Source organism: Eucalyptus grandis, chromosome 2 (assembly GCF_016545825.1).
Source record: "Eucalyptus grandis isolate ANBG69807.140 chromosome 2, ASM1654582v1, whole genome shotgun sequence".
NCBI classification, from domain to species: Eukaryota; Viridiplantae; Streptophyta; class Magnoliopsida; order Myrtales; family Myrtaceae; genus Eucalyptus; species Eucalyptus grandis.
Genome location: NC_052613.1, coordinates 44274027 through 44337407, shown reverse-complemented (window position 1 = coordinate 44337407; position 63381 = coordinate 44274027). Strand labels below are relative to the sequence as shown.

The window sequence follows — 63381 nt, the reverse complement described above, 5'->3', positions numbered from 1 at the left end:
ATTTCATTCGGGGAACAATTTTTGAACAAAAATACGCGTTTGGTAAACTTGTTAGGGAATAAAAAAATAAACAGAAACATGTTTGGTAAATTTGGATAATTTTTTTATTTCTTTTATTTTTTCTATTTTTTTCTTATTTTTCCTTTTTTTCTTTTTTTCTTTTCATTTTTTTCTTCTTTTTGGCCGGTCGCCGGCCCGGGCGAGCTCGAGGCCGGATCCGGGCGAGATCGAGCTCGCCTAGGCCGGCGCGAGGTCGGCCTCGCCTTGATCCGGCGAGGCGTGGCCTCGCCGGCCACCGCGTGCGAGGCCGAGGCTCGCGGCCGGGCGAGGTCGGCCTCGCCGGATCTGGGCGAGATCGAGCTCGCCGTGCCGGCGCGAGGTCGGCTCGCCGGGGACGGCGAGCGTCGGCCTCGGGGGGGCCGGCGAGCCTCGCCGTGGCCGGGCGAGGCCGCCGACCCTCGTCGGCCGGTCGCCGGCCATGGCCGAGGCCGGCGACCGGCCAAAAGAAAGAAGAACAAAAAATAAGAGAAAAAAAGAAAAAGAAAAAAGTGTTTCGATTTGTGTAAGAAGCAAAACACAAAATTTGTGTTTTTTTGCTTTTCTTTTTGTGAACAAAAGAACAAAAAAAACAAAAAAGAAACGCACACAAACGTTTCTGTTCCTTTTTGTTCCCAGGAACAAAACAGAAATTTCTGTTCCTGGGAACAGAAATAGGGTGCAACCATGCAGGCCCTAAGTGAACAAGGACGTGCAGAAGAGGGAAAGGTGCATTCGGAATTATGTTCTTCAAGCACCTTGTCAAGGGGACTAACTGGGTCCCGTTCGGATCACGTCCCAGAAAAGCAAACCAATCATTTGTCTTGCCCACGAAGGGGTGGTTCATGATGTGACCAATCTAGCCTATTGGACTAGGTTAACTAAATATTAAATTATTAAAGGATTTAAATCATGCGTACATCACATGTTTCTATATAAGTCATTTTAGTGTAAATCTCAATATCCTCCATTTTGCAATATATTTTATCCGATTGGGATCTATAGACATAAATTACCTCTTTTATACTTGAGTGGTACAGACCATCTCTTTACATTGTCCAATTTGCATCCTGAGCTTGATAATTAGCATGTCGGGGAGGATCCTAACTTCAAATTTAGTCATATGACATTGACGGGTTGTTGTTTGTTGAGCTTAACTCCATCATGTTAAACGTTAGGATCTCGATTGATCATATCAATCTCTGTCAAGTGACGAAAATTCCTAGATCTTATGTCGGGGGTGGCAGTTAAGTTATGTAAATGCCTCTATTATGGAGTAATATGAATTATTATACCGAAGGACATAAGCTTTCTTTTCACCGGATGAGGTAGCTGACTTCTTCAGTTGCTCCTACTTGCCATGGTGGTGATGGTTCGATTTCTCCTATAAGGGAATTAATAAACAAAGCATACCCGGATTAAAAAAAGAGAGAAGATAAGAGTATACCCAAGTCATGTGGGTCACACTAATTATTCCCTCCTTTTGTTTTAGCTTCCCCACCGTGAACTAAAAGGGCATGTTTTCGAGCCATGTTCTAGATTGTTCTGTGATCAGATCCACTATGAAAATCCTGCATCTTTCAGAGGTTTGACCAGATGAGAAAGCCCGCCAATGGCAATCCTCGGATGGGCTTAGAGGGGGTGAATTGGTTGACCTGACCTTTTGAGCTTTCTTGTGGTTGTCAGTGTGTAGATGGTGGAAATTGTGGTATAGGAGCTGTGATAAATGAAAAACTTTGTATGTACATAAAATAAGCAAGACAGTATGAATGTAAAAGATACGGAAAATAGACTTATACAATCATCTGTAATCCCTCCATTCGTATTGTCTTCCTTTGCTAATAGCCCAATAAAAATTGAGATCTAAAATAAGAAATCTTGTGATGTTAACCAAGTCACTAGAAAATGTTTCAAGTTTGCCCACACCGATTAACTTATAAGCGATCGTCCTCTGTATATGTTCAAGTGCATTCAGAATCTGTTGTAGGTTCGAATGTATGTGCGGACATTTCAATTATCTCTCCGCCTTCAAAATCATCTCATTCTCCTACATGTTTTTCCACAGCACATAATGTACACTAAAGTGGACATAGCAGGAGTGGAAGCTTGTGCGATGGACTGAATCACAGCCCGTGGGAAGAGAGAGGGAAAGACTTCTGAAGATGGCATCTCATCAGGGAGGGAGAGAGAAGAACTTCTCAAGGTGGGGGATTTTTAATCAGGGGAAAGAGAGGAACTTCTGAGGGATGGTTGACTAGTACTGTTGACACACTTGACAGACAAGGCTTTCTTATGTTTTCATCGGTCTTTTCCAGAGCTGTAAATAATAGGTCTCGCTTCTTGCACTTCCACGCAACGCTCTCTACCTTCAGCAATTCAGCATTTTGGCGCACCTCTGTCAATTCTCCGTCCGGGTGAGTCCCCGATCTCTCTCTGTCCATTCATGCACTCACTCCCACATCATCGGATCATCTCGCTCTCTCGGTCCGTCTTCTCATTTGGATCACGTTTCTTTTTCGAACATGCGCGAGTTCTATAGTGATTAGTGATGCAATATTTGGGAGGTGTATGATCTTGTTATGTTCGATCCACCACCACCATCATTATTCTCGAAAGAGTCTTTGCCTGTTGCATGAGTTTGTACTAATTGAATTCTCTCGTAAGCTATTGTTTTTGTGTTCTTTTTTGTTTTTTGTTTTCAATTACCTTGATTTGAAATCTTATCACAGCGATGTTATTTGTTTAGGATGTTATTATACTGCCAAAGCATTACATTCTATAGGTCCCTTATACTTTAGTCATGTCAAAGCTAGTTTAATTAATAGTGTATAGGAAAACAACTATGATAAGATGGAGAAGGATAGGTTTGAAATTGATCTTTGCATAAGGCTCTGTTTATTTAATGTTGAATCTAGAGTGAACCCATTGTGAGTTCAATGATCAACAAGAATTGAAGAGAAGCATTTTTTATCTACTCTCTATCTTTTCCTCAGAGTTTTTCCTTTTTCAAATATGTTTGATCTTCGCTTCTCATTTTTTAGATTGAATTTTAGCCTATTTAAAAATAAGTTGGACCGGTTTCATTGACACGTGTGACTTTATTTTGCTAGATTGATGAATTCAGTCATTTTTGTGGAGTTCTAACTTTTGAATGTTTGCTTGTTCATTTAAGCTTTTTTTCTTCATGTTATTATTATTATTATTATTTTTGGGTTGAATCCAATAGTTAGCTTGTGATTTTTTTTTTTGGAGCGAATAGCTTGTGATTATTTGGTGATTTTTGAATTTGGAGTTGAGAAATAAATTCTTTATTCCTCCAAAAGGTTTTTTTCTTGGTCGGATCCTCCAAAAGGTTTGAATTCGTGAATAAAGTTGTTCCCGTGATTCTATTTTTTTTTTTTTCTAAAATTCATTTTTACGATTTTCATTTTTTTCCCCTTTTATTTGCTGACTCAACGTCCGCCGGGGGGCACGTCATGGCCAAGTCGACATTAGGAAGTAACGATTTAAAAATTTACTAGCATCAATACTTTGTAAATTGTAAAAACATAGAAAGTAAAATAAAATTCACGGAGGCGCGTGAGCCGACGCGCCGGCGACTGCTCAGCGCGACTGTCCTTCTTTTATATGCTGACTCCGGCGTTGACAGTAGTCGAATCTCTCTCTCTGTCTCTCTCTCTCCCTCCTCCTCCTCCTCCTCCTCTCATGGCTTTTGCCACGACGGAGCCTCCGGAGATGGACCGCCACGTCCGGTGCAAACCGCGGGCCCGCTGCTTCAGGCCGCGGCGGCGGCGGCGGCGGCCGGCGCATCGGCTGCGAATGCCGATTCCACGTAAGAATGCGACTTCTATGATCGCGACACTCGCTCTGTCGGCTTGGATTTCGAACTCTCGGATTGTTCATCTCCGCGATCATCATTTCCCGCCTTCTCGAGCGGAGTCTTCTTACTCCAATCCGTCGTAGTTGTTTCAAAAGCCTCTTCCGGCTGTCCTGCTTGCTAGGATGTTCTTACGTTTCGTAATTCGGTGGAAGATGCGTGGCCGCCTGGGGGGCGTGATGGGGTCGTTCCGGTGAGGAAGAGGCGGAGCTAGGTGCTAGTGATGAGTCAGAGAACACATGTGCTTTGACTGCGCACTTCATTTGAAATAGACAGTGTTGGATTAAGAACCAATTTTGCGTTTGTTTTGGACATGGATCGTTGAACTCGTTAGGAGGAAGCGGATCAACGTGCTTGTGTTGTTGTACTTGTCTCGGTGATCTTGAGGATATGAATCACATCCTGCCGAGCGTGTAATTTGGTCATGCAATAGTATATGAGACTTAGCCGCTGTCGAGTTCCCGCGTAGTTATGAGGTGTTTGCTAGTTGATGAGTTGCGAATAGGCGCTTTTGATCATGTCTAGTCTTTGTTCTTGAAAATGTGCCTAGATGTACTTGCAGATAGTTAAAGAGTAAGAATTGAGATTGCGTAGTTTGACTCTTTAGTTTTGGTTATGTGGAACCCAATCTGTCATTCTTTATGAGCATTGCGCGGAGGCAATATCCATGTTATGTCTTCAACTTCATTCTTTTTTTATGTGTTTATTTATTTTTATTTTTTTCAATTGCAGTTAGAGTCTTTGAGATAGCATGGGTAGGACTATTCAGTTGTACGGATTCTACTCACCAATTAGTGCAGAAGAAGTCAAGGATTTTCTGGAGCAATATCTTGGCAAAAAGACTGTTTATGCAGTGGAAATTCAGAAACCAAGAGTTGGAAAGCGAAGAACATGTGCACATGTTCAATTTACTGATAAATTTTATGGCGAATATATTATTTCTCTTGCTAATGATGAGAATCTCTGGTATGGCAATTCATATATAAAGGCAATGGAACGAGATTCTGATGTTGTTCCAAATCCCAAGGTCTTTCAGCACTCCCTGGATAATGTAACTTTGCATTTTGGATGTCAGACTTCTGAGGTTACGTTCACTGCCTTGTGGGAGAGCCCAAATGCCTCTGTAAAATTTGGATTTGGCATGAGAAAATTGTTCTTCTTTTTAACCTGTCATTTTGTGGACTACAAGCTTGAGCTCTCCTATGAGAATATTTGGCAGATTCAGCTGCACCAACCATGTGGTTCAACTCTGAAGTATCTAGTCATTCAGGTTTGATGCTTGAACTTAATGCTTGAAGTTTTTAAGCCATAACATCGAATTGCTATGTTCTTATTGGTATTGGATATGTTGATGAATTGTATGCGGTAGGAGGGCCTAAACAGTGCAGGTTGTAGTGATTCACAATATTTAAAAGAGCTGCTGTTTTACTTCTCTAAGAGTGATACTCTTTCTAAGATGTTTGATTTATGAACTTCCCCCATCCGCATATTATTGGTAGTGCAGCAATTTTCCTCTGTAATAGCACAACGGTTTTATGTGCCCGTCAAGCTGGACACTACTAAATCTTTTTTTTTTCCTTTCTGTGGTCTTATTTCACCAGTTACTAGGTGCCCCTCGGATCCACGAAAAAGATTCCTCCTCTCTCAAATATTTTATGGCAGCTGCTGATGACCAATGGGTTAGGGAAGTTGATTTTACCCCATCTTTCTGTATTGGCCAATCTTCCTCTTTGTGTTTGGAACTTCAGCATCGTCATCAGCTTCCTGATTTTGATAAGTATCTCGATTGCTACAAAGAACAGAGTAGGTGGTTCACCCTGAAAAGTGCCCCTCCTCGTACTTATCGTTCAGATCTTGTACCTGTTGTGCTTCCACCTGCTGGAGTTGCATTGCCATATGGAATCTTGTTCAAGGTCTGTTCCTTGGTCCAGCATGGGTATCTACCATGGCCAGTTCTGGATCGAAAATTTTTCCGGCTGGTTGATCCGAGAAGAATGGACATGAATGTCAATTGCATAGAACATGCTTTGGAAAAACTGGGTCGTCTAAAAGATTGCTGTTACCATCCTGTAACTTGGCTTGAGGAGCAATATCGGCGGTATCTGGGTTCTGACCATAAACCTACAGCCGGCACTCTTTCTCTAGATGATGGGTTGGTGTATGTGCGTAGGGCTCAAGTAACTCCTTCTAAGATGTATTTCTGTGGTCCAGAAGTGAATGTTTCGAATCGGGTGCTGCGTAACTATCCTGGAGATATTGATAATTTTCTCCGGGTTTCTTTTGTTGATGAGGAGCTTGGCCAAATTTATTCAACAAATTTGTCTCCACGTAACTCTGCAAATGAAGAAAGGCGAAGCGGAATTTATAGGAGGATAGTCTCAACATTGAGAGATGGAATTGTTATTGGTGATAAGAGGTTTGAGTTTCTTGCCTTTTCTTCAAGTCAATTACGGGATGGTTCTCTTTGGATGTTTGCTTCCAGGGAAGGGCTCACTGCAGCAGATATAAGAAAGTGGATGGGGGATTTTCGTAAGATACGAAATGTGGCAAAATATGCTGCCAGACTTGGTCAGTCCTTTAGTTCGTCAATGGAAACTCTTAACGTCAGGAAAGATGAAGTTGAAAGGATACCGGATGTGGAAATTATAAGGGATGGAGTTAAAAATGTTTTCTCTGATGGTATCGGGAAAATATCTTGCCAATTTGCCCTGGAAGTGGCTAGAAAATGCGGTCTTACAATTTCAACCCCATCTGCATTTCAGATTCGATATGGTGGGTTCAAAGGTGTTGTGGCGGTGGATCCAACTTCATCAAAGAAATTATCATTAAGAGGCAGCATGCTCAAATACGAATCATCAAATACGAAACTAGATGTTTTAGCGTGGAGCAGGTATCAGCCTTGCTTTCTTAATCGACAGATTATTACTCTTTTGTCTACTCTTGGAGTCGAGGATCATATTTTTGAAAGGAAGCAAAGAGAGGCGCTATGTCAATTGGATGCTATTTTAACGGATCCTCTGGTGGCGCAGCATGCGCTGGAGCTTATGTCTCCTGGAGAGAATACGAAGGTTCTTCTAGAAATGCTTATCTGTGGTTATGAGCCAGATGTGGAACCCTTTCTATCAATGATGCTTCGAACATTCTGTGCATCGAAGTTGCTTGACTTGCGTACCAAAGCAAGGATCTTTGTGCCAAATGGAAGATCAATGATGGGATGTTTGGATGAAACAAGGACTTTGGAATATGGTCAGGTGTTTGTACAACTCTCTAGGGTCAGAAACTTGCAGATTGGAAGCAAAACCATGCTAAAGTCGAGCAGAAGCGAGTCACCGCTCGACACCTTTATCTTTCAGGGAGAGTTGGTGGTTGCAAAAAACCCTTGCTTGCATCCTGGAGATGTCCGTGTCTTAAAGGCTGTTGATGTTCCATCTCTGCACCATATGGTTGATTGCATTGTTTTTCCTCAGAAAGGAGAGAGGTAAATTTTTTCCTTTTACTGCTGTCTGCTGGTACTCATTTTCTTACTATGTCAGTTCTTCTCATTCCCACTGAGTAACAATCTAGGCAGTTGAGTCCGGACGCATTTCTCTCTGTTTTTTTCTTTTTCAATATTTATCGTCTGAAACCTACGGTCTCAGCCAACCGTTGCGCCCCCACCCCCCAACAAAAAAAAAAAAAAGGAGAAAAAACCTAGTGGGTTTGTTTTGGTAATTGTGATTATTTTATAAAAAGGTGGAGGGTGCATTAGTTTATTCATAAATACCAAGGTGGTGTTGACAATGTGCAAAATTTTTTATGAGAAATATCAAGGACAGAGTATTAAGCATGTGAATGAACTGAATGACGTATCAACATTTTCTTTGTTTGGTCATGTATTTATATATATAGATAGAAACATTCATGTAACTGGGGTGCACAAAAGATATTGTACGAACAAACCCATGTCGTCCATCCTAGACAACCATATGTAAGCAGATAAAATCATGATCACATTACTTCTCAACTCCATTTTTTCCCTAGTTGGTCAACTGGCATCTCTGGCTATAAGTAGAACTTGACATATTTCTTCAGCTGTGATTATCATTGTAGCTCTCATGTTATTTACTTAATAGATACCAAAAAGATTGATTTATGCGGACTTTCTTTAGATGGTAAGTTTCATAATTACAAGCAATCATGGAACGGATCTAGATTATATTTCCCTGTTTGTTCATGCAAGTTCCTGCCCTGTACCAGATAGCATTTACACATAATCTACATGATTTTCTGATATTTTGCTACTAACCTCCAGGCCTCATCCAAATGAATGTTCGGGAAGCGATCTAGATGGAGACATCTACTTTGTTTGTTGGGATCCTGATCTGGTTCCTCCTTGTGTTTGTCCACCCATGGATTATACCCCGGCACCTACCGTAACTCTTGATCATGATGTCACCATTGAGGTACTCATTGGCCACTAACAGACAGCTACACCTATTATCTGTGAAAGCACACACATGGTTGCCCATTAACATTACCTTTGAGAGGACCACACTGATGTAGTTTGCATTCATATTGTTCGAGTGATATGCTTATGTGCAAAATATCTTGTATGAGGCTGTTGAATGAGATCATTGACTTACCAAAAAAATAAGATCAATGATTTTTAAAGAATAGTTGCAGTGGTAATTTAGTGTGGTTTTCTTTTACCCAGATATATCATATTCTTTTGACAAGCAATATGAACAGAAATTTTTGCTAAAACCTGAGTTGAATGTCCTATAGTTGTCATCTTTGGCATTGACATTCCATGCTTTTTGGCTCTTCAAATATATTTGTAGTCCTAAAATACAATATGAGCACGGCATAGGCTATGTTCTGGTACTTCTGAATGGAGAGTTTCTATGTGCAACCATTAGTCATCTATCAGGGAAACCAGTAGATGCACAAGTGCCGGACATCACTAGATCCCCTTGTAGTTTACAAAGGAATGAGATACATGAAAGCTAGATCATATGGATGGCACTGCTTAATTCAATTTATTGGGGAACTTAGTTGGCAACGTTTGTTACAAAGCAGACATCTGGGCATCTACTCTGTTTTATTAGCATAGTGTAATTCTTGTTGCTCAGCATGTGAACCTTCTAGTTCTTTGACTTGTTAAAGAATGCGTCCTTCTGTTTCGTAGGGTGTCTCTTCAAACTTTAATTGCAAAGTCTTTCTCATTTGACATTTCTATATTAGTTTCATGAGGAACTTCATTTGTTAGCATCTGCTGCTAATACATACCTTCTTAGTGGATAACTGATAAACTCATGCTAACCCAATTTAATGTTTTACCATCCAGGAAGTCGTGGAGTACTTTGCAGATTACATGGTCAATGATAGTTTAGGGGTTATTGCAAACTCTCACACAGTGTTTGCAGATAAGGAGCCAAGGAAGGCATGCAGCAAACCATGTACTGAGCTTGCAGAGTTATTTTCCATAGCAGTTGACTTCCCAAAGACTGGTGTTCCTGCTAAAATTCCATGTCATCTGCGAGTTAGAGGATACCCAGACTTTATGGAAAAGTCTGATAAGTCCACCTATGAGTCTCAGCATGTCATTGGGAAGCTTTACAGAGAGGTCAAGGGGATTGCACCACATACTAATTCCATAAATTCCTTCACGAGGGAAGTTGCTCTGAGCTCCTATGATTGTAGAATGGAAATAGAAGGCTTTGAGGACTACGTCATGGAAGCCTTTCAGTACAAACTTGAGTATGATTGCAAATTGAGGAGGTTGATGCATTATTATGACATCAAAACCGAGGCCGAAATGCTGAGTGGGAATATCCTGACGAAGTCGAAATATTTTGATAAAAGAAGAGACCTGGAAGGTATAAATTCTGCTGCGAGGTCCTTGAGAAAGGAAGCCAGGTCATGGTTCAATGATACAGAGTCAGGATCAGCTTCTGGAGGTTTTAATATTTATGCAAAGGCATCAGCTTGGTATCATGTGACCTACCACCCTGATTTCTGGGGCCGCTATAAGGAGGAAGCTCATGAAGATCATTTCTTAAGTTTTCCGTGGTGTGTTTATGACAAGCTACTTCACATAAAAAGAGAGGGCTGCTGTAGAGAAGTTGGCAGACATCAGCATTTGACTGCAGATTCTGAGTTAAATTTTCTGAAGCATTCAAGTACATCTTAGATGTATGTCTTCCTTGTGAAGGCAAATGATTTGCATTAGTTGTCCTGTAAGTTCCACGGACATGCTCTTATGACATATGTCAATCTGTAATAAGTTTGGTACCGTTGTGGATTACTTTTATGTGTGAATATATATATATATATATATATATATATATAAGGAGCTACTTTTTATCTCAATGTCGTAGTTATGGAAGCAAACGATCCGATGTCAGTGCTAGTCTATTCAATGAAAACAGCATGCACGTCGCAATATTTTTTCAAGTGAAAGTTCTTTGTCCCCCTTTCGGATTTCTTTACCAGAATTCTTGAGATATTCATTGTTCATTTCTTTAGTTTCTCTCTAGGACTGCGGAATGGGGTTTGAATCTCTAGTTAAGCATTCCCTAAGGCACTCGTCAACTCTAACAAGCGATTGATATTGAAATGGAAATGCTGAAACTGAAATCACCACGAAAGGACATTTAATCTAGAAATAACAGAGTAGTTTAAGTACTAGCGATTTTATTCTAGTTAATCGAATTTTAGGGCAGCTGAGTCATCTTCAAAAGATGCATCAATGGCGTTTGAGAACAATGAACATTAGAGTCCCTTCCTTGTAGCTCGATTCCAGTAGGTGGCTGAAATCCTGAGTCTTTTCCACAAGACGTCGAAAGAGTTCGTCGATGATCTTGCTTCCGAAGTGTTTGCTGATGATCCCCTCCAAGCCTGCTCTTAGGTGTATCACAATATCCTGTGCATGGACTCCGTCTTCATGCCTTGTTTGGGTGTTGAGCAGCTCCATCTTCTCCATGTGAAAACTACCGTCCATTTTGACTAGCCGCACAATCTCCGCCGGAGATGCAGGATACAGTGGCATGTTGAAGCAATCCACTTGCTCTTCACTTATTATTTCCTGCAGTGAAAAGCTCGCCCATTTGTGGCTCTCCGTCAGTTGAATGAAGTTAAAAAGTTCATGCAGTCTAATGTTGATCTCTCTGATAGATGACTATCATGGGAGAAAATTTTAGTGGCCTAACAGATAAGCTGTCGAATCTCTGGATTAGAAGAATTGTGAAAACATTATTGAAAAAAAGGGAGGGAGAGGGAGTGCTCGTGATAGATATTCAAGATGATTGTATCTGTCGTGCAAAAAAGGGAAAGTGATCTTGGGTTGAGTAGCAGCGACAATCGGATTTGTGGTTGTCATTAGACAAGTACATATGGCCTTGTGCTTCTCAGATATTCGTAGGCACACTAGAGTAAACACACACAGAGATGATAGTCATGAAAGAACTGAATCACCCGAACTGGTATTCACCTTCTTAACTTTTCCATCTCTCATTCATATTGGACACTTAGAAGGATTTCTTCACTGTCATGTATCTTTCCGACATCCTTTAAAGATTGCGACAATTTTGTGGATCACCATTTAATAACTAGATCAGTAAATAGACATAATTTCCGATTTTGGATCCTCGTATAGTTTTTGCCAGTACCACTACATCAGCGTCTCTATTTTTGATGATTTCTGTTTCTGTCTTTCCTTTCTGAACCCTCTCCTTGTCAACATTGGAGAAATTCTGGACATCTGCAAACCTGTTTTCCTCCAATAAAATTAGAATCTACCTAATGCTGATGATAATCTCCTGCTTACAAAGAGAGTTATGCTTTTTGGCTGAATTAGTGAATCGTGTTTCCTGACAAGTACGTGTGATTATTGAGGTCCTGAATTTTTAGTTGATCAACTAAATCAAGGTGTATGCATTCCGTTTCAGTTCTTTCAAAGGACAGGAAATAGGGAATGAAAAGGTGATTGCCATTCTTGATCTGCAAAAGCTAAGTTACAAGAATGTTGATGTACGTGGATTCATCACTGGATTTCAGTTTTTACAGGTACTTATCTCACTTAGAGTTTTGTTTCTTATTTATCTCATGTATCTGTCTGCTAGTCCTTCACACTAGATCTATCTGCTCATAGATGAGAACACGGATAGCAACTAGGAGAAAATTGGTTTGTTCTTATAAGGTGATCTAGTCTTAAAAAAGATCCAAATGAATTATATTGTGTAAATATCTGGTCTCCACTTGTAGTAATCTACAAACTAAAAGCAAAACAAATGAAAGAAGAAAAGAACAACTGAAACAAAAACTCTGCTTAGTGATTCTCCTTTCTGCAATTCTTTGGAAAACTTTTATAATTGCTTGATGGTACATTGTCTGAGAGGTCCTCTTGGTTTTGCATTCACAAATGTTGAAAAATGTCAGAAGACTGAGACCAATTATTCAGGAAGAACACCTTTTACCTGCTTATTTTTGCAAAGATTTTCCACTAGCAGCTTTTCTTAGAGCTGTTTACTTGGGTATATTGCAATGTTTGATTATTATGTTCTTTTTCCAAATTTTGAATTGAAAGGGCTCTCTTTTATTGAGAGACTTTTGAATTTACATGAAAAGGAATATGACTGTTTCCTGCACCCGAAGTGCCATTCTCGAAATGAATTTGTAAGCTATTTATAGGTGACATGATTGATGTGGGACAATACAAATTCATTGGCAATGAAAATTATCCGTGTCATTGTAGTGCAAGCTACTGCACTTAGTTCTATCGACTTTGGGTAATTCAAAACACGTTATAGTAGAGCAAACTAAGCTATTCAAGTCTACTCTAGCCCTTTGGGTTCTATCACCTATTTAAGAAACTAATGCAGTCTAGAACTTTATTCTTTCAGCAAACGCATTTGTATCTAGTCAGAACTTCTTATACTGTGAGTCTTATACATTCAAATAGTTGATTTCCATGGACACATCTAATTTGCAAGATGAAATCAGAACTCTCACAGGAGCCTTAATGTATGAACTTGCAGGGGACGTCATAAAATTTAAAATGCCCAACCAAAGTTGTGTAGATCAGAAAGGAAAGAAACCCTAACTCCGAGCACACAATTTGAAACCTCATGTATAGAGTACATGCTAAGTCTGTTGACTTGAATTTTGTCAATTGTCTTTCTTCTTTTTCCCTTAATCTAAATCTGTTTAAGCTGTCTTTCTTTTTTCCATTTTTGTATTGAGTTTTTGGCGCTCTGGTTTGAAGCTTTAGAACAGAGTTCTTCCATTTAATTCTTTTAGAATTATATCCCCCTTTAGCCTCTGTTCTAATTGGGTTAATTTTCCCTTCCCACTTCAAGTTGTATCGATCTCTAAGGGTATGTGAGATTCAATTGCTGCAAGTGAGAAATCGTCAACTGTCTTGATATTGCAGCCAGAAGGTTGATCACGTAACTAATCTTAACCATGGAATGAAGACTAACCTCAGTAATGTCATGTCTAAGGTTCTGTAGTTATTAGATTCAAAGAGAAAAGCTCGTTGGGTAAAGTGAAATCTATCTATCAAAGTATCGACAATGATTATCCAATAACTCCATTGGTATTAAGCATCAGTTGGACAAGAAGTAGACATTATTCTTTAGCTAAAGGTTCTACCACTGAAAGTTCGATGCCTTGATAGTTACGTTCCTCTGAATCACGGGATTCTTATTACGCAGGCTTACTATCCTGAGCGCCTGGCCAAGCTCTTCATTCTGAATATGCCAGGGTTCTTTGTCAGTGTTTGGAGAATGATTTCTCGATTCCTCGAGAAGGCAACACTGGAAAAGGTGCACTTCTTTTGCCTCTGCACATAATTATTCCGAATCAATGCATAGTTTCTCTCGTTTTGCACATTATTCAAATTTTGGCCTAATATGATTTATGCATCCTCTGCACCTCTTTTTCCCTTGATAGGAAGATAGTATCACCATAGGGCACCAAGGGGGTGCAAGCACTTGTACAAAAAGAACTCAAGAACTTAAAAAGGAGCTCAGTCACAATACAAAACATCTACACTGTCAATCAAAGCATTTGCATCGATGAGTAATTTTCCACTAAGCAAAAATATAGGATTTTGAAACCGAGCTTTCAATAATTACAAAAATTGAGAATGCCTCTCCTTCATAGGCTCTCTAGACGCACCTGATGATAATACATCTTAAACAATATCTACTTCACTAATCTTGCTTGTCAAGCATTGCCTCCTAATCTCGACCTTAATCCTGAAATAAATTCTGCAGATCGTGATTGTGAGCAACGAAGATGAACGAGAACAACTCTTCAAGGAAATTGGCGCCGAAGTCTTGCCCGAAGAATATGGTGGGCAAGCAAAGCTTGTGCCCATACAGGATGTTGTTTTGCCCCCTTTGGATAATTAATTTTAGTGACTGGATAAAAAAATCTTCATTTCTTGGTTAAAAAGGGGAAGTTCAAAAAGAGAATAAAAAGAGCAGCTGCAATCTCGGCATCAGTTTCCTCGTATGTACTCGTAATGTATTTATACCATTTTCAACGACCTGTTATGTACGTATCATGTATGTATTAACTTGCTGGGCAACTTTATATGCGTAACTAAGGTTGCTGTTGATTTTGAGTATCAATCACTTGTTAAGGAAGTACGTGCTTTCAAAACCCACATAGTTCATCGAGCAGGCCAAGCAAATGTTAGCGAACCAAATATCGAGATATATCAACAGAGTAAACAATTTGCGCTCAACGAGAAACCTCGAATCCTAGCCCTCGCTTTAGTACAAGAATGGACAAGGCCAAGTGCCAACTACCCAGATAATCGTTACTGTCCATGTAGTGCTAATTTGTGCTACTTGCTTTCTAGGTATGGAGTGCTTGTATTTCAAGGATTAGCAGTTTAGCGATGAAGAAAGTGAGGATGGAAAAGGAGGGAAAAGAGAATAAGTGAACAAGGACGTGCAGAAGAGGGAAAGGTGCATTCGGAATTATGTGCTTCAAGCACCTTGTCAAGGGGATTAACTGGGTCCCGTTCGGATCATGTCCCAGAAAAGCAAACCAATCATTTGTCTTGCCCACTAAGGGGTGGTTCATGATGTGACCAATCTAGCCTATTCGACTGGGTTAACTTAATATTAAATTGTTAAAGAATTTAAATCATGCGTACATTACACGTTTCTATATAAGTGATTTTAGTGTAAATCTCAATATCCTCCATTTTGTAATATATTTTATCCGATTGGGATAAGTATAAATAATCCGAGGGACATAAATTACCTCTTTTATACTTTAGCAGTACATACCATCTCTTTACACTGTCCATTTGCATCCTGAGCTTGATAATTAGCGTGTCGGGGAGGATCCTAACTTCAAATTTAGTCATATTTGAGCTTAACTCCATCATGTTAAACATTAGGATCTCGATTGATCATATCAATCTTTGTCAAGTGACGAAAATTCCTAGATCTTATATGGGGGGTGGGAGTTAAGTTATGTAAATGCCTCTATTATGGAGTAATATGAATTATTATACCGAAGGACATAAGCTTTCTTTTCACCGGATGAGGTAGCTGCCTTCTTCAGTTGCTCCTACTTGCCATGGTAGTGATGGTTCGATTTCTCCTATAAGGGAATTAATAAACAAAGCATACCCGGATTAAAAAAAGAGAGAAGATAAGAGTATACCCAAGTCATGTGGGTCACGCTAATTATTCCCTCCTTTTGTTTTAGCTTCCCCACCGTGAACTAAAAGGGCATGTTTTCGAGCCATGTTCTAGATTGTTCTGTGATCAGATCCACTATGAAAATCCTGCATCTTTCAGAGGTTTGACCAGATGAGAAAGCCCGCCAATGGCAATCCTCGGATGGGCTTAGAGGGGGTGAATTGGTTGACCTGACCTTTTGAGCTTTCTCGTGGTTGTCACAGTGTGTAGATGGTGGAGATTGAGGTATAGGAGCAGTGATAAATGAAAAACTTTGTATGTACATAAAATAAGCAAGACAGTATGAATGTAAAAGATACGGAAAATAGACTTATACAGTCATCTGTAATCCCTCCATTTGTATTGTCTTCCTTTGCTAATAGCCCAATAAAAATTGAGATCTAAAATAAGAAATCTCGTGTTGTTAACCAAGTCACTAGAAAATGTTTCAAGTTTGCCCACACTGATTAACTTATAAGTGATTGTCCTCTGTATATGTTCGAGTGCATTCAGAATCTGTTGTAGGTTCGAATGTATGTGCAGACATTTCAATTATCTCTCCGTCTTCAAAATCATCTCATTCTCCTACATGTTTTTCCGCAGCACATACCGTACACAAAAGTGGACACAGCAGGACTGGAAGCTCGTGCGATGGACTGAATCACAGCCCGTGGGAAGAGAGAGGGAAAGACTTCTGAAGGTGGCATCTTATCAGGGAGGGAGAGAGAAGAACTTCTCAAGGTGGGGGATTTTTAATCAGGGGAAAGAGAGGAACTTCTGAGGGATGGTTGACTAGTACTGTTGACACACTTGACAGACAAGGCTTTCCTATGTTTTCACCGGTCTTTTCCAGAGCTATAAATAATAGGTCCCGCTTCTTGCACTTCCACACAACGCTCTCTACCTTCAGCAATTCAGCATTTTGGCGCACCTCTGTCAATTCTCCGTCCGGGTGAGTCCCCGATCTTTCTCTGTCCATTCATGCACTCACTCCCACATCATTGGATCATCTCTCTCTCTCAGTCTGTCTTCTCATTTGGATCACGTTTCTTTTTCGAACATGCGCGAGTTCTATGATGATTAGTGATGCAATGTTTGGGAGGTGTATGATCTTGTTATGTTCGATCCACCACCACCATCATTATTCTCGAAAGAGTCTTTGCCCGTTGCATGAGTATGTACTAATTGAATTCTCTCGTATGCTCTTGTTTTCTGTGTTCTTTTCTGTTTGTTTTTTTCCAATTACCTTGTACGGATGTCGTGGTTTGAAATCCTATCACTGCGATGTTATTTGCTTAGGATTTCATTCATTCCATTCTATAGGTCCTTTACACTTTAGTTGCGTCAAAGCTAGTTTAATTAATAGTGTATGCGAAAACAACTATGATAAGATGGAGAATGATAGGTTTGAAATTAATCTTTGCATAAGGCTATGTTTGTTTAATGTCGAATCTAGTGTGAACCCATTGTGAATTCAATGATCAACGGGAATTGAAGAGAAGCATTTTTGATCTCCTCTGTCCTTTCCTTGGAGTATTTCCTTTTTCAAATATGTTTGACCTTTGCTTCTCATTTTTTAGTTCGAATTTTAGCCTATGTAAAAATAAGTCGGACCGGTTTCATTGACATGTGACTTTATTTTGGTAGATTGATGAATTCAATCATTTTTGTGGGGTTTTAACTTTTGAATGTTTGCTTGTTCATTCGAGCTTTTTTTCTTCATGCTGTTTATATTTTTTTTTTTTGGGTTGAATTCAATAGTTAGCTTGTGATTTTTTTTTTTTTTTTTTTGGAGAGAATAGCTTGTGATTATTTGGTGATTTTTGAATTTGGAGTTGAGAAATAAATTCTTTATTCCTCCAAAAGGTTTTTTTCTTGGTCGGATCCTCCAAAAGGTTTGAATTCGTGAATAAAGTTGTTCCCGTGATTCTAATTTTTTTTTTTCTAAAATTCATTTTTATGATTTTCATTTTTTCCCCTTTTATTTGCTGACTCAACGTCCGTCGGGGGACACGTCATGGCCAAGTCGACATTAGGAAGTAACGATTTAAAAATTTACTAGCATCAATACTTTGTAAATTGTAAAAACATAGAAAGTAAAATAAAATTCACGGAGGCGCGTGAGCTGACGCGCCGGCGACTGCTCAGCGCGACTGTCCTTCTTTATATGCTGACTCCGGCGTTGACAGTAGTCAAATCTCTCTCTCTCTCTCTCCTCCTCCTCCTCCTTCTGTCATGGCTTTTGCCACGACGGAGCCTCCGGAGATGGACCGCCACGTCCGGTGCAAACCGCGGGCCCGTTGCTTCAGGCCGCGGCGGCGGCGGCCGGCGCATCGGCTGCGAATGCCGATTCCACGTAAGAATGCGACTTCTATGATCGCGACACTCGCTCTGTCGGCTTGGATTTCGAACTTTCGGATTGTTCATCTCTGCGATCATCATTTCCCGCCTTCTCGAGCGGAGTCTTCTTACTCCAATCCGTCGTAGATGTTTCAAAAGCCTCTTCCGGCTGTCCTGCTTGCTAGGATGTTCTTACGTTTCGTAATTCGGTGGAAGATGTGGCCGCCTGGGGGGGTCGGGTTGTTCCGGTGAGGGAGAGGCGGAGCTAGGTGCTAGTGATGAGTCAGAGAACACATATGCTTTGACTGCGCACGTCGTTTGAAATAGACAAGTGTTGGATTAAGAACCCCTTTCGCGTTTGTTTTGGACATGGATCGTTGAACTCGTTAGGAGGAAGCGGATCAACGTGCTTGTGTTGTTGTACTTGTCTCGGTGATCTTGAGGATATGAATCACATCCTGCCGAGCGTGTAATTTGGTCATGCAATCGTATATGAGACTTAGCCGCTGTCGAGTTCCCGCGTAGTTATGAGGTGTTTGCTAGTTGATGAGTTGCGAATAGGCGCTTTTGATCATGTCTAGTCTTTGTTCTTGAAAATGTGCCTAGATGTACTTGCAGATAGTTAAAGAGTAAGAATTGAGATTGCGTAGTTTGACTCTTTAGTTTTGGTTATGTGGAACCCAATCTGTCATTCTTTATGAGCATTGCGCGGAGGCAATATCCATGTTATGTCTTCAACTTCATTCTTTTTTATGTGTTTATTTATTTTTATTTTTTTCAATTGCAGTTAGAGTCTTTGAGATAGCATGGGTAGGACTATTCAGTTGTACGGGTTCTACTCACCAATTAGTGCAAAAGCAGTCAAGGATTTTCTGGAGCAATATACTGGCAAGATGACTGTTTATGCAGTGGAAGTTCAGAAACCAAGAGTTAAAGAGCGAAGAACATGTGCCCATGTTCAATTTACTGATAAATGTGATGGTGAAGATATTATTGCTCTCGCTAATAGTAGGAATCTCTGGTATGGTGATTCATATATAAAGGCAATGGAACGAGATTCTGATATTGTTCCAAATCCCAAGGTCTTTCAGCACTCCCTGGATAATGTGACTTTGCATTTTGGATGTCAGACTTCTGAGGATACGTTCACTGCCTTGTGGGAGAGCCCAAATGCCTCCGTAAAATTTGGATTTGGCATGAGAAAATTGTTCTTCTTTTTAACCTATAATTTTGTGGGCTACAAGCTTGAGCTCTCCTATGAGAATATTTGGCAGATTCAGCTGCACCAACCATGTGGTTCAACTCTGAAGTATCTAGTCATTCAGGTTTGATGCTTCAACTTAATGCTTGAAGTTTTTAAGCCATAACATCGAATTGCTATGTTCTTATCGGTATTGGATATGTTGATGAATTGTATGCGGTAGGAGGGCCTAAACAGGGCAGGTTGTAGTGATTCACAATATATAAAAGAGCTGCTGTTTTACTTCTCTAAGGGTGATACTCTTTCTAAGATGTTTGATTTATGAAGTTCCCCCATTCGTATATTATTGGTAGAGCAGCAATTTTCCTCTGTAATAGCACAATGGTTTTATGTACCCGTCAAGCTGGACACTACTAAATCTTTTTTTTTTCCTTTCTGTGGTCTTATTTCACCAGTTACTAGGTGCCCCTCGGATCCACGAAAAAGATTCCTCCTCTCTCAAATATTTTATGGCAGCTGCTGATGACCAATGGGTTAGGGAAGTTGATTTTACCCCATCTTTCTGTATTGGCCAATCTTCCTCTTTGTGTTTGGAACTTCAGCATCATCATCAGCTTCCTGATTTTGATAAGTATCTCAATCACTACAAAGAACAGAGTAGGTGGTTCACCCTGAAAAGTGCCCCTCCTTGTACTTATCATTCAGATCTTGTACCTGTTGTGCTTCCACCTGCTGGAGTTGCATTGCCATATGGAATCTTGTTCAAGGTCTGTTCCTTGGTTCAGCATGGGTATCTACCATGGCCTGTTCTGGATCAAAATTTTTTCCGGCTGGTTGATCCGAGAAGAATGGACATGAATGTTGATTGCATAGAACATGCTTTGGAAAAACTGGGTCGTCTAAAAGATTGTTGTTACCATCCTGTAACTTGGCTCGAGGATCAATATCGGCGGTATCTGGGTTCTGACCGTAAACCTACAGCTGGCACTCTTTCTCTAGATGACGGGTTGGTGTATGTGCGTAGGGCTCAAGTAACTCCTTCTAAGATGTATCTCTGTGGTCCAGAAGTGAATGTTTCAAATCGGGTGCTGCGTAACTATCCTGGAGATATCGATAATTTTCTCCGTGTTTCTTTTGTTGATGAGGAGCTTGACAAAATTTATTCAACAGATTTGTCTCCACGTAACTCTGCAAGTGAAGAAAGGCGAAGTGGAATTTATAAGAGGATAGTCTCAACATTGAGAGATGGAATTCTTATTGGTGATAAGAGGTTTGAGTTTCTTGCCTTTTCATCAAGTCAATTACGGGATAGTTCTCTTTGGATGTTTGCTTCCAGGGAAGGGCTTACTGCGGCAGATATAAGAGAGTGGATGGGGGATTTTCGTAAGATACGAAATGTGGCAAAATATGCTGCCAGACTTGGTCAGTCCTTTAGTTCGTCAACGGAAACTCTTAATGTCAGGAAAGATGAAGTTGAAAGGATACCGGATGTGGAAATTATAAATGGTGGAGTTAAATATGTTTTCTCTGATGGTATTGGGAAACTATCTCGCCAATTTGCTCTGGAAGTGGCTAGAAAATGCGGTCTTACAATTTCAACCCCATCTGCATTTCAGATTCGATATGGTGGGTTCAAAGGTGTTGTGGCAGTGGATCCAACTTCATCAAAGAAATTATCATTAAGAGGCAGCATGCTCAAATACGAATCATCAAATACGAAACTAGATGTTTTAGCGTGGAGCAGGTATCAGCCTTGCTTTCTTAATCGACAGATTATTACTCTTTTGTCTACTCTTGGAGTCGAGGATCATATTTTTGAAAGGAAGCAAAGAGAGGCGCTATGTCAATTGGATGCTATTTTAAAGGATCCTCTGGTGGCGCAGCGTGCGCTGGAGCTTATGTCTCCTGGAGAGAATACAAAGGTTCTTCTAGAAATGCTTATCTGTGGTTATGAGCCAGATGTGGAACCCTTTCTATCAATGATGCTTCGAACATTCTGTGCATCGAAGTTGCTTGACTTGCGTACCAAAGCAAGGATCTTTGTGCCAAATGGAAGATCAATGATGGGATGTTTGGATGAAACAAAGACTTTGGAATATGGTCAGGTGTTTGTACAACTCTCTAGGGTCGGAAATTTGCAGTTTGGAAGCAAAACCATGCTAAAGTCGAGCAGAAGTGAGTCCCCGCTCGACACCTTTATCTTTCAGGGAGAGTTGGTGGTTGCGAAAAACCCTTGCTTGCATCCTGGAGATGTCCGTGTCTTAAAGGCTGTTGATATTCCATCTCTGCACCATATGGTTGATTGCATTGTTTTTCCTCAGAAAGGAAAGAGGTAAATTTTTTCCTTTTACTGCTGCCTGCTGGTACTCATTTTTTTTACCGTGTCTGTTCTTCATTCCTACCGAGTAACAATCTAGGTAGTTGAGTCTGGACGCATCTCTCTCTGTTTTTTTCTTTTTCAATATTTATTGTCTGAAACCTCCGGTCTCAGCCAACCGTTGCCCCCCCCAAAAAAAAAAAGGAGAAAAAACCTAGTGGGTTTGTTTGGTAATTGTGATTATTTTATAAAAAGGTGGAGGGCGCACTAGTTTGCTCATAAAGATACCAAGGTGGTGTTGACAATGTGCAAAATTTTTTATGAGAAATATTTTTTCAAGGCTATCAAGGACAGAGTATTAAGCATGTGAATGAACTGAATGACGTATCAACATTTTCTTTGTTTGGTCATGTATTTATATATATAGATAGAAACATTCATGTAACTGGGGTGCACAAAAGATATTGTACGAACAAACCCATGTTGTCCATCCTAGACAACCATATGTAAGCAGATAAAATCATGATCACATTACTTCTCAACTCCATTTTTTCCCCTAGTTGGTCAACTGGCATCTCTGGCTATAAGTAGAACTTGACATATTTCTTCAGCTGTGATTATCATTGTAGCTCTCATGTTATTTACTTAATAGATACCAAAAAGATTGATTTATCCGGACTTTCTTTAGATGTTAAGTTTCATAATTACGAGCAATCATGGAACGGATCTAGATTAGATTTCCCTGTTTGTTCATGCAAGTTCCTGCCCTGTACCAGATAGCATTTACACATAATCTATATGATTTTCTGATATTTTGCTACTAACCTCCAGGCCTCATCCAAATGAATGTTCGGGAAGCGATCTAGATGGAGACATCTACTTTGTTTGTTGGGATCCTGATCTGGTTCCTCCTTGTTTTTGTCCACCCAAGGATTATACCCCGGCACCTACCGTAACTCTTGATCATGATGTCACCATTGAGGTACTTATTGGCCACTAACAGACAGCTACACCTATTATCTCTGAAAGCACATGCATGCTTGCCCGTCAACATTACCTTTGAGAGGACCACGCTGATGTAGTTTGCATTCATATTGTTCGAGTGATATGCTTATGTGCAAAATATCTTGGATGAGGATGTTGAATGAGATCAATGACTTACCAAAAAAAAAATAAGATCAATGACTTTTAAAGAACAGTTGCAGTGGTAATTTAGCGTGGTTTTCTTTTACCCAGATATATCATATTCTTTTGACAAGCAATATGAACAGAAATTTTGCTAAAATCTCAGTTGGATGTCCTATAGTTGTCATCTTTGGCATTGACATTCCATGTTTTTTGGCTCTTCAAATATATTTGTAGTCCTAAAGTACAATATGTAGCACGGGATAGGCTATGTTCTGGTACTTCTGAATGGAGAGTTTCTATGTGCAACCATTAGTCATCTATCAGGGAAACCAGTAGATGCACAAGTGCCAGACATCACTAGATTCCCTTGTAGTTTATGAAGGAATGAGATACATGAAAGCTAGATCATATGGATGGCATTGCTTAATTCATTTTATTGGGGAACTTAGTTGGCAATGTTTGTTACGAAGCAGATATCTGAGCATCTACTCTGTTTTATTAGCATAGTGTAATTCTTGTTGCTCAGCATGTGAACCTTCTGGTTCTTTGACCTGTTAAAGAATGTGTCCTTCTGTTCCGTAGGGTGTCTCTTCAAACTTTACTTGCAAAGTCTTTCTCATTTGACATTTCTATATTAGTTTCATGAGGAACTTCATTTGTTAGCATCTGCTGCTAATACATACCTTCTTAGTGGATAACTGATAAACTCATGCTAACCCAACTTAATGTTTTACTATCCAGGAAGTCGTGGAGTACTTCGCAGATTACATGGTCAATGATAGTTTAGGGGTTATTGCAAACTCTCACACAGTGTTTGCAGATAAGGATCCAAGGAAGGCGTGCAGCAAATCATGTACTGAGCTTGCAGAGTTATTTTCCATAGCAGTTGACTTCCCGAAGACTGGTGTTCCTGCTAAAATTCCGTGTCATCTGCGAGCTAGAGAATACCCAGACTTTATGGAAAAGTCTGATAAGTCCACCTATGAGTCTCAGCATGTCATTGGGAAGCTTTACAGAGAGGTCAAGGGGATTGCACCACATACTAATTCTATAAATTCCTTCACGAGGGAAGTTGCTCTGAGCTCCTACGATTGTAGAATGGAAATAGAAGGCTTTGAGGACTACATCATGGAAGCCTTTCAGTACAAATTTGAGTATGATTGCAAATTGAGGAGGTTGATGCATTATTATGACATCAAAACCGAGGCCGAAATGCTGAGTGGGAATATCCTGACGAAGTTGAAATATTTTGATAAAAGAAGAGACCTGGAAGGTATAAATTCTGCTGCGAGGTCCTTGAGAAAGGAAGCCAGGTCATGGTTCAATGATACAGAGTCAGGATCAGCTTCTGGAGGTGTTAATATTTATGCAAAGGCATCAGCTTGGTATCATGTGACCTACCACCCTGATTTCTGGGGCCGCTATAAGGAGGAAGCTCATGAAGATCATTTCTTAAGTTTTCCGTGGTGTGTTTATGACAAGCTACTTCACATAAAAAGAGAGAGGGCTGCTGTAGAGAAGTTGGCAGACATCAGCATTTGACTGCAGATTCTGAGTTAAATTTTCTGAAGCATTCAAGTATATCTTAGATGTATGTCTTCCTTGTGAAGGCAAATTATTTGCATCAGTTCTCATGTAAGTTCCACGGACATGCTCTTATGACATATGTCAACCTGTTATAAGTTTGGTACCGTTGTGTATATGTGTGTAATAAGTTTGGTACTATTGTGTATTACTTTTATGTGTGAATATATATAAGGAACTACTTTTTATCTCAGTGTCGTAGTTATGGAGGCAAATGATCCAATGTCGGTGCTAGTCTATTCCATGAAAACAGCATGCATGTCGCCATATTTTTTCAAGTGAAAGTTCTTTGTCCCCCTTCTAGATTTCTTTACCAGAATTCTTGAGATATTCATTGTCCATTTCTTTAGTTTCTCTCTAGGACTGCATAATGGGATTTGAATCTCTAGTGAAGCATTCCCTAAGGCACTCATCGACTCTAACAAGCGATTGATATTGAAATGGAAATGCTGACATTGAAATCACCACGAAAGGACACTTAATTTAGATATAACAGAGTAATTTAGGTACTAGCGATTTTATTCTAGTTAATCAAACTTTAGGGCAGTAGAGTCATCTTCAAAAGATGCATCAATGGCGTTTGAGAACAATGAACATTAGAGTCCCTTCCTTGTAGCTCGATTCCAGTAGGTGGCTGAAATCCTGAGTCTTTTCTACAAGACGTCGAAAGAGTTCGTCGATGATCTTGCTTCCGAAGTGTTTGCTGATGATCCCCTCCAAGCCCGCTCTTAGGTGCATCACAATATCTTGTGCATGGACTCCACCTTCATACCTCGTTTGGGTGTTAAGCAGTTCCATCTTCTCTATGTGAAAACTACCGTCCATTTTGACTAGCTGCGCAATCTCCGCCAGAGATGCAGGATACAGTGGCATGTTGAAGCAATCCACTTGCTCTTCACTTATTATTCCCTGCAGCGAAAAGCTCGCCCATTTGTGGCTCTCCGTCAGTTGAATGAAGTTAAAAGTTCATGCAGTCTAATGTTGATCTCTCTGATAGATGACTATCATGGGAGAAAATTTTAGTGGCCTAACAGATAAGCTGTCAAATCTCTGGATTAGAAGAATTGTGAAAACATTATTGAAAAAAAGGACATTATAATCGAGTTGCATATTCTAAGAAACTTGAGTAGAGCTTCAGTTCTTGGATTCGAGACTACCGTAGCGGTATTATTGGTCGTGCTGTCTATAGATGTGCATATGCATGAAACCTTTTCTTAAGTTGAATAAACTTCACATCCCAGGTAGACTTGTTTTCTCCTTCTTCAGTCTAATAAAAGATTATAAGGAAAAGGTCGAACAGGAGTTGGGAGATATTGTGATACCATACCTCTTTGGCCATGTCCATGAGACTCAATCCAATGAGATCATACATTACGCATATGGGTATCTTAGAATATGGAACATCATCTGGTTTTCCAGGCATGGTTAGTACTGCTATCCCTCCTGCGGCAATCTCTTCTGCTCTAGATTTCAGAAACGCTTCCATATCCTTGTTGAACTGACCTGCATATGCATTGCACACCGCCTCGGAAGCATTTGTGCAGTGAATTTTCCCCTTATTCCATGCTGGAGAGTTTCTATTTGATATCCCATCAGGTATTCTCGAAAGCCACTGGAGTGCATACTGCGAGTGCACGAAGTGGAGGGAAGACTCTGGGAACAGCCGCCCGTGAAACGACCCTGGAACTCCAGCAGCATAGTAGGGTTTTTCTGGAGGGAGGGACTTGAAGAGGGTGTTGAAGTCATTTGCAGCATGATCGTTGAAGAAAACCTGGAATTCGGGCATCTTGGTAAGGAGGCCTTTGGATGTGAGATTCTTTTGGATGGCATGTATGGCGTTATGCATGGCAATGAAGGTGTTTGGTCCAACCGAGCAGCCGAGGTCGGCAAGGCGGATTGTTGCAGGACAGGAGGAGACATAAGCTTCTATGTCGAGCTTGTCAATGATTGCCTCGTCAATCATGGCCTTCAGAACATTTGTGGTCGCTCTCTGTAAAACGGTATTCAAATTCGTGAGGATGACAGTTCATCCCCTAGTGGAAAGGTCAAGTAATGCACGTAGAATCAGCACTTTCTCTCGGGAAAATAAATAAATGAGGAGACTGACTACAAGAAACGTGAAATCAGCATGAATGTTAGCATCTATCAGGATATTTCCGAGGCAAGTTATGTAGCATTAGGGAGTTATACAGAGAGAGTAAAAGTCTGATTTGTAGCAGTCTCTATCTACTGCAGCACGGGGTTCATGGTTTCTGCATCTGTCATTTACTTGCACATTTGCTTAGCGACAATATCAAAAAAATGCACGAAAATAAAAACCTGGAAGTAAGAGTTCTTGCTGTAGCTGTAATCCCCCTCCCCGGCGTTCATCGGGTATGCCGCCGGCAGTTGGGTTTCAGCATCGCTCATCTCTCTCTCTGTGAACTTCTCGATTCCCTCCCTCAAGTGCTGGACAATTTGAACTCAGCTGTCATTTTGCTCAGGGGTTCAGTACCTTTTTATATAAAGCGAACCTCATTGCCGGTCTGAATTTTCAAGAGACTTTGTCGGAGCGATCATCAGCAAAAGCGAAAATTCAATGCACAACTAACGTCGGTCTTAATCCTCCGCTTCGGTTCAAATGGTTATATAAAGCAGCCAGAGTAGGCTTTTTACACATGAGACAAAGCAGCATTCAACCTCAATTCGATCGTGCATATCTTGGACTTTTCAAGGAGTGACTATTCCGAATTTTCTGAGTAAATCACTTGTCTCCAGATCAGCATGTCCTCGAAAATAGGCAGGATTTCCATCCAGGTCAAAAATCAATTGCGCAAAGTCAAAATTTGATGCCTTGAGTAATCATAAAGAAAGTTCAGTTTGTTACCTGCCAAACCCAAAATTTTCCTCTAAAGAAGTTAAAATACTGCATATTTGAAGCTCTGCTCGCCTTCATCTTCTACAGGCTATCTGTGGAGGGCATAGTTAGATATACTCATCCAACTTAGGTTGTCTGTGAAATTTGAGTTTGGTACTTTAAGCTATTCGAGTATCTGGTGTTGATTGATGTTGATGACCACCTAGGCTTTCATCAATTGTGGCCGTCTTTGCATTCCGACCCTATACTTCATATTTATAGAGAGTCACACAAATCTATGGCTCTTGATGATCGGGAACCTAAGATCGACATTAGAGGTCATAATTGGCACTTCTTGTTTTGCTAGGTTAAAGGCCCAAACAACTTATCAGTGCACTAGCTCACCAGATGTTTTGGTACTCTAATAATCTAATTATCGAAACAGGCAAGATATCTTGCTATGAGGCACTCAGAATTTCCCCTGCTAATCCTATCACGGATAACCTAGTATGTAAATGTGTTACCAAACGCAATAATCCTTTCCACTGGCATGAGATTCTCGTTGCATGGAACCGAACAAGATATAAGTTCTTTCTTCGTGAACACAATATGGTGACTGAGCAATTTTCCTCAACTACTATCGGACAGAGCGGGCAATCAACATTGGTAAGCGCACAAGCATCTACGCATCGATTATTCTCTATACTTTATCTGCAGTTTAAAATGATGAAGAGTTTTTTTTTTGGACAATAAATGATGAAGAGTTGAATGCCTTCTGTGTAGCATGATTCAAGTTCCTGAGAACACTCGTCAGACAGCTTCTGAACCAATCGATCGAACAACTCGTCGATTTCGTCCTTGTTGAAGTGCTTTGCAAGCATGCCTTTCATTGCTGCGCTCACGTGCGCCATCCATCCGCGGACGTCGTGTGGGGCGATGGGTTTGTTAGCTCCATCGCTCCAATGGTGAAATCGCCATTTTTGGTCACTAGCATAGTCATCTCTTCCGGTGAGGGCGCATTCAGTAGCAAGTTGAAGGAATCCACTCCATCTTCACAGACTAGACCCTATAAACAGTAGGTAAAAAAGCAAAGGCAGTTTACATTTAATTACTTGAAAAATTATTGATAGCAAGGAAATTCGTATCTCAAATGTTGTTCACGCCATGTTCGTGTGCAATTAGTCATCTTACAAATGAAGAAAATTGTCTGAGGAGACTAATATAATGGAATATTAAGTATGGAATATTAAGTACTTTGCAATGACAAGCAAGATAAAAAGTGACGATAAAAAAAAACACACCAAATGACTCTTATCATAGTCCTAACATGTTAGGTGATGAAAATTACTTTTTTTTTCTCAATAAAAGCTAACAAAATTTATAAAGTTTGATCTTCATAACTTTCGTAAAAAATTATCGTCACGTGATAATTTGAGAGATCAATAACAATCACGATAGAATGATAAAATATGTATATAAGAATTAACTTTTCTCTCCAATAACCTTGTACGGATGTGATGATCCAAAGTTCTATCACAGGGACATTACTTACTTAGGATGTCCATTATACTTTAATTTGCAGCAAACCTAGTTTAATTAACATTCTGCATATGGGGAGCACACAAGCAATCACACGACAGAATCGCATAGTATAGAAAATAACTATGATGAGATGAAGGACAGGCTTGCAATTGATCTTTGTATAAGGCTCTGTTTTTTTAATGTCGAATCTACAGTGAGCTAATATTGACTTCAACGGTCAATGGGAATCGAAGAGAAAAGCATTTATCATCTCTTCTTCATCTTTTGGTTAGAGTTTTTCTTTCTAAAATATGGTCGACCTTTGCTTCTCATTTTTAAGATTGAATTTTAGTCTATGTAAAAAATAAGTCGGATCGATTTCATTAACATGTATGCCTTTATTTTGATAGCTTGTTGAAATCCAGTTACTTTCGTGGAGTTTTGACTTTTGAATGTTTGTTTGTTGATTCGTTTTTTCTTTTTTCAATGTTGTTTTTAGCTGTGATTATTTGGTGATTTTTGCAATTTGAATCGAGAAACAAATTCTTTAATCCGGAGAAGCCAAAAGGTTTGAATTTGTGAATAAAAGGTAATTTTTCTTTCCTGTGATACTATTTTTTTTTTTTCTAAAATTCATATTTATGCTTTTCATTTTTTTCCCTTTTATTTGCTGACTCAATGTCCCTCGGGGACACATCATGGCTACGTCGACATTAGCATGCTACAGTTAATGGGTTAATACCAAAATAAATAAATAAAAATATATATATATTATATATATATGTAACAAATTTACTCAAAATTTATTTTTTGACTATCAAAAACCCTAAATTGATGTATCTAATTTTCATTAAATTTGATTAACATCACGGAAAAAACATAAACTTGTATTTGTGACAAGTGGGATTAATATCACAAAAAACCCTAAATTGGTACGCATATGACAAATTTATTTAAAACTAATTTTTTGACTATAAAAAATCCTAAAGTGATATACTTTTGATAAATTTATCTCAAACTAGTACACTTACGACAAATTTATCATCTGTTAGTTTTTGTTAAATTTTGCTATGTAATTATTAAGTTGCATGATACATGATAATTGATTGGTATATTAGTTTGAGATTTTACTCTCTATTTATCAAAATTGTATTAGTTTTGTATTTTTGTAGCATTGACTAATTTAACGGAGAGTATTTATGTAACAAATGTATTAATTTGGGATTTTTAGTAATAAAAAAATAGTTTTGGGCAAATTTATAACAAATGTACCGATTGTATTTTTTTGTTGTTCTTTGGAATAAATTTATTATAGGTGTACTAATTTGAGGTTTTTTGTAGTAAAAAAGTTAATTTTTGAAAATTTATCACATTTGTACTAATTTAAAGCTTTTCGTGATATTAACCTGTGACAAATGGATGGTAAAACTCTAAATTAATACACTCGTTAAGTGCCACGGGTCATCTAACTCAGCTTTTTAATGGTAAAATTTGACGGAAACTAACTTAAGACATATTTTTAGATAGATTTGTCACAAGTATCAAGTAAGTTAATTTGGGATTTTTTTATAGATAAAAAAATATTCTATAGTAAATTTATTATAAATATATCAATTTACAAATTTTTATATTATCAACATAAAGTTAATATAACATACCCACGCATGGCTACGTAGGTGGGGCATTCCCCCTTGAACGAAGAGGTTAGGAGTTCGACCTCTAGGTATGCTCCTTGATTTAAGTGGGGCTCTGGTGATAGGTTCTTTGAGTCAGTTTCTCCTGAGGCTCTCGTGAGGTGAGCTAGGCTGGATTTTTGGTATGCAAAAAAAAAAAAAAACATAAAGTTAATATACCTAATAATAATAGTACTACTGTTTTAGAAGCATCAATACTTTGTGTAAAGACATGGAAAGTAAAATCCACGGAGGCGCGTGGGATGACGCGGCTGTGACAGATCTTCACTTCCGAGCGACTGCCAGTCGCGCTGGTCAACTTCGGCGTTGACAGCAGTCAAAGTCACATTACGGCACTGAAGTGTCTGAACTCTCTCTCTCTCTCTCTCCTCCTCCTCCTGTAATGGCTTTTGCCACGACGGAGCCGCCGGAGACGGGCCGCTTCGTCCGGTGCATCGGCTGCGAATGCTGATTCCACGTGAGAGTTGCGACTTCTACGGTCGCGACGCTCGCTCTGTTCACTTCGATTTCGAGCTCTCGGATCGTTCGTCTCTGTGATCGTCATTTCTGGCCTTCTCGAGCGAAGTTTTCCTTACTCCAACCCGTCGTACGTGTTTTCGAAAGCCTCTTCCGGCTGTCCCTGCTTCCTAAGATGCTCTCACGTTTCGTAATTCGGTCGAAGATGCGTGGCCGACGGGGGCCGGGATCGAGTCGTTCCGGCGAGGGAGAGGCGGAGGTAGATGCTAGCGATGAATCGGAGAACTTCTGAGGTGTTGGACTGTGCAGTTCGTTTGAAATAGACAGAGCGTTGGATCAAGAATCCACTGCGCGTTTGTTTCGGACATGGATCGATGATCTCGTTAGGAGGAAGCGGATCAAAAGCCTTGTGTTGTTGTACTTGGCCCTATGATCTCGAGGATGTGAATTTCTCATCTGCTGTCGAGTTCCCGCATAGTTATGAGGTGGTTGCTGGTTGATGAGTTGTGAATAGGCAATTTTGATCATGTCTAGTTATCGTTCTTGAAAATATGCTTAGAAGTGTACTTGCAAGTAGTTAAAGAGGTAAGACCTGTGATTGCGTAGTTTGACTCTTTAGTTTTGGTTATGTGGAACCCTATCTGTCATCTTTATGAGCATTGCCCGGAGGCAATATCCATGTTATGTCTTCAAGTTAACTTCATTCTTTTTTCTTGTGTGTTTTTTTTTTCTTTTTCAATTGCAGTTAGAGTCTTTGAGATAGGATGGGTAGGACTATTAAGTTGTACGGGTTCTACTCAACAATTAGTGCAGAAGCAGTCAAGGATTTTCTGGAGCAATATCTTGGCAAAAAGACTGTTTATGCAGTGGAAATTCAGAAACCAAGAGTTGGAGAGGAAAGAACATGTGCACATGTTCAATTTACTGCTAAATGTCATGGCGAAGATATTATTTTTATCACTAATAATAAGGATCTCTGGTATGGCGATTCATATTTTAAGGCTTCAGAACGAGATTCTGATATTGTTCCAAATCCCAAGGTCTTTCAGCACTCCCTGCATAATGTAACTTTGCATTTTGGATGTCAGAGTTCTGAGGATACGTTCACTGCCTTGTGGGAGAGCCCAAATGCCTCTGTAAAATTTGGATTTGGCATGAGAAAATTGTTCTTCTTTTTAACCTATAATTTAGTGGACTACATGCTTGAGCTCTCCTATGACAATATTGGGCAGATTCAGCTGCACCAACCATGTGGTCAAACTCTGAAGTATCTAGTCATTCAGGTTTCACGCTTCAACTTAATGCTTGAAGTTTTTAAGCCATGACATCCAATTGCTATGTTTTTGTTGGTCGTTAATATGTTGATGAATCATTTGCGGTAGGAGGGCCTAAACAGTGCAGGTTGTAGTGATTCACAATAAATAAAAGACCTGCTGTTTTACTTCTCTGAGGATGATACTCTTTCTATGATGTATGATTTATGAACTTCCCCTATCCCCATATTATTGGTAGAGCAGCAATTTTCCTCTGAAAAATAGCACATTGGTTTTATATGCCCGTCAAGCTGGTCATTACTAATTTTTTTTTTCTTTCTGTGGTTTTATTTCACCAGTTACTAGGTGCCCCTCGGATCCATGAAAAAGATTCCACCTCTCTCAAATATTTTATGGAAGCTGCTGATGACCAATGGGTTAGGGAAGTTGATTTTACCCCATCTTTTTGTATTGGCCAATCTTCCTCTTTGTGTTTGGAACTTCAGCATTGTCATCAGCTTCCTGATTTTGATAAGTATTTTGATCGCTACAAAGAACAGAATGGGCAGTTCACCCTGAAAAGTGCCCCTCCTTTTACTGACCGTTCAGATCTTGTACCTGTTGTGCTCCCACCTGCTGGAGTTGCCTTGCCATATGGAATCTTGTTCAAGGTCTGTTCCTTGGTTCAGCATGGGTATCTACCATGGCCAGTTCTGGATTCAGAATTTTTCCGGCTGGTTGATCCGAGAAGAACGGACATGAATGTTGATTGCATAGAACATGCTTTGGAAAAGCTGGGTCGTCTAAAAGATTGTTGTTACCATCCTGTAAATTGGCTCGAGGATCAATATCAGCGGTATCGGAGTTCTGACCATAAACCTACAGCTAGCACTCCTTTAGATGATGGGTTGGTGTATGTGCGTAGGGTTCAAGTAACTCCTTCTAAGATGTATTTCTGTGGTCCAGAAGTGAATGTTTCGAATCGGGTGCTGCGTAACTATCCTGGAGATATTGATAATTTTCTCCGTGTTTCTTTTGTTGATGAGGAGCTTGACAAAATTTATTCAACAAATTGGTCTCCACGTAACTCTGCAAATGACGAAAGGCAAAGCGGAATTTATAGGAGGATAGTCTCAACATTGAAAGATGGAATTGTTATCGGTGATAAGAGGTTTGAGTTTCTTGCCTTTTCGAAAAGTCAATTACGGGATAGTTCTGTTTGGATGTTTGCTTCTAGGGAAGGGCTTACTGCAACAGATATAAGGGACTGGATGGGGGATTTTCATAACATACGAAATGTGGCAAAATATGCTGCCAGACTAGGTCAGTCCTTTAGTTCATCAACAGAAACTCTTAACGTCGGGAAAGATGAATTTGAAAGGATACCAGATGTTGAAATCATAAGGGGTGGAGTTACATATGTTTTCTCTGATGGTATTGGAAAAATATCTCACCAATTTGCTCTGGAAGTGGCTAGAAAATGTAGTCTTACAATTTCAACCCCATCTGCATATCAGATTCGATATGGTGGGTTCAAAGGTGTTGTGGCAGTGGATCCAACTTCATCGAAAAAATTATCATTAAGACGCAGCATGTATAAATACGAATCATCACATACAAAACTAGATGTTTTAGCGTGGACCAGGTATCAGCCTTGCTTTCTTAATCGCCAGATTATTACTCTTTTGTCTACTCTTGGAGTCGAGGATCATATTTTTGAAAGGAAGCAAAGAGAGGCGCTATGTCAACTGGATGCTATTTTAACGAATCCTCTGGTGGCGCAGCATGCGCTGGAGCTTATGTCTCCTGGAGAGAATACCGAGGTTCTTCTAGAAATGCTTATCTGTGGTTATGAGCCTGATGTGGAACCCTTTCTATCAATGATGCTTCGAACATTCTGTGCATCGAAGTTGCTTGACTTGCGTACCAAAACAAGGATCTCCGTGCCACATGGAAGATCAATGATGGGATGTTTGGATGAAACAAGGACTTTGGAATATGGTCAGGTGTTTGTACAACCCTCTAGGGTCAGAAATTTGCAGATTGGAAACAAAACCATGCTAAAGTCGAGCAGAAATGACTCAACGCTCGGCACCTTTATCTTTCAGGGAAAGTTGGTGGTTGCGAAAAACCCTTGCCTGCATCCTGGAGATGTCCGTGTCTTAAAGGCTGTTGATGTTCCGTCGCTGCACCATATGGTTGATTGCATTGTTTTCCCTCAGAAAGGAGAGAGGTAAATTTTTTCCTTTCACTGCCGGTACTCATTTTCTCACTATGTCAGTTCTCATTCCCACTGAGTAACATTGTAGGCAGTTGAGTCTGGACGCATTTTCTCTCTCTTTCTCTCTTCACATTTTATTGTCTCCGTTGGATTATGCGGGAGCGTGTGTGCAAGCGTGTATTTGTGAATGTGGAATATAGCAAGGGAGCACATGGGAACAAAGAAAGAAAGGCTTCTATTATTAGTTGGTATTACAAAAGAAAGGAGAGGAGGTTGGCGAGTTGGTCTGCGCCTCAAGATTGGACGTCCACCTCTATTTATAGTAGAGTTCACCGACTCAACATTACAGTGATTTCCACCACTATAGCAATAATACAGCTGAACATTAACAACTTAGAATCTAGACAATTCCTTTGTTGCCGACTTTATGCAGATCATGAACAAATCTTCAACTTGGACATGTTAACAATTCTTCACCGCCTAAGCCTTGACTGACTTTGACATTAACTTAGACTCCCCTTGCACTGACTTGGACAGCACATTTCCAGCAATGTTTTTGGACTTTTCTTCACCGCCTAAGTCATTAACAGCTGGCATTTTATGATGCAAAATGCTTGCAAATGAAGGAAACATGTTTTCCATGCACGTAGACTTCTCTAGTTTGTTAAACAGTCTCAATCCTCCGGTCTCAGCCAACCGTTTACCATATTCTATGTCAGTTCTTCTCATTCCCTGTTTGTTCATGCAAGTTCCTGCCCCGCACCTGATAGCATTTACACATAATCTACATGATTTTCTGATATTTTGCGACTAACCTCCAGGCCACATCAAGATGAATGTTCGGGAAGTGATTTAGATGGAGATATGTACTTTGTTTGTTGGGATCCTGATCTGGTTCCTCCTCGTTTGCATCAACCCATGGATTATACCCCAGCACCTCATGTAACTCTTGATCATGATGTCACCATCGAGGTACGCGTTGGCCACTAACAAGCAGCTATACCTATTATCTCTGAAAGCACAAGCATGTTTGCCCGTTAAGCATCATCTTTGAGAGGACCACACTAATGATAGTTTGCATTCATATTGTTCGAGTGGTATTCTTATATGCAAAACATCTTAAATGAGGCTGTTGAATGAGATCAAACACTTTTAAAGAACAGTTGCAATGGTAATATAATGTGGTTTCTTTTACCCAGATATCGGATTCTTTTGACAAGCAATATGAACAGAAATTTCGATAAAAACCTGAGTTGGAAGTCCTTACCAGTTATAAAATAGATACACCGTTGTTGCTGTAACTGGATCATAATTTATGTGGACTGAGGATATCTTCAATTTACTCAACTGAATTGGAAAGGAATACCTTGTCATGGCTTAGCAAATTTAACTTTCCAAATTTGTACAGATAGTGGTCATCTTTGGCATTGATATTACATGTTTCTTCCCTTTTGGTTCTTGTTAGAATTTAAATGTGCGCGGAAGCATGGTGTAGTTTATATTTGATAGAGGATGGACAAGGGACAATGATAGGATCTTTTGAGAAGGTTTATGGAACAAAGATAGTTTCACTAGTTTATGAAAATAATTTTACAATAGTCGAGGTGTTGGTGAGGGAGTGTGTGGTTTTTATGGTTAGCTCCCTTCACCAAAACATGGAGCACTTGCTCCTTTATATAGGCTACCAAAGTAGGTAGAGGAAGTCTCTAGACTTCTCTACAAATAGTTACTAACATGAGATAGAGAATTCTAGACTTCTTTTGAAGCATTCTAGAATTCTAGACTTCTCTAGAATTCTCTTGCTTGTTCTAGGATTTTCTTTGATGCTTGGCTTTTGCTTGCTTGCATTCCCATGTGAATCTTCTAGATTCAACTAGTAATCTCCATTCTCAACAATTCTAGAAGGTTCTCACCTTCATGATTAAGTTAGTAGTTTCTAGATATTTTTAAAGAAAATGGATCACAATTTCCAACACTCCCCCTTATCCATTTTCGAGATAATCCGGACTTGTGTTGTAAAGTCTTGGACATACCTTGAAATTTCTCTTGTAATTTGTCCCATGCCTTTTGTGTTGTCTTTGTGCCACGATCCCTTATATCCTTTTGTTATGTCTTTTCTTTAATGATGTCCCATATGTCTCGGGGCATCAATATGCTCTTAGTTGTAGTTGTTAGCTCGGGCTCTGGCTCTGGCTCTGGCTCCGATTCTGGCTCTAGCTCCGGCTCTAGTCTTTGATTCCGGCTCTGGCTCTGTTGGCTCTCGCTCGGGCTCTAGCCTTTTTAGTTGAGGATGGTGAGGACAAACGCCCATAACCATCCGATATGCTTGGTTTTGGCTTCATGATCCCTTATGCCCGGCTCAGTTACGAACCTGGGCGTAACCTAGTTCTGATACCACTGTTGGATATTGCGGAAGCGTGTGTGTGTGCAAGTGTGTATGAACTATGGCAAGGGAATATGAAAAAAATTAATTATGATGGTTTTACAAGAGGAGAGAGCATTTCTAGTTTTCTGCATCTACAAACAAATGTCCACTACTCCTATTTATAGGCGTGAATCCACCGCCATAATCCACCGACTTTGAGTACAAGAAATAATATAAAATTCAGCTTGCGTTCTTTAGCTTCTCCTTGTTGCGGCTTCTCCTGATTCGTGTAGTTGCTTCTCCCTTATTCTCCATTTTTCTATTCTTTGCAACTCCCAGCCACTTTTGTTGACTTTTCAACCAACTTCCAGCTGGCTTTCTTCCTTCATACGTATACTTGCTGCTCACGTAGAAATGCTGTCCACATTTTCCTTCTCTACTAAGTATGCTTAATTCTTAAGCATGTGTAGTCTGGTGTGTTCTGGAATTTTCCAAAAATGTATCATATTTTAACACTCCTCCTTGATCCATTTTTGTGATATACCAAGCATGTGTCTCAAATTCTCAAATTTTGTTGATGGCAATGCTTTGGTGAATATGTCTGCAATTTGATCTTCAGTTTTGCAATACTTCAACTCTATCTCTCCTTTGTTTTGCACTTCACGAATGAAATGATATTTTATATCAATATGCTTCGTTCTTCCATGAAAGACTGGATTTTTTGATATTGCTATTGCAGACTTGTTGTCACAAAATATTGGCATTGATTCCATTTGTGGTTCTCCAATGTCTTCCAGAATTCTTTGAAGCCATATTGCATGACCGGTAGTTGTAGCAGCTGCAACATATTCTGCTTCTGCAGTAGATTGTGCCACTGAGTCTTGTTTTTTAGAAGTCAATTAAAATATTCCAGAACCTAATGTGAATGCATGATCAGTGGTGCTCCTCATGTCATCGGATGATCCTGCCCAATCGTTATTAGTATAACCGATCAGTTTAGCTGTTTCACTAGGTCGATACCAAATACCATAATCAGTGGTTCCTCGTAAGTATTTTAGAATTCTCTTAGCTGCTCCAAAATGAATTTGGCTTGGACTTTGCATGAATCGTGATAATAAACTTGTCGCGTACATAATATCTGGCCTTGTAGCAGTAAGATATAGTAAACTCCCAATTAGGCTTCTGTAGAGTGAAGCGTCTGTTTTTTCTGCTCCATCTTCTTTTAATAGTTTCTCATTCATCACAAGTGGTGTTGCCACTGTTTTGCAATTATTCATCTTGAATTTTTCAAGGAGCTTTTCTGCATATTTCTTTTGCGAAATGAAAATTCCTTCATCTTGATTGACTTCAATGCCAAGGAAATAGTTCATCAAGCCCAAGTCCGTCATCTCGAATGTCTTCATCATTTCTTCTTTAAATTCTCGGACCATTGTCTCATTGTTCCCTGTATATATGAGATCATCCACATATAGAGAGACAATAAGTGTGTCAGAATTACCTTGGGTCTTGATATAGAGCGTTGGCTCACTCATGCTCCTCCTAAATCCTTGCCTGGTGAAGTATTCATCAATCTTGCTATACCATGCTCGTGGTGCTTGATATAGGGCCTTCTTAAGCTTTAAGACCTTTTCTTCATTGTCTTTTATAGTAAAGCCTTCTGGTTGAGCTACATAAATTTCTTCTTGGAGGTATCCATTTAGAAATGCTGATTTTACATCAAGTTGATGAATTTTCCATTCTTTTTTAGCTGCTAAAGCAATGAGTGCTCGAATAGTATCAAGGCGAGCAACAGGAGCGAAAGTTTCAGTATAGTCAATACCTGGTTGTTGCAAATATCCTTTCGCTACGAGTCTTGCCTCGTGCTTCTAAATTGATCCATCCGCATTAAGCTTTGTCTTGTAGACCCACTTTACGCCTATGATTTCTTTGTCTTCGGGACGATCAACAAGCTCCCAAGTTTCATTTTTCTCGATCATTTTAATTTCTTCTTCCATGGCTTTAATCCAAACTTCTTCTTTGGAAGCATCTTCATAGTTTTCTGGTTCTAAGGACATAAAATTGCATGTTTCATAGACTTTCCTTAGAGACTTTACCCTTAGTATAGGAGACTCAGAAGTAGACTCCTCTTATGCTGGGCTTGGAGAGGATGGTGGTGTTACTTCTTGAGCAGAGGAATTTGATGTTCCGCCTTCTTCTTGAGGTGTTGTTTCCTCACGTGCACGAGGTATGTCTGGTAAGTTGACATACTTCTTCTCAATCTTCTCTTCATCCCAATTCCAAGCAACATTCTCGTCGAACTCGACATCTCAACTGATCATGAGCTTCTTAATTTTTAGGTTGTAAACCCGATAGTCTTTTGATTGATCGCTATAGCCGATGAATATTCCTTTTTCGGTCTTCTCATCGAGCTTGCTCCTTTTTTTGATTAGGGATGTGAACGTAGCAAATACATCCAAAAACTTTGAGATGCTTTGCTGAAGGCTTCCGTCCACTCCATACTTCAACTGGTGTTTTATTTTGAATAGCTTTAGTTGGACACCTGTTTAACAGGTATACTGCAGTATAAACTGCTTCTGCCCAGAAAGTGTTATGAAGGCCTTTCTCCTTTAGCATGGATTTCACCATCTCCATGACGGTTCTATTCTTCCTTTCTGCTACTCCATTTTGCTCTGGAGCGTAGCCAACAGTCAGTTGATGATGGACTCCTTCATCTTCACAGAATTTGTTGAATTCCCTTGAATTATATTCTGTGCCTCTGTCACTTCTTAGGACTTTGATTCTGCGGTCACTTTGATTCTCAACACGGTTCTTGAATTTCTTGAAAATAGAGAAAACTTCTGATCTTTCTTGAAGAAAGTAGACCCATGTCATTCTAGTGTAGTCATCAATGAATAGGATGAAATACTTATTCTGGCTGGGTGTAGGTGTCCTCATCGAACCGCACACGTCCGTATGGACAAATTCTAATGGTTTCTTGGCTTTCCATGTGCCTCCAGACGGGAAGGACTTCCTCTGTTGCTTTCCAAGAAGACAACCTTCACAAACGTCTGAAATTTCTATAATGGTCGGAAAATCTCTTATCATATTTTTCTGATGGAGAATCTTTAGCCCATAAAAGTTGAGGTGGCCAAATCTCCGATGCCATAGCCATGAATCATCAAGTTGAGCCTTCATAGCTATATCTTTGACATATTTCCATCGAATAAGAAAATTCTTGTTCTCCATTTTCACAGAGGCAATAACATGATTCTTATATTTATCATAGATAGTGCATGTATCTCCTTTAAAGTATAAAGAATAACCATTCTGAATCATTTGTCCCACACTGAATAGATTTTGTGCAAGACTAGGAACCAAATATACTTCATGAATGTACTTTGGTCCTTTCTTAGTTTCAATAGCTATAGTCCCTTTTCCCTTCACATCAACCGATTCACCATTACCCATTCTCACTTGTGTTTTTACCTAAGTATCAATATTGGTGAATATAGATTCATCTCCCGTCATGTGATTGCTACATCCACTATCAATATACCATGGATCATTCTTCTCATCTTTTTCCTCTTGGCCTGTATAGAATAAATTATCTAAATTTTCTTCTTCCTTTTCTTTTCCTTTTTCTTCTTCAACATAATTCGCTCTATAATCTATTTTAGAGTGACAAAATTCTTCTATGTGTCCATATCTTTTACAAGAGCGGCATTGTGGTTTATTTTTAAACCAGCAATCATTCTCCAAATGATTATTTTTCTTGCAAATACCACAAACTGGATATTTTTCCTTCCATGCAGTTTCTCCTCCTCTTCTATTTTTCCATGAGCTTCTTCCACTATTTCTAGGATTATGAGACCGTATGTTAAATTTTGACTGAAAAGCACTTTCAATTGTATCATCTTTCTGTACTTGCAATCGTTTTTCATATGCTTCTAAAGAGCCAATTAGCTCACTCACTGAGAGGGTTTTTAAATCCTTCGATGATTCTATAGTAGTGACAATAGAATTGTATTTTCCAGTGAGTGTCACCAATATTTTTTCAACAACCCTCTGATTAGTGATATCATCTCCATAAGATCTCATTTGATTTACTAATTGTTTCAATCTGCCACAATATTCTTGAACAGTCTCATAATTTTTCATCTTAGAATTCTCGAATTCCCTTCTCAAAGTCTGAAGTTGAATAGTTCGTACCTGTTCAGTGCCTTGAAATTCTTCTTGTAATGTCTCCCAAGCCTTCTTCGTAGTCTTCACTCCAATTATTCTCGGGAATACTGTTTCCGAGAGTGCTTGCTGAATAAAATATAGTGCCTTTGCATCCTTTTGTAGTTGATCCTTTGGAACACTTGCACCTTCTTGTGAAATCTCATAACCACTTTCGATGATGTCCCATAAGTCTTGGGCCATCAAGAACGTGGTCATTTTGATGTTCCAATAATCATAGTTATTCCCATCAAAGATAGGAATAGGAAATGAAGATGATGTAGAATTGGCCATAGTTTAGTTGTTTGGAAATTTGGATGGATAATTTTGGGAACGGGTGGTTAGGACAAACGCCCTATACCAACCAAAGACGTGACTCTGATACCATGTTAGAATTTAAATGTGCGCGGAAGCATGATATAGTTTATATTTGATAGAGGATGGACAAGAGACAATGATAGGATCTTTTGAGAAGGTTTATGGGACAAAAATAGTTTCACTAGTTTATGAAAATAATTTTACAATAGTCGAGGTGTTGGTGAGGGAGCATGATGTGTGGTTTTTATGGTTAGCTCCCTTCACCAAAACATGGAGCACTTGCTCCTTTATATAGGCTACCAAAGTAGGTAGAGGAAGTCTCTAGACTTCTCTACAAATAGTTACTAACATAAGATAGAGAATTCTAGACTTCTCTTGAAGCATGGACTTCTCTAGACTTCTCTTGCTTGTTCTAGGATTTTCTTTGATGCTTGGCTTTTGCTTGCTTGCATTCCCATGTGTAGATTCAACTAGCAATCTCCATTCTCAACAATTCTAGAAGGTTCTCACCTTCATGATTAAGTTAGTAGTTTCTAGATATTTTTAGAGAAAATGGATCACAATTTCCAACAGTTCTCCATCTTATGGTTCTTCAAATATATTTGAAATCCTGAAATACAATATGTAGAATCGAATAAGCTATGTTCTGGTACTTCTGAATGGAGAGTTTCTTTGTGCATCATCTAAGTCATCTATCAGGGAAACCAGTAGATGCACAAGAATCGGACATCACTAGATACCCTCATATTTTATGAAGATGAGATGCTTGAAAGGTAGATCAGATGGATGGCACTGTTTATTCCAATTTATTGGGGAATTCATTTGGCAATGTTCATTACAAAGCAGATATTTGAGCATCTAGTCTGTTTTATTAGCAGAGTGTGTAATTCTTGTTGCTCAGCATGTGAACCTTATAGTTCTTTAACTTGAAGAAAGTGCCCTTCTGTTCTGTAGCGTGCCTCTTCAATCTTGACTTGCAAAGTCTTTCTCATTCGACATCTCTATATTTGTTTCATAAGGAACTTCATTAATTAGCGTCTTCTGCTGATATATATCGTCTCACTGGATAACTAATAAAGTCATGCTATCCCAATTTAATGGTTTAACATTCAGGGGGTCGTGGAGTACTTCGCAGATTACATAGTCAATGATAGTTTAGGGGTTATCGCAAACTCTCACACAGTGTTCGCAGATAAGGAGCCGGAGAAGGCATGCAGCAAATCTTGTATTGAGCTTGCAGAGTTACATTCCATAGCAGTTGACTTCCCTAAAACTGGTGTTCCTGCTAAACTTCCACGGCATCTGCGAGTTAAAGAATACCCAGACTTCATGGAAAAGTCTGATAAGTGCACCTACGAGTCTCAGAATGTGATTGGGAAGCTTTACAGAGAGGTCAAGGGGATTGCACCATATACCAATGCTATAAATTCCTTCACGAGGGAAGTTGCTCTGAATTCCTACGATTGTAGAATGGAAATAGAAGGCTTTGAGGACTATGTCAAGGATGCCTTTCAGTACAAACTAGAGTATGACTTCAGATTGAGGAGGTTGATGCATTCTTATGACATCAAAACCGAGGCTGAAATGCTGAGTGGAAATTACCTGACGAAGTTGAAATATTTTGATAAAAGAAGAGACCCTGAAGGTATAATTTCTGCTGTGAGGTCCTTGAGAAACGAAGCCAGGTCATGGTTCAATGATACGGAGTCAGGATCAGCTTCTGATGGTGTTAATATATATGCAAAGGCATCAGCTTGGTATCACGTCACCTACCACCCAAAATTCTGGGGCTGCTATAAGGAGGAGGCTCATGAAGATCATTTCTTAAGTTTTCCGTGGTGTGTGTCTGACAAGCTTCTTCACATAAAAAGAGAGAGGGCCTCTATAGAAAAGTTAGAAGAAATCAGCATTTGACTGTAGATTCTGAGTTAAATTAGCATTCAAGTATATTTTAGATGTATATCTTCTTTGTGCAGAAAAATGATTTGCATTAGTTGTAATGTAAGTTCCAAGGACATGCTCTTGTGGCACATGTCAATCTTTAATTGTTTTGGTACTGTTGTATATTGCTTTTATGCGTGAATATATTTAAATAACTTCTTTTGAACTCAGCCGTTATTTTGTTCAGTGGTTCAGTACGTTTTTATATCAGGTGAACCTTATTGGTGGTCTGAATTTTCAAGTGACTTGTCGGAGCGATCATCAGCAAAAGCGAAAATTCAGTGCACAACTAACGTCGGTCTTGATCCTTCACTTCGGTTCAAAATCCTAATGGTTCAATAAAGCAGCCAGAGTAGGCCTTTTGCACATGCCACAATGCAGCATCTGAGTACCTTGCACATTTCAAGGAGTGACTGCCAAATGTTCCGGGTAAATCATGGGGCTTTACTTATATAATAGTCTTTAGGCTATTATAAGAATAACAATACGCTGTGAGCCACAAATTCTCAAACAAATGGACCTCACAACCATTTCTAATTATTTGTTATTTATTTTTTGTGACAAAAAACAGGTTGTTATTCTCATAATAGATTAAAGATAATCACATAAGCATTTCTCTATATCACGTGTCTCCAATTTACCATGTCCTTGAAAATAGGCAGGATTTCATCCAAGTCAAAATCAATTGTAAAAAGTCGGAATTTATGGCCTGAGCAATTAAAATCGAAGTTTAGTCATTTACCTGCCAAAGCCAAAATTTTCCTCTAAAGAAAACTCAAATACTGCATATTTGAAGCTCTTCTTGCCTTCATTTTCTACTAGCTGTCTTTCGAGGGGTATAGTTCAGATATACTCCTCTAACTTAGCATTTTTTTCTTTTTTCTTTTTTTTTTGGGTTGAAATTTGAGTTGCTTTTTTATTTTTATTTTTCTTGGTAAGCTATTCGAGTATTTGCTGTTAATTGATGACCAACTAGCCTTTCATTGGTCGGGGTCGTCTCGTCATTCCAATCCTATATGTCATATTTATCTTGAAGTTGAGGACCGATCATCAAAACAGGCAAGTCTATAATCAAAACAGAATTTCCCCCGTTAATCTTATTGTGAATAACCTGATATGTAAATGTATTACCAAACAATCTTTTCTAGTGGAAAGAGATTCTTGTTGAATGGGAACCAAACAAGGCATAAGTTCTTTCTTCTTAAACACAGTATAATGACTGAGCAATTTTCTCAAATTAATAATTGGATTTTTATTAATAAAACTAAGAACATAGGATTTTTATTAATAAAAACTAGAAAGAAGAAATAAAGCACCACCCTCTAGTACAAGACAAACATTTTATGCAAGCAAATCTTGAGTAGGGAATAAAAGACAAGCGGAGGGAATCAACTACAATCGGACAAAGAGCGGGCAATCAACTTTCGTAAGCGCGCCAGCAACTACCCATCGATCATTGTCGATGCTTTATCTGCGTTTCAAAATGAGGAAGAGTTGAATGCCTTCTGTGTAGCATGATTCAAGTTCTTGAGAACACTCATCGGACAGCTTCCGAACCAATCGATCGAACAACTCGTCGATTCTGTCCTTGTCGAAGTGCTTCGCAAGCATACCTTCCATTGCTGCCCTCACGTGCACCATCCATCCGCGGACGTTGATGGGGCCTTTCGTGTTGGGCGATGGGTTTGTTAGTTCCATCGCTTCAATGGTGAAATCGCCATTTTCAGTCACTAGCATAGTCATCTCTTCCGGTGAGGGTGCATACAGTGGCAAGTTGAAGGAATCCACTTCATCTTCATTGAGTAGACCCTGTAAAAAGTAGGTAAAAAAGCAAAGGCAGTATACGTTTAATTACTTGAAAAGTTATTGACGGTGAGGAGATTTGTATCTAAAAAGTCATTGATGCCATGCTCATGTGCTTTTAGCCATTGCACGAATGGAGAAATTTGTCTGAGGAAAAAGTACTCGATATTCCATTAGATAACTCTTCAATTTTCATAACTCCTTCCGGAAAAAGTACCGTCACGTGATATTTTAAGAGAATTAGTAATAATCACAATAATATGATGAAAGATCTATTTGACAATTAACTTTTTGTTGCATGAAGATGTATAGTTTTTCTTTTTTCTCTTTCCCTGGCACTTTTTCCTTAAGCTTTGGTCATCATAAATAGGACACTTTAAGGTACTTACTTCATTCACCATGTCCACGAGACTAGAAGCCATGAGATCATACATAAGCCCGCTTGGAACTCGCCGATGAGGCATACCATGCGGAATTCCCGGCATGATAATCACCACCATCCCTCCGCTCACTACTTCCTCAGCCCTGGTCCTCAAAAACTCCCCCATATCCTTTGCAAACTGCTCTGCGTAAGCTTCAACCACTTCTCCTGGGGCACTAGTGTAGTGAACCCTACCTTTGTTCCATGCTGCCAAGTTCCGGTCCGTCACCTTCTCCGGGACCTTGGAGAGCCAGTGCAGCGCGATCGAGGAGTACACGAAGTGAAGGGAGGCGTTGGGGAACAATCTGGAGTGGAAAGAGCCAGGAACACCTGCTGCAAAGTAGGGTTTATTAGATGGGAGGGTCACGAAGAGGGTGTTGAAGTCATTCGAGATCTTGTCGTTGAAGAACACGTGGAACTCGGGCAAGCTTCGAGAATTAGGGCATTGAGATTTGAACTTCCTTTGCAAGATTTCTACGATGTTTTGCATCGCTATGAACGTGTTTGGACCGGAGGCACATCCCAGGTCAGCGAGTTGGATTGCATGGGAAGGAGAGGAGAGACTTGCAATGTCGAATTTCTCCATTATAGCGGCATCAAGTTTTTCGCTCAAGACGTTAGTAGCCAATTTCTGAAAATCAACTCAACAGACATTAGTTATTGTAACAATATGCGAAATATCTTAGTGCAGTTTTATTTGGATTGAAGAATTATGGTGATCAGTTCTTTTTCACCTCTTTCCCTAGTTTGAGATTATTTTGAAATTATGATGTTATAGTTCATGCTTATTCATGCAAGAAATGGAGATTGTCATCAGGATCATAAAAAGAAAAAGGAAAGGATGAAGAATAGACCTGGTATTGGGAATTTTTGCTGTAGCTGTACTTTCCATCTCCTCCATTTGTTGCGGGAGAATCCACATCAGGGTTTCTATTGCCCATATCTCTCTCTCTCTCTTTCTCTCTCTCTCTCCCTGCGAGTAGAGATGGGTGGACGGTTGGAAATTATATAAATGAAAATAATCCAAGTAAACTATTGTAGCTAAAATAGGGGAAATTATTAAAAAGTCTTATATCAATTGCAATTGTGTCAATTTAGTTTTAAACATTTTTTTAAGCTAATTTAGTTCTAAATTTTTTGTGTTTGTGCCAATTTAGTTCATCTGACCAAATTGCGTCAATCGTCTAGTGGACATTGAAAGTGGTCCACGGTAGCGTCCACATCAACATTGGTCGGCCAAGATTGCCCAAATAGACTAAATTTGTATGATTACAAAATGTTTAAGACTGAATTGGCAAAAAAAATTATGATTGAATTGGTATAATTATTTTGACAACAAAAAATTGGTATAATTATAATAAGTTTAAGACTTTTTGGGTAATTCTCTAACTAAAATATGGGGTGCATTAAACCGTGTAGAAAAAGTAATCTCTACAAAAAAAAAAAAAAAGAAAAAAAAAGAGTGCTCTAACCACTGGCAATTTTTTTTAAAGTGTATCTCCAAAAAAAAAAAAAAAAAAAGCTTTAGCTTTTTAATATATCAAGGAATAAGTTTATTAAAAGTCTTAAAATTTGTATTGAAAGTGCAATTGAGTCTAAAACTTGTCAAATTGATGTAATGGAGTTCTTTGTTAACATAATCAATTTATTTAACAAAAAATACTGACATGAAAATTTTAAATTAATTTCTCTCTTCTATGTGGCATTTTTTAATTTTCTTTTTCAAATCTTATTTAAATTAGATAAAAAAATAACAAGCTAAAATTTTTATATAAAAACAACTTTAATAAAAAAAAAATAATAATAAAAGAGAGAAGGGCAAGGCAAGGCCTCACTAGTGGGTAGTACTATCGTCGCCACCAATCGTCAAAGGGGTTAGTAACCTTCACTAGGCCCGAGTGAGGGCGCTAAGATTTGGACGACCATCTAGATCTAAGTGGGCACCCAAATCAAGGCCTCACCAACTATCTCCTAGGATTGACGTCACCCAAATTTAAGTGCCCTCGCCCGAGCCGACAAGGGTCACTAGCCCTCGTCCAAGCTTGGTGAGGGTTGACCACCCTAACTTGGGGCCAGCCCTTCCAGCTATGGGTAGCAGTGGTAGTGTCCATTGAAGAGACTCTACCTTCCCTTCTCCTCCCCCCTCCACCTCTCAAGTTTTGTTTTTTTAAAATAAAATTTTAGATTTATTAATTTTTAATTTAATTTAAATAAGATTTGAAGAAGAAAATGATCATAAAAAATGCCACGAAAGAGAAAAAAAAATTCACTTTAGTATATTTTGTTAGATATATTGATGGTGCTATTGGAAGAACTTGATTGTACAAAACTGGTAAGTTTTAGAAATTAATTGTACTTTTTGTAAGTTTTATGATTAATTGCACTTTCGTGACAAATTATAGGACTTCCAGTACATATACCCTTCATCAAAATACACATGTCATCATCCTCATAAGATAGATCGATGGTTTGGAAATTAAACATAATCTTTATTTGACTTCTTGATAATCGTCCATTAAGTTCTAAACTAGTTAACAAAATTCATAAAAATAATATGGCACTTTGCATGCATGAACCTTTTCAAGAGTTTCCACTCAGCAGTTCATTTGTCATGGCAATCAATCAAGTCTAGTTAAAATGACCATACCTTTGAAGATGAAAGCATATATTTAGTTAGACTTTAGGGGTTAGGATAGATCAATTACGACTAGCTATCGAAAGAATTATATAAAAATAATGACGCTTAATCTAATCAATGCATCATTTAAGAAAAATTGATGGAAAGAATCTTTTGCGAGGTGGACAACATCTACAAGAGTCAAAGAAGGATCTCTTCCATGGCCTAGTAGTACATCTAAGTATAAAAGCTGTTTCCTACGCCACTTGCGAGCTATTTTGGACCACACTTACGTGGGTGTATCATAATAATGCACCACTTTTCTAATTCATTTTTGTTGGGGATAACATAATAATAGGGGTTTTAAATTCGTGATATGGAAATGGCCTAGGAAAATGAAAATTGCTTTAGTAAAAATCAATTGTACGATGTGAAGGTTATATAATTTTTCTAAAAAGTCCCGATGGTGACAATAATCCTTTTAGTAATTAGATCATATCATGCTTGATTGTCCTTTACTTGGGGATGTGTCAATGTAACTATATGAGACAAATTAATCAGAAGATGTCTATGTTCTAACAATAATTGAGGAGGGGACCGATTAGTCCCATCTAATGAGCAACGTCTACATTGTATGGACCTTAATTGTCCTTTACTTGAAATTATGTCATGGTAATTATGAGTGACAAATTAATCACATGATGTCTGAATTCTAACGATGGTTGAAGAGGGGACCAATTAGTGCCATCTAATAAGCAATGTGGACATCATATGGACCTTAATTGTCCTTTACTTGGGCTGAGTCAATTAATCACGAGTGACAAACTAATCACAAGATGTCTAAGTTCTAACAATAGCTAGAGAGGGGACCAATTAGTCCCATCTATGCATGGACCACGTCGTTTAAAATTTATACCAAATCTCTTGTTCTCTAAGTTTAGAGGTAGAAAACCTACCCAAGTTGTCATTAGATTATATATAAAAAATATGCCTTGAGTTTGACTACATAAGATATAATATCTTCAATTGGATCAAATCAATCTTATGAATTTCACGCATGCATCCATGCTCAAATTATTCCAATTAGTTATCAGAAAGATGCTCCTTCGAGACCGTTTGTATATCTAGAATTGACCAAGAAAATATCATTAAATCAATATTTTGAGATTCAACGCCGGAGTCAAGGTTTTACTTTAAACTCAACCTTTTCTCGATTTTAAATCAAAATTGAGTTTATTCTCATGAACAATTCATATAAGCAATAATAAAGAAAGCCCCACGCTTTATTTTAGATGACTATGGTTAATTTCACACTTAATTTGAAAAGGGTCCAAATTCTAATAACAAGGCGCAATTGATGACTAAACTTATACTTGATTGATTAGGATTCAAATTGTTTAAGATTTGATTGCAATTTTTGAGTTTACAACTTGATTGCATTCTCTAGAAACTTTTAGAAGTTCTGGTATAATTTTCCCGAAAGGAAAATAGATTACTGAGCTTACCCGCTATGAGGACAACTCCATTTTTTTTAACTAGATGACCTTTCTTATGACATCATGATAGCGCTTAGTTTTGTACCCCGTAAAACCCTACATGTAATAAGGTTTTAATTTGTGGTCATATGCAATCTCATTATTATTACAATGCAGTCGCAACTTTTTTGCTTGGTTTCTTGTCATTGACGATCTATCGCTAATAACAAAAAAAAATTAGTTCTCTCTCTCAGGCGATTGATGGTGATTATTGGTCTCAAAAGCTCGACTCGCAGACCACAACCATTGTTGGCCCCGATTGACCTCGAGGGTCCTCGAACTCAGATCAAGCATGACCAAGCCGAGAGAGAGAGAGAGAGAGAGAGAGGAATAAGGGTATTTCTTTGAGTTGGGAGTTTGGTGAGCACAGCGCAAATCCGATTACTGAAAGAAAAGGGACATGAACCTAGGTGCAGAAAATATTATTCCTAACCCATGTATAAGCGACTTATCTTATCACAGTTTCGTAAAAAGTACAGTCATTATCAACACAATATCATCTAGTTTGGAATGGTATTATAGAAATGCTAGACGAAAAATGCTAAAATATATATTCTCATAACAAAAAAATGAACGCATCTCCAATTTATCTGCTTAAGAGAATATCGAATCACATATCAAACATCCACAATTGATGACCCAAATTTACCTAATTTTGTTAAAGGCAGAAAATACTCATTTTGGATAATCAAAATATATTTTCTCTTTCACAAAATGAATTAAGCCCACTTTCGGTCTCCTAAATTATAATCTTCGTGCAATTTGCCCCTCAAATATTTTCTTATGCAACCAGATCCATCAACTTGCTCGATTTATGGAACGGATCTTTTGGTTGAATGAAAGCCATCACGGCGACAAATCAATTATTGCGCAACAAGGCCGGTACATGAAGTAAATCGACGTGCAGCGTCGATTCGAGGGGACCTCCCTTGGCCCGAAGGTACAAGATTTTCTGCTCACACCACATAATCATAAAAAGAACACTTTCAAACGCGCCTCAAGATGACATACAACTGAATCTTTTCCCTGTAGCTGGATTCCACCTCGCGAGAGCGCTCCACGAGCTTCCTCACCAACCGATCGAATATCTCGTCCACGATCGCTTGGTCTCCGAAATGGGCGGCGAAGAGGGGCTCCATGGCGGCTCGCACGTGGTTGGTCCACTCCTGCATGTTCACCGGGCCGGTCAGCCACGGCGATGGGTTGGCCAAGTCCATGGCCTCGATGCTGAAGCTCCCGTCCCTCTCCACGATCTCCCTCATCTCCTGCGGCGAGGCTGCGTATATGGGCAAGTTGAACGAGTCCACTTGTCCCTCCGTTATCACTCCCTGCAAATACGGATCTCACAAGAACATAAGAAGTTTACAAACATCTCGATCACTACGATGCGATAGGACAGAACACTATGAAGTTTTACCTCTTGTGCCATCTCAAGTAGGGCTAACCCTAGAAGATCATACATCACCCCAGCTGGGAGCATAGCGTGCGGCATTCCGTGAGGAATGCCGGTCGTGATGATCGCCATCAACCCTCCCGCCACGACCTCTTTCGCCCTCGCCCTCAGGAAATTCTCCATGTCCGCCGCAAACCTAGCTCTATATGCGCCCACCACCTCATCCGGCGCGCTCGTGTAGTGGACCCTCCCCTTGTTCCACGTGGCAGAGCCCTCGTGGAGGAGCTCCTCCGGAATCCTAGAGAGCCAGTGGAGTGAGACCGCGCAGTGGACGAAATGGAGGGAAGCCTCGGGGAACAGCCTCCCGTGGAACGAGCCCGGGACGCCGGCCGCGAAGTACCGCCTCTCCTTGGGGAGCGAGCGGAAGAGGGTGTTGAAGTCGTTTTCCGGGAGGTCGTTGAAGAAGACGGAGAATTCGGGGATTTCGCGATTAGGGCATTGGGCTCGGTACTTCCTCACGATGCAGTCGAGGATGTTTTGCATGGACACGAAGGTGTTCGGTCCGACGGCGCATCCCAAATCGGCGATGTTGATTGTGGTCGTCGTCGATGAGAGTCTCTCCACGTCCATTTTGTGGATTATCGCTTCTTCAACTTTGTCCTTCACGACGTTTACGGCCAGTCCCTAAACGTCAAAACGAATGAGAAATGGATTAACCATATCGCCCAGTATTTTTCAATCAAATACTGTTGCCAATATCAAACATGAATACCAGACAAAACAAAATAAAAGAAAATTCCTATAATAAAAATTCATATGACCCTCGTTTGCCTCAAATATAGGTAGCATTGTTGGCTTCTGACCAACTCAGTCCCAAGGTATATACTTTCGTAGCCTATTAGAACACACCAATGAAACCCAACAATATCAATGTAAATCAGGCCTCACTTAAGAAAATTTTAACTTAAATTTCATGAAACTAAGTGGTCATAAGATTTTTAGGTCACGGTTCTTGCACGTACTAGACAACATTCAAAACCTCAGCATTAAAATATCTTTAGATGATAAAAAAAACTTCTGTGAAATTGCACGTCCAATAATAGTAATTCAAAATCGAAAGTTCAAGATTATAATCCAAAAATATGGAAAATTAAGAAGTAAAAACCTTAGTTTTCAACTGTCTTACTTCTATTAAGCATTTAAATAGTTGAGTGAGTTTACTATTTGTGAATCTTTTTTTGTTGTGATTTATAGGGTCCAATTTGTTGTTTGAATATTTACCAATGTCAGATCAAGTAAAAAAGGGTCAAATTAATGTAGTAAAAAAATATGTAGGGATAAACAACATTTTTTTGATATTAAGTGGGGTCAATTTACCTTATTCAACATTATATGGCACCGCCACTAGCACCAATATAGTGTTGTTCTCCAAATTTTCCTATATTCAAGTTTGAACCTCTATTGACGAAAGATAGGTCACATCAATCATATAATATAGTATCAAGTACATACTTGAGTGCCCCCCCCTCCCCCGAAGGTCATATCTTTCTATATTTTTCTCTAACTATATCTCTACTCGATGGATTATAAATATATTTTAATATCAAACTAAGTTTGGAGGAAATTTCCTCCGATTGAAAATGGAGGAAAATATTGTCCCTTCTATTTTACGCGATTTGATGTGATCTGGAGTATAACACAACAAGTAAGAGCATCTATCGAGTTGATGCTGAACGATCCCCACTTAGACTTACATGCATGCATGCCACGACGAGATTGAAGTTGACGAGCAAAAGCTCGATTTGATGCCGCGACAAGCGGCTTTCATTTTTCATCGAACTGATTGGCGAGACCCAACTCATGTTAGATTCCAGACGAGATTGACCCACTGGTCCCAACACATTTATCAACAATTGGTCCCATGGTTAGGTTTTAGATCTCGCTCGCGGTGTGGTCCATATACCCTTGTTTTGATGAGTTTGTTCATGTTATATTTTCTTTTTCTAAAGACGAGAACCTGGTAAAAACTTTGGAATATACAAGGAGAACCAGAGTTTAAGCCGGAGATTTGTGACCTAGGCACCAAAGAAAATGTCGGTTGAATAATATAGGGATGTAGTTTTTTTTTTTTTGTCTTTAGTTAGAGAAAACTTTGTCTAAACACTATCTAATGGTGAGTTACAAGTATTGGCATCGTGCATAAAAACTTAATAAAAATATATGGGTAATGTCACCAATCAGAGGAAATTTCCTTCTAACAAGAATGGTGGGTAACTCATAGGGTCCATCACAATACACATATTTAGAGCATATAGGTATATAGGTATGTACATATACGTCTTGCAAAGAGCTCATTATTGTTTTAATATCCGAATACAATACATATAAAAGTTTGTATTACTCTTGAATACTTAACAAAGAAGGTGATTGCGCGATTTTAACGTTGAGTGAGCACCGACCTTCTTCAAGAACTGCACGTAATATATATTGTGCTATAACAATGAGTTCCTTATATATGCTAGCATGTGGTTGGCAAAAATTGGTGGCCTGATCCATGGAGAACAGTAGAGGTAGGGAGGGAGGGAGGGAGGGAGGGAGGATTTTTTGCAAGTATGTCCGAGACATAGACATATTTCATATACTTGCTAACTTGGTAAATAAAAGGGTAAGAGTTTTTACAATCACTCAAAGAACTAATTCTCGAAAAGTGATAACCGTTGGATCACAGATATATAGATTTGATGTCAATGCAAACCTTCTAAGTGTTTTCATGTTTTACATAGGAATCACGGCAAAAGAATGGTTCTTTGACCTTAGAAGCCCCTTGAGAGAGAGAGAGAGAGAGAGGGTCATGGTTTGATCAAGCACTAATTACCTGAGAGAGGTCATGGTTTGATTAAGCGCTATTGTGAAACATAGATAATTACCTGATAGTACGAATTCTTCTGATAGCTAAAACTTCCACTTCCCCCATTCGTTGGAAGTGATGAATAAGGTACCAACTTTGCCATCTCTCTCTCTCTCTCTCTCTTTCTTCTGTGTGTGCTTTTGTTTGAGAGGATATAGCTCAAGAGTTGATTGGGAGGCTCTCTTATAGAAGGCGAGGAAAGCATGAACACGTATAGCACCCTATTTGGTTATAACTTATCACTAATTCTTTATTGATTACCAGTTTACATTTAGGTAAAATAAGAGATTCAGAAATTAAGTTTGAAACGTCCAAGATTATTTTTTTAACAATGGTAGGATTAATTAATACTCTACTACTTGACCGACTATAAATACTAATGTCTGATAATATATAACATGGTGTCTAGATACCCTAAATTAGACTTTGGGACCACCTCACGACTTCTTGAATTTGGCGACTATTTCTTATAGGGTTATAGGCCTCTTTCTTTTAAGAAAAATAACATTTTTTTTCCTTAAAAAGCTGCGACGGAAAATATTAGAAAACAAAAAACTTCAAAAAAGAGAAGCAGTAGGTCTTATTATTAACACATTTCACAATTTAGGGTAAGATATAGGGTCGACAATATTCATCTATTTGAAAATTTTTAGTGCACTAACTCTTCTTGGGGTACTATTCTAGTTGAAAATTTCAAGTATGTTATATGATTAATTCAAAAAAATAAAAGCGAATATATTTGTTGTTAGTATTAAAACTTGCGTAATTTCCTTGGAAAAATCTTACAGACAGCCTTGTTGGGTGCATCCATGGCTTTCCTTGATCTTATGGTTTGCGGACCAACTCCATCCAAATGAATCTGAATTAAAGAGAGTGACAAGCATTATTAACCTTTCAAATCGAAGATGTTTTGTTTCGTTTTAGGAGAGTGGGGAGAACAGCCTGCATTATTCACTGTCGCAGTTGCTTTATTTTATCCGCAGAAAATCAATGTCATTGTCATTTGTCGAGAAAATCCATCTTTTCTTGATTTGATGAAAGCGACCATCGGCTACTGTAATTTCAGACCCACACTAAATCGGCTTCATTATGACATGACAGGTGTGTTTATATGCATCGTTTTCAACTTGGTGACGTTTTTCCCGTCTCCATTGATTTTCGTTCTGACATGCATGGACATTTACCTTGTACTTAGATGAATATTAGGGCTAAAGTGGTCGTCTGTTCGTGAGTTTATTTTGAGCAATTATATTCATTTTCATCATCTTAGATCATAGTTTCCCCGAAATAAGTTGATAGTGTACAATTTTTTTGCTGACGGTATTTTTTTTTTTTGAAAAAATGCTTGTTTGGCAAGGTGTACATTTAGGGCTACAAGGTTCAGTATACGAATAATTCCTGTTTTTCAGCAGAACAAGAGGAAGAAATTATGTATTTCGCTCAATAAGATTAAGACGGCTTTGACCAACTTTGTCTCCACACGAAAATTACTGGTTCGTGGATTGTTCTTGGATTCTCTTAGTTTACAGTATATTTTCTTCGTTTCAAAAGGAAAAAAAGAAAAGCTGTATCTGCAATCATGATTTTTTTTAATAGTATATTCACCCTAAAAAGATGGATTTTCTGCTTCCTCGTTGCCCTACCGAAAGGTGAGGATACCTGTGACTCTAGCCACTTCACGTAGTTGTCCCCTAGCTATCATCTTCGACATAAACAAATAGGGTCTTAGACTATCCATGCGAATTTTGTTTATAAAAAAATTAAATTGATTTTTACTTATTATGGTGTTTTCCAGCTTTTATGCAGTCGTGTCTTCTTATAGAAGTAGAATTGTTTCAATAGAGTCCTTTCGTCATTAACACAAAATTAATAAGTCGATTGGCATACTGACACATTTTTCTCCATTATTAAGGGGATGGAAAGCAACTCCTAAGAAAATGTGCATTTTTGATCAAGGTAAAACACGAAAATATTGATAAAAGTAATGAAAAACAGAAGGTCGAGAGGGAGGGGGAGGCATCCAAGAAAAAAACTGACCAATGGGACCGCCTTGAGGGGAAAAATACAAACTTCCTTTCTTAAATTGTGTGAATATTGAAATCCTTATCTAAGACGCTATCAAGTCCATGATCAAATCTATTCCTGACACTATCCCTAGCCACCATTTTTTAAGGTACAATAATTAGTGTCGCAAACCACTGTTGACTAATCATTTCATCACAAATCAATACAAAATGTGATATTATAAATATGGAGATCATGTATACCTAATTTTTTTTATAAGAGCATTTGAGAGGACATAGAATTTTACGGAGTGAAGGATTTACAGGTAAATATTCTTATCTAGATTTAGTCCATCTCAAATTGGGTAATCCAAGTAATGAAATCTGGTCGGTTCAACTTGAAGTTCATGTGTCGAGTGGACGATACCACTCAATCTAAAGAGGAATAATTGTAGGTAAAACTTTTCCCTTATATATTATGCCGACTAGTTGTTAAAAAACTATGCCTAAAAAGAATTGAATTTTTCTTGGAACATGAGAGTTGTTGGGTGCCTTGGGACCAAGAGTAACCACTTTTTGTCTCTTGCAAATATTTTAGTAAAAAAGAAAATATTTGAAGCCAGTTTTATGAATATAAATTTTAGGTGCAATTTTGCAAAAAAGGCGAATTGTGGAGGCATGGAAAATTACAATGTCATATCCTAATACTTATTTTTATTTTTTGAGGTTTTCTTGTTGTAAAATTTTTCCACTGCTCACAAAGATTGCAAAGTAAACGAGTGAAAAGTTACTCTCATCGACATGCACATGGATAAGGCGCATGACAAAATATCATTTTTCTATGCTAAAATATAGTAACAATCTCATTTCAGGCCTTATCAAAACTTTAGTTCATGGGTTAAACATATGGTATATGGATGCGAGCAAGACACGTAAAACCCTAACTACCCAATAAGGTATGTCTCCCCTTATCCTCCTTCATCACAAGCATCCCCACTACGGAAAGTTAAATGCATTATTTTTCCCCGTTTGGAAAAAGTAACATAACGTGGCAGCTTGATCACCATGTAACCTCAAGCTCATTCGCAGTGACTTTGTTTAGTTTCAGTTCGCAGGTAGATTTGTCCAATCAAAGAGTCTTAGTAATATTAAAAAGAAAAAAGAAAAAAGAAGAAGTGGGCGTCGACGAAAGACGTTCCTTTAAAAATAAAAGAAGGTTTTGACTAAGAAATATATAGAATAAGACCATACAAATGTGCCTTACTATATTTGATTCTTCTTGCTGAATCAAGCAAGTTTGGTGAACGCGTCGAGGTTGATTTGACCTCATTACAGAAAGACTTCTATGTTTCTAGCAATTCAAAGTAGTTTTTAGAAAGTTGTCTCCAGCTTGAGAATATTGCTATTTTCGAAAGTATATCACCTTGCACTCACCTTCGTTCCGTGATATTTCCATCAACAATCATAGGTGCTTGCATATATTATGCATGATTCTGAACAAGAATTAGGGCATATGCGGTGAGACATTTTAGGACAACCCAACTCTCGATTTAGGTTTTTGCATAAAACCAATTCTTTTTTCATTACAAGTTTGTAAAATTAATTTTAGACGTTCATTGCTAAACAATGAGCAAATTTATCATTTGGAAATAGTTGAGGTAATTAACAAGGCGATTTCTCAAATCTCTCAAACTATCTAAAATTGAATCCGAATCTCTTTGATCGTGCAACAACATAATTTCAATTTTTTTTTTTTTTTTTTTTGCCAGAATGGATCGAACTTTCAACTCAATTTCATTTTCTTTCATTACTCATGCAAAAACCATTTCCTCGTCTCGCTATTTGTCTTGGCATGCACATGGGGTGCTCTCTTTGCTTTGCTAATCCATAGAAAGATGGACCAGAAATCATCGAACTTTACCAAGGGTCCATCAGAGAAGTCGGGCCAAACAAAATCGACTAGAGAGCAAATGTACTGATCTCCGCACGTTGGATCTTTTCCTAGGCCCTTTGATTGGGCCAGAACTCGAATCCATAAGGTAACAGGCTAAGTTAATATCTCTATTGGGAATTTTTATTTAGAATTGGAATACAATGCTATTTTAATTGCCTATTTATATCTAGCAAACCCGCCATGCCAAATATACGAATTTTTTTCTCAAATCAATTGCATTTTTACCTAATCAAGTCGCTAAACTTGCATAATTTTTAATTAGAGGTCATGTATCTCTAGTCACCGACGAGAGTGATGTGAAAAAAGATTTTTGCCATTGTGACCTACCGACTACTATCTTTGAGTAACCACGCAAAGATGAAAATCATGTTAGATTCTTACCTCTCCAACTTACATGCCAAGCGGTCTTTCTCATGCTGTAAATTCGTCTAAAATCCTAATCTCTTCGTCGGCAATCCTCTCTTCCAAAAAAAAAAAAAAAAAAAACCTCCTTAGAAAATCCTTCACTTGCAAGCTTGCGGATTCAATTTCTGAAGCTGAGAGCCTAATTTACTCTACTTTTATTTTTTTATTTTTATGCATTGATTTCCTTTTTTCTCTCCCAATCTAATCTGCGAATCTTTTTTTCTTTTTTTTGTCTCGTTTGGTGTCTTCTTTTGCTCATTGCTATCACTTTTCGTCACTCATCATGGTGAATAAATTTGGTTGCAACTAAAAATTTTGTGAGAAAGTTGTCCCTAGTTTAGCCAACATGATGTTTTGGATATGGTTTTATGACTTCTTCGAGATTTGATAGAAGCTCTCCTCTTAGGATTTAGGTGTAGATCTAAATCTATGAACTTTTCTCTCTCGATTTAAATATAAGTCTGGGAATTTCTTAAAGACATTCCATCTATGGTGCTTCAAAATGTTGTCGTCTTCGTGTGGGAATAGTGTTTAGGATGTCCAACCTACGTGCATACGCAAACCATGGTTTCTAGGGGGAAGATCTCAGCATATACTCATTAGTTCCATCGGTTGTGATTTTTTTGATACTCATTAGTTCCAAAGGCAATAACCAATTTATTAAAGAAATGCAAGATTAACTGCTTCAAAATTTAATTAATCTGAATCGAAGCTGGCAACCTAGACTAGAGCCACGACCTGGGCCTCGAAGATTCTCGCCTATAGCATGAATAATTGATCACCATGTAACCTCAAGCTCATTCGCAGTGACTTTGTTTAGTTTCAGTTCGCAGGTAGATTTGTCCAATCAAAGAGTCTTAGTAATATTAAAAAGAAAAAAGAAAAAAAAAAGTGGTATCTGGCGTCGACGAAAGACGTTCCTTTAAAAATAAAAGAAGGTTTTGACTAAGAAATATATAGAATAAGACCATACAAATGTGCCTTACTATATTTGATTCTTCTTGCTGAATCAAGCAAGTTTGGTGAACGCGTCGAGGTTGATTTGACCTCATTACAGAAAGACTTCTATGTTTCTAGCAATTCAAAGTAGTTTTTAGAAAGTTGTCTCCAGCTTGAGAATATTGCTATTTTCGAAAGTATATCACCTTGCACTCACCTTCGTTCCGTGATATTTCCATCAACAATCATAGGTGCTTGCATATATTATGCATGATTCTGAACAAGAATTAGGGCATATGCGGTGAGACATTTTAGGACAACCCAACTCTCGATTTAGGTTTTTGCATAAAACCAATTCTTTTTTCATTACAAGTTTGTAAAATTAATTTTAGACGTTCATTGCTAAACAATGAGCAAATTTATCATTTGGAAATAGTTGAGGTAATTAACAAGACGATTTCTCAAATCTCTCAAACTATCTAAAATTGAATCCGAATCTCTTTGATCGTGCAACAACATAATTTCAAATTTTTTTTTTTTTGCCAGAATAGATCGAACTTTCAACTCAATTTCATTTTCTTTCATTACTCATGCAAAAACCATTTCCTCGTCTCGCTATTTTTCTTTGCATGCACATGGGGTGCTCTCTTTGCTTTGCTAATCCATAGAAAGATGGACCAGAAATCATCGAAATTTACCAAGGGTCCATCAGAGAAGTCGGGCCAAACAAAATCGACTAGAGAGCAAATGTACTGATCTCCGCACGCTGGATCTTTTCCTAGGCCCTTTGATTGGGCCAGAACTCGAATCCATAAGGTAACAGGCTAAGTTAATATCTCTATTGGGAATTTTTATTTAGAATTGGAATACAATGCTATTTTAATTGCCTATTTATATCTAGCAAACCCGCCATGCCAAATATACGAATTTTTTTTCTCAAATCAATTGCATTTTTACCTAATCAAGTCGCTAAACTTGCATAATTTTTAATTAGAGGTCATGTATCTCTAGTCACCGACGAGAGTGATGTGAAAAAGATTTTTGCCATTGTGACCTACCGACTACTATCTTTGAGTAACCACGCAAAGATGAAAATCATGTTAGATTCTTACCTCTCCAACTTACATGCCAAGCGGTCTTTCTCATGCTGTAAATTCGTCTAAAATCCTAATCTCTTCGTCGGCAATCCTCTCTTCCAAAAAAAAAAAAAAAAAAAAACCTCCTTAGAAAATCCTTCACTTGCAAGCTTGCGGATTCAATTTCTGAAGCTGAGAGCCTAATTTACTCTACTTTTATTTTTTATTTTTTATTTTTTATGCATTGATTTCCTTTTTTCTCTCCCAATCTAATATGTGAATCTTTTTTTGTCTCGTTTGGCGTCTTCTTTTGCTCATTGCTATCACTTTCCTTCACTCATCATGGTGAATAAATTTGGTTGCAGCTAAAAATTTTGTGAGAAAGTTGTCCCTAGTTTAGCCAACATGATGTTTTGGATATGGTTTTATGAATTTTTTGAGATTTGATAGAAGCTCTCCTCTCAGGATTTAGGTGTAGATCTAAATCTATGAACTTTTCTCTCTCGATTTAAATATAAGTCTGGGAATTTCTTAAAGACATTCCATCTATGGTGCTTCAAAATGTTGTCGTCTTCGTGTGGGAATAGTGTTTAGGATGTCCAACCTACGTGCATACTGCAAACCATGGTTTCTAGAGGGGAAGATCTCAGCATATACTCATTAGTTCCATCGGTTGTGATTTTTTTGATACTATGACAGATATGGTCTTTTGGGATGAAAGCGGTTTATCGTTGCAAGTTGTATTGTTTAGCTTTGCATCTTTTTGGGATTTGCTTTGCTTGGAAGTTTTCTATGTTCTTCTAAAGTAATACACATTCATAACTCAAAACCAGATTAGAGGTCTTCGACCTCAAAATATTATAATAAATGAAAATTTTAACAAAAAAAAAAAAAACTTACATGCCAACTCTAACTTACTTACTAGTTCCAATTAACTTAAGGTGCGTTTTTTCGTGGAAAATTAACAATTTGAATAACTTTTTCCTAAAAATAATCTCTCATGTTGGTTAACAATTAGATGAAGGAAATTTCTTTCAGTGTCCACAAAAATGATTAGTCATAAATTGTTGACAATAATAAAACATTCTTCACTAATTAATTATTTCAAGTGAAAGTGATAGTGTTTACTAGGAAAATATATTTCCAATCATTCATTATTTGTGAAACAAACGGAACCTTAATGACAATTACAAAGATGTTCATCAACTTTATTCTCGATATCAAGTATCATCTCCTAATTTTAAAACTTATACTTCACATCTTGTATACTCAAAACACTTATTTAGGGTGCATTTATTCGGTGGAAAATTTCATGATAAAGGAAAATATGATTACTTTCTCCTTTGTTTGGCGATATGTGGCCAAAGATGTTTTCTACCATTTGGATCTTATTCGAAAAATAATTTAAATTTCATAACTTTATCTTAGGTCATAAAAAATTCAAAATTTTCATTTATTTTAATTTTTTGCTTTAATTTTTTTTTTTTTTCTTTGAACTTCTCTTTCTGTCGGTGGCTGGGTCTCTACAACAAGCCACATATGAGGCTAGCGAGCTCAAGCCTCACCGGGACCTAGTGAGCTTGAGCTCGTTAGAAATGGCAAGGGTCACACTTGTCCAAGGCTAACGAGGTTGAGCTTCACTGACTTGTACCTATCGCTGACCACTGGCCATCGCCGAGGCCCAACAGCTAGTGGAGGAAGAAGGAAAAAATAAAAGAAAGAAAAGAAAAAATAACATAAAATTTTAAAAAATCGAGAAGAGCAATTTTCTATAAGTGTTCTCACATCTTAGATTTAGCGAGTCACTTTCCTAATTTTATGCATTAATGTTTTCCTTGATTGGGAAATATTTTCTGTTAACTAGTAATTTTTGGCAAACCAAAAAAGTGAAATTCTGGAAAACTAATTCTCGAAAAACACTTTTACTGAAATAAATGCACCTTCACTCTTCATGCACCTAATATTTACACTAAATTTGAGCCCATGGGTTGCTACCGCCGCATGAGCATCTCTAATAAACCCCGGCAATGGCTGCCAATTCTAAGTCGTCAACCTCGATTTCAGCTTGAGTCAGAGTGACTATTGCTACCAATTTGAGGTCCGCAACGATCGCAAGGGCCATGGCAGCCATGGCCAAGGATTCGCAAAGCTATGTCCCAAATCTGAGCTCTGCAACAAAGCTCGGCTGTGGCCGCAGACTAAGGTCGTCTGACCTTAAGCCAGCCTCGCGACCATCACCAGCCTTGAATATGAGGCGCACCATGGCCGTGACGGTGAGTGGGACCTGTCTACCAGGAGGAAGAGAGGGGCGGCTGCAGAGGCTCTTTAGAGTGAGGCGATGACAATTTGATTAATATTTTTAGTGTTCGAAAGTTGAGAGAAGGATCTTATGATTAGATGTAGTAAATGGGGTGGGTTGGATTAAGTTCGGGTAGGTCATATATGGGTTCAAACCCAAATTTATCCATTTAAATCACGTTGACCCATTTATTTCTAAGCAATTTAAATGACCCATACCCCAGTCAACCCAACCCAGATCTAACCTAAATCCACCCATATAACCCATTAATAAAACAAATAAGAAATGCTAAATTGCAGTTCCCTATTTTGAAAATCTCCTTACAAAAGCCGTCGAACCTTGTCGACTAAAAGCTCGGATCGTAGATCTAGGACTCGACAGAGTAATGGCAAGCCAATTGGAGGCGACGAAGTCGAGCCAGGACTTCCGCTTCACTTGGAGGGTCTGGCAAGAGCCCACAGATTCCGAGGAGGTATGTGGGAAAGAGAGGGCGAGGAAGATGGAGACGGAGCAAAGGGGAGAGAGGAGAGGAGGGAGAGAGTTGGGCCTTGATCAGAGGTCTCTCGGGGTGGCCATGACGGTCCTATGGGTGGTGCACAACAGCTTCAAGTATTAATTGTTGCCGTAGCTGCTCCATTGTTAGGTCTCCATTGCGGAACTTCTTGAACCGAGTGTAGAGACGGTGAGGATGATAATGACTTCGAAAGCAAGGGTCATGGATTGGTTGCAAATGGGTTTGTAAAAAGACCCAATAAAACCCATCTTGTTTGGCCTTTTCTTTTCTAAACCAATTTATAACTCTTATCTTAATTTAAGCTGACCACATTCTCACATGAGGCCCATTTTCATAAATGTGACTTAAAATATAGATCCGTGATTCATTTTGATAGCCCTACCCAAGATACGGAGACTACAATTAAGGATGATACTTGTAATTGACTCTTTAATTTTTTTTTTTTTTTTTGGGGCCGTTCAAAGTAAGTAACTCTAACTTAGAATGTAAGGAACTTGACTATAAGGTTGAACGGCAAAATTGTTAAAAATAACGCAAGCTCA

The 63381-nt window shown here is 38.7% G+C and overlaps 6 protein-coding genes and 1 long non-coding RNA gene across 9 annotated transcripts; 4 read left to right on the top strand and 3 right to left on the bottom strand.

Annotated features, from left to right (window-relative positions):
- Positions 1-4396: 4396 nt before the first annotated feature.
- On the top strand, positions 4397-10085 carry LOC104430892 (probable RNA-dependent RNA polymerase 1). Its single transcript, XM_039307125.1, has 4 exons — positions 4397-5183; positions 5515-7391; positions 8205-8355; positions 9240-10085. Exons 1-4 carry the CDS (start codon positions 4665-4667, stop codon positions 10083-10085), a joined length of 3393 nt encoding a protein of 1130 aa, XP_039163059.1. The 5' UTR covers positions 4397-4664.
- A 1509-nt stretch (positions 10086-11594) lies between these two features.
- Positions 11595-14361, top strand: LOC104430893. The gene is made up of 3 exons (XR_005548473.1): positions 11595-11959; positions 13609-13719; positions 14173-14361. It is a non-coding gene; the product is annotated as an uncharacterized LOC104430893 (long non-coding RNA).
- Positions 14362-17854: 3493 nt separating this feature from the next.
- On the top strand, positions 17855-24376 carry LOC104433045 (probable RNA-dependent RNA polymerase 1). Its single transcript, XM_010045666.3, has 5 exons — positions 17855-17956; positions 18728-19265; positions 19597-21473; positions 22290-22440; positions 23328-24376. The coding sequence occupies exons 2-5, from the start codon at positions 18747-18749 to the stop codon at positions 24126-24128; spliced, it is 3348 nt and encodes a 1115-aa protein (XP_010043968.2). The 5' UTR covers positions 17855-17956; positions 18728-18746; the 3' UTR covers positions 24129-24376.
- A 249-nt stretch (positions 24377-24625) lies between these two features.
- On the bottom strand, positions 24626-26744 carry LOC104433048 (loganic acid O-methyltransferase). Its single transcript, XM_010045670.3, has 3 exons — positions 26490-26744; positions 25498-26160; positions 24626-25079 (listed from the first exon to the last, which is right to left on the bottom strand). The coding sequence occupies exons 1-3, from the start codon at positions 26577-26579 to the stop codon at positions 24741-24743; spliced, it is 1092 nt and encodes a 363-aa protein (XP_010043972.2). The 5' UTR covers positions 26580-26744; the 3' UTR covers positions 24626-24740.
- A 3808-nt stretch (positions 26745-30552) lies between these two features.
- Positions 30553-43142, top strand: LOC104433049 (probable RNA-dependent RNA polymerase 1). Of its 3 annotated transcripts, none has more exons than XM_010045671.3 (5): positions 30553-31262; positions 31423-31960; positions 32290-34163; positions 34973-35123; positions 42145-43142. In XM_010045671.3, the coding sequence occupies exons 2-5, from the start codon at positions 31442-31444 to the stop codon at positions 42943-42945; spliced, it is 3345 nt and encodes a 1114-aa protein (XP_010043973.2). In that variant the 5' UTR covers positions 30553-31262; positions 31423-31441; the 3' UTR covers positions 42946-43142. The 3 variants fall into 3 exon arrangements, with proteins under 3 accessions (XP_010043973.2, XP_010043974.2, XP_039162322.1); XM_039306388.1 differs by having other exon boundaries at positions 31070-31162; XM_010045672.3 differs by lacking the exon at positions 31423-31960 and having other exon boundaries at positions 30554-31162.
- Positions 43143-44259: 1117 nt separating this feature from the next.
- Positions 44260-46180, bottom strand: LOC108955804 (loganic acid O-methyltransferase-like). The gene is made up of 3 exons (XM_039306389.1): positions 46051-46180; positions 45165-45827; positions 44260-44781 (listed from the first exon to the last, which is right to left on the bottom strand). The coding sequence occupies exons 1-3, from the start codon at positions 46135-46137 to the stop codon at positions 44440-44442; spliced, it is 1092 nt and encodes a 363-aa protein (XP_039162323.1). The 5' UTR covers positions 46138-46180; the 3' UTR covers positions 44260-44439.
- A 3979-nt stretch (positions 46181-50159) lies between these two features.
- LOC104435431 (loganic acid O-methyltransferase) lies at positions 50160-53786 on the bottom strand. Its single transcript, XM_039307765.1, has 3 exons — positions 53669-53786; positions 50766-51425; positions 50160-50676 (listed from the first exon to the last, which is right to left on the bottom strand). The coding sequence occupies exons 1-3, from the start codon at positions 53750-53752 to the stop codon at positions 50335-50337; spliced, it is 1086 nt and encodes a 361-aa protein (XP_039163699.1). The 5' UTR covers positions 53753-53786; the 3' UTR covers positions 50160-50334.
- Between the last annotated feature and the right edge of the window lie 9595 nt (positions 53787-63381).

What these genes read in the sequence shown, in the direction of transcription:
- LOC104430892 (XM_039307125.1), top strand. Translation starts at nt 4,665, where the DNA reads ATGGGTAGGACTATTCAGTTGTACGGATTCTACTCACCAATTAGTGCA. An exon ending in TTTCCTCAGAAAGGAGAGAG is followed by an intron (nt 7,392 to 8,204) that starts GTAAATTTTTTC and finishes ACTAACCTCCAG; the next exon opens with GCCTCATCCAAATGAATGTT. An exon ending in ATCATGATGTCACCATTGAG is followed by an intron (nt 8,356 to 9,239) that starts GTACTCATTGGC and finishes TTTACCATCCAG; the next exon opens with GAAGTCGTGGAGTACTTTGC.
- LOC104433045 (XM_010045666.3), top strand. Translation starts at nt 18,747, where the DNA reads ATGGGTAGGACTATTCAGTTGTACGGGTTCTACTCACCAATTAGTGCA. An exon ending in TTTCCTCAGAAAGGAAAGAG is followed by an intron (nt 21,474 to 22,289) that starts GTAAATTTTTTC and finishes ACTAACCTCCAG; the next exon opens with GCCTCATCCAAATGAATGTT. An exon ending in ATCATGATGTCACCATTGAG is followed by an intron (nt 22,441 to 23,327) that starts GTACTTATTGGC and finishes TTTACTATCCAG; the next exon opens with GAAGTCGTGGAGTACTTCGC.
- LOC104433048 (XM_010045670.3), bottom strand. Translation starts at nt 26,579, where the DNA reads ATGAGCGATGCTGAAACCCAACTGCCGGCGGCATACCCGATGAACGCC. An exon ending in GCAAGAACTCTTACTTCCAG is followed by an intron (nt 26,161 to 26,489) that starts GTTTTTATTTTC and finishes ACCGTTTTACAG; the next exon opens with AGAGCGACCACAAATGTTCT. An exon ending in TCATGGACATGGCCAAAGAG is followed by an intron (nt 25,080 to 25,497) that starts GTATGGTATCAC and finishes TTTTCGCTGCAG; the next exon opens with GGAATAATAAGTGAAGAGCA.
- LOC104433049 (XM_010045671.3), top strand. Translation starts at nt 31,442, where the DNA reads ATGGGTAGGACTATTAAGTTGTACGGGTTCTACTCAACAATTAGTGCA. An exon ending in TTCCCTCAGAAAGGAGAGAG is followed by an intron (nt 34,164 to 34,972) that starts GTAAATTTTTTC and finishes ACTAACCTCCAG; the next exon opens with GCCACATCAAGATGAATGTT. An exon ending in ATCATGATGTCACCATCGAG is followed by an intron (nt 35,124 to 42,144) that starts GTACGCGTTGGC and finishes TTTAACATTCAG; the next exon opens with GGGGTCGTGGAGTACTTCGC.
- LOC108955804 (XM_039306389.1), bottom strand. Translation starts at nt 46,137, where the DNA reads ATGGGCAATAGAAACCCTGATGTGGATTCTCCCGCAACAAATGGAGGA. An exon ending in GCAAAAATTCCCAATACCAG is followed by an intron (nt 45,828 to 46,050) that starts GTCTATTCTTCA and finishes GTTGATTTTCAG; the next exon opens with AAATTGGCTACTAACGTCTT. An exon ending in TCGTGGACATGGTGAATGAA is followed by an intron (nt 44,782 to 45,164) that starts GTAAGTACCTTA and finishes TACTTTTTACAG; the next exon opens with GGTCTACTCAATGAAGATGA.
- LOC104435431 (XM_039307765.1), bottom strand. Translation starts at nt 53,752, where the DNA reads ATGGCAAAGTTGGTACCTTATTCATCACTTCCAACGAATGGGGGAAGT. An exon ending in AGAAGAATTCGTACTATCAG is followed by an intron (nt 51,426 to 53,668) that starts GTAATTATCTAT and finishes TTTGACGTTTAG; the next exon opens with GGACTGGCCGTAAACGTCGT. An exon ending in TACTTGAGATGGCACAAGAG is followed by an intron (nt 50,677 to 50,765) that starts GTAAAACTTCAT and finishes CCGTATTTGCAG; the next exon opens with GGAGTGATAACGGAGGGACA.